Source organism: Jaculus jaculus, chromosome 1, assembly GCF_020740685.1.
Source record: "Jaculus jaculus isolate mJacJac1 chromosome 1, mJacJac1.mat.Y.cur, whole genome shotgun sequence".
Classification (NCBI taxonomy): domain Eukaryota; kingdom Metazoa; phylum Chordata; class Mammalia; order Rodentia; family Dipodidae; genus Jaculus; species Jaculus jaculus.
In genome coordinates this window covers 174,849,934-174,922,022 of record NC_059102.1, presented here as the reverse complement: position 1 = coordinate 174,922,022, position 72,089 = coordinate 174,849,934, and the positions used below count along the sequence as shown (strand labels likewise).

Genomic DNA, 72,089 nt, shown 5'->3' with positions numbered 1-72,089 from the left:
ATATGTCACTTAAGCTCAGAGCTTACCAGCTGGATTAATTCAGCAAGTCAGCTTCCCCAGACATCCACTCTCTGCCTACAAACTGCTGAGATTTCAGGCAGACTGTCCTCCTGGCACTTGCGTAGACACTGGAAATCTGAAGTCTGGTCCTCATACTTATGGGGCAAACATGTCATCCACTATGACAACTCCCTAGGCCAACAGTCTGCATTTCTATCAGACCCTGGAATCCTGAGCTCCCCCCAGAACCATCCATCCAGCCCTACATTATAGGACTTCTCTGGCCTAGAGCCCCAGACTCTTCCAGATTCCTGCCACAAACCACATCGAAAGGCATAAGAAACGACTGTCCAGGTTTAATCATAGCCACAACCTACTTCTGTGATGCCAATTATCTATACTAGTTCCTTTTGCAGAGGATGGAGAGGAAAGATTACAAGAGCCACATGATGGGAGGGAATATCTAGTGCCATTGCCTCCATAGCATGACTGACTGCTCCTCTCTCAACTCAGAAAACACAACCCCGTGCTCAAAACCAGCATTCCACAGAGGGAAATGTACCGACACATGACACTGTGTTCACAAAATAGAACACTGAAAAAGAGAAATAGTACATTACCAACTCTGCAGTCATGGAATACGTCCTAAGTCACTGTGCTACGGCTTCAAGAATAGCAAACATTCTAGCTTCTGATAACATTTGCATTTGACCCTTGGTATTGGAATCCCACAGAATATGCTTTTTGGCTAAGTTTCCATCATTGTGTCTGGACATTTCAAAATTTTAAAATGTGACAATTTCTCATAGTACTTATTAGGAATAAATATCTCAGATTATTTATAGAATACACTGTCATTTTTTTTCCAATTTGGGAAAAAGACCATATTTCTGCTCTCACCATGCTTTTGTCTACATAGCAACTTCTACTGAGTGTATAATTAACACTGGAATTTTGTGTATATCCTTCTTTAGGACATGTGTATGTCCATCAATAGGACAAATTATTGAAAGTAGAAAAAACAGTTCTTTTTCCCTGCTTGGAATGCCTGCCCACCCCACCTCTGCTTCCTCATACAGATGTCTTTCCCAGAGGATCCCTTCAGGTCAGAAAAAGATCTGGGCATCTTCTTCAAGCAAGCCCAGGGCAGCTTCAATAACCAGTGTACAGGTGACAAGGTGCCAACAGGACTGACACACACATCAGACACTTGGGCTACACAAGAAGCAGCTCCCCTCTGCTGGCATGACTGACCATGACCCAGGACTCAATGACAGTAACACACAAGGACCAGCAGCATGGTAATCTATTTATTGATAATGAAATGTTAGCATGGAAGGAACATCAGACAGATGTCCCCAAATATGCTTTCCTACAGGGGTCATCCCTACTGCAGAATGTAGAATGGACCATATGTGTGTATTCTGTTAGAATGGAGGCCAGAAACACAGTAGCCTTGGTCTTCACCCCAAATGCCTCTATATGATGGAAAGCTAGGACAGCCTCACTCCACTCTGCCTTGCCTAGTGTGCAGTTGACGTCCTGTGCCTAGAGGCCCATGAGTATGGTGATCATCCCCTGCTCAAAAGCACCGCTCAGATGGCCAGAGGTGGACGGTGTGTGCTGGGCCTTTGATCCCACTGCAAGGAACACCACATACAAAGAGGTCCCTCGTGGTGGGGATGAGCCTCAGTTCGTAGAGAAATGCCTGCAGTACACGAAGGCACGTTTAGTCCCCAGCAGAGGCTAAAGTGAGCATGGAGGCAAATGCATGTGATCCCAATATTGGGGAGGTGGAGGCAGGGGAATCAGAAGTTCGGGGTTTTGAAGGTTCTACCATGGCTGGTGACACTTCTGGCTGTGCAGAAGAAGGAAGAATAACAGGAATAGGAGTAAGAAACATCAAAGAGGAAGGGAAAGAAAAATTGCATAAAGAAAAGTAAGAATGGAGAAGAGGGAAAAAAAGAAAGAAAGGAGTCTGGAGAGATGGCTCAATGGTAAAAGCCACTTGCTTGTAAAGGCTGATGGTCCAGATTCAATGCCACAGAACCCACGAGAGGACAGACACACAAAGAGGCCCACATGTCTGGAGTTTGTTTGCATTGTGGGGAGGCCCTGATGCTCCTGTATTTTCTGTTCTCTCTTCCCCCCTCTCTCTATCTCCATCTCGGTCCATAGAAATAAAAATGTTTTTAAATGAAAATAGTATTTCAAAATATTTTTAAATATTTCAGGAGGAGAGAGAGGATGTGGAACACCAGGGTCTCCACCACCAGAAACAAATTCCAGATGCATGCATCACCTTGTGCATCTGTCTTCACGTGGGCACTGGAGAATTGAAACTGGACTGTCAGGCTTTGCAAGCAAGACCCTTTAAGCAGTGAGCTATCTTGCCTGCCCAAAATGGTATTAAATATAGAAAAGAAGATGTTAAAAAAAAAAGAGAGAGAGAGAGAGAGAGAGATAGTGTCTCAACAGAAAGGAAACAAAAAAGAATGTAAAAAGCATAAAAATACAGGGAAAAAGAAGGAAATGGATAAGAGGAAGAAAATCTAAGTTTAAAGGAAACTGGTGGCCAGAAGAGAAAAGAAAGTGGCATTTAATAAAAGATTATGTAGATTACGTATTGATTAGGTAGACAACGGTGACCTTGAACTTCTGATCTACCTGCCTCAACTTCTCAAGGACAGGGACACATTGGGGCTGGGTTCCAAGCTATGACTCCTTACACTTTAGTGTAGCACTCTACAAACTGATTGGTAAGGAGTGGCAGGGACTGGGTTGGGGGAGAGTTTGGGGCTGACCTGCAGGAGGCTTTTAAATACTAATGATGTAATATCCTTGTAGAAAAAAGAGATACAGGGCTTGTCACAGGAGCTGTGGCAGGCCTGGCCAGTATGGACTTGGCCTGGCAGATTCTCCTGGCCCATGCCTTCCAGGTGTTCCTGTGGGGCAGGAAAGAGTGAACAGGCTCAGGATGGGCAGCTCCTCCCATCTAGGCCTAGCCTCACCCCTGCTCCCCTGGGCCTCTCCTACCTGTACCTGCTTGGGGGCCACCTCTCCTGCACTCTGGGTCTGGGCCTCATGCTGAGGCCTTTCCACATGCGGGCTGTGCAGCTGCTGGCTGAGGGCCTCCTGCTCCGAGGCCAGCTGAACACAGGCAGGGCGGCCTTGCAGGGATGGGGTGGCGCGCTGCTGCAGGTGGACCAGGCACTGCTCCCTCTGCTTCTGGAGACCCTGAGCCTCTGGGCTCTTAAGTGCGGCCTGCAGGGAGATGTGGATCTTTGAACAGGTCCCACAGGGAGGCAGGAAAGAGAGAAGGGGTACCCAGGGTCCAGCTCACCATGGCTTCTTGGCTGCCTCAGTCCTTAAAGGTGTTCGGATCCAACTGAGTAGCCACTGCTCCCCCTTCAGCTCTTTTCCTCCTGGGGAAAGACAGCAGGTTGTGCCCACAACAACATCACCACACAGAGTGACTGCAGGGCTCAGTGCTCAGGTCTGTCCTGTTGACCTGGACCTCACTGTCACCTAGGCTGACCTTGACTCACTGTGCTCGCCCCCAAATGAGCCTGTTGAGTACTAGTAACACCACTGTGCACTGAGTGACAGGCATGAGACACCACGCCTAGTCAAAGCCTCCTTAAGGGGATCAATTCTACTCAGCCCTGAGTCCCTCAGCCTCTCTACTTCATGAGTGCTCCCTCACCTTCCAGGTGGTTCAGCTTGGCCAGCACAACATGTAGCTGATGCTTCCCTTGTCTCATTTTCTGGACCTGTTCCTACAAGGTGGGCAAAGAGAAGAAGACACAGTGGAGCTGGTGGCATGGCTCTGCAGTTAAAGGCACTTGCTGGCAAAGCACGCACATCTAATATTATTCTCACTTTTGGTTAGAGAAGCTTCTATTCTCAGAGGGTGCTTACCACTGGGAGACCCAAATTAACCACAGTGCTGAGAAGAAATGACACTGGAATGCTCAGCATTGAGATGCTCAGCACTATCCCTCCCTCCAAGGCCCAGGGACTGTGCTGAAAGAGGCAGAGGAAAGAATGTCAGAGGCAAAGGGGAGGAGTACCTTAACTACTGTCTTCAAGACACCAAGCAACCTTGGCATTCCTGCCTCACAGTGGATGAAGCTACGTACAGAAGTGTAGAATAGGAAGGGGAGACGGATGACATCAACATAGAAGAGAGACTAGTTGGAATGAAGAAGAGACCCCGTGCAGGGGAACTAAGAAAAAAGGGAGTGGGAAGAGAAAGGATATTAGGATAATGACATACTGTCTATTGTAAGGAGATTATCAATAAAAGGTTTATTTTTTAAAAAGGAAGATAGGAGTTACACTTATGTCCAGAAACCCTGAGTAGTTCCTTCCCTTCTGACCCTAGATGCAGTGAGAGAAAGCTTCCTGCCTGGGCCGGGCACAGGAGCAGATGGTGCTCTGATTTGTGACTATCACCTATCCAGTGCCTTCTCTTACCCCTAACAACAGTAACTGGAGTCACATCAAAAATACCCATTCTCTCTCTCTCTTATTTCTCTTTCTCTCTCTCTCCTGTCTCAAATAAAATAAATAAATAAATAAATAAAATACATTTAAAAAGTGGACTGGAGAGACTCCTTAGCCATTAAAGGGTTTGTGTGCACAGCCTGAGGACCCATGTTTGACTCTCCAGGTCCCCATGTAAGCCACACGCACAAGGAGGTGCAAGCATGCTAGATCGCAAATGTGCACAAGGTGGCGTACCCATCTGGAGTTTGATTCCAGTGGCTGGAGGTCCTGGCACAATAATTCTCTCTATATCTCGCTCAAATTTTTTTTTAAATTTAAGATAAAATACATCATTGATATTTTGTGGTCAGGTTTCCATTAAAAACAAAAAAAATTTCTGGAGAATTCTATGCCAAGACCAGAATGAGGATCCAATTCACCCACCTCTTGGCATGAGGCTACCCTCAACGATGCTGCAGACAGTGAGGACAAGCTGGGGCTCATAAGCAAGGACCCCCTCCTCACTTGCTGCCACAGCTCCTCCACCTGAAATACCACAGCAGCTTTCTCAGCTGTCAGAACTTCACATTTCTTCTCCAGATCACATTTGGCCTGCTTCAGCTCATTGTTAATTTTTCTGTGTCCAGAGACAAAGAAGAAAGGAAGGAATGGAGAACACTCAGAACCACTCTTGAGACTGAAGCATGAGCCTTGCCACATACCCCACAGGATAGTGGCATCAGGAGATTCAAAGGTGACTGGGCGTTGTGGCACACACCTTTAATCCCAGTGCCCAGGGGGCAGAGGTAACTCAAGGAGACGCTGAGACTACATAGTAATTTCCAGATCAGCCTGCATTAAATGAAACTGTACCTTGAAAACCAAAAAAAAAAAAAAAAAAAAAAAAAAAAGAAAGAAAGAAAGATCCAAAGGAACACCAGAGCTGATTCACAAATGACAGGTCCCAGAGAGGACACTTCTGACCGTAGACCACCCATGAGTCCGGAGCATGGCTGGGACGACAACTCGGCTCTACACATGGCCAAGCCTGTCCACTGGGCTTCCTGCCATCCCCACAGAGAATTCCCCCAGACTTTCCCCTCCATCCCTCCTTACTTCATCTTGTCCAGCTCCAGCTTGAGGGCCTCACTCTCTCTACTGACCTCAGGACACTGCAAATACAGAAAGTTCACTCAGGACCAGGCAAGCACAGGAGCGAGCTGATGCACCACTGGCTGTCCAGTAACTGTCCCCGTGATGCTCCTGCACAATCCATCATACTGGACATTTTCCACAGAATCTCGATCCCATGGCCTCATTTTTTGTGTGTTTTGATTTCAGATGGGGGTTTTCCTATCTTGCCCAGGCTGATCTCAAACTCCTGGCCTCAAATAATCCCATTGTCTCAGCCTCCCCAGTAACTGCCAGTAATGATCTGAACCGCCTTGCCCAGCCTGCAGGGTGATTTTCTATAGACTTGGGATCAACCTGAAGTCCTTGCACACCCCAGTCCAATGGTGAACAGTACTGGTCCTCTGCTGTTGATTGGTTTGATTTTGTAGAGACGGTGTCTCACTCATTATTCCAGACATAGAATTTATTATGTACCCAGTCTGGCCTTGAACTTACAACCTTCCTGCCTCAACCTTCCCAATACTGGTCTTTCAGGCACATCTGTTGTGTGACTCTTAGCACAAAGCCAGTAGGAGAGAGAATGGAGAGAGGACACCACCAGGCATGATGCTGTATGTCTTTAATCCCAGCACCCAAAGCTACAGATAAGTCCCTGGTCAGCGTGGGTTACAGTGAGACCTGGCCTTGAAAATTATCCAAGAGAGAGAAAGAGAAGGTTAGGGGTCAAAGATTCAGTCCTTAGAGTACGAGGAAGGGGTGAGCAGACAGGGCTGGGGGGAAGAGGAAAAGGCTCAAACCTGAGCTGAGGCCACACTATTGAGATCGCCCTCGGGACAAGGAACACCACCAGGACACGCAGGATCATCAGTGGCTGGTGCAGGAGCAGTGTGGTCTCTGGGAGGCTGTCAGAGAACAGAGAACAGGGTTAGAGGACTATGTGACAGACTTTGCCAGGGACGTTGTGGTGGTTTGATTCAGGTGTCCCCCATAAACCTAGGTGTTGTGAATGCTAGCTCCCCAGCTGATGGATATTTGGGAATTAATGCCTCCTGGAGGGAGTGTATTGTTGGGGGCGGGCTTAAGGGCTTTATAGCCAGTTTCCCCATACCAGTGTTTGGCACACCCTCCTGTTGCTGTAGTCCACCTTATGTTGGCCAGGGAGTAATGTCCACCCTCTGCTCATGCCATCGTTTTCCCCTGGCATCGTGAAGATTCCCCTCAAGCCTATAAGTCAAAATAAACTTCTTTTTCCCAGAAGCTACTCTTGGTTGGGTGATTTCTACCAGCAATGTGAACCGGACTGCAACAGACGTTCTCAGGACCTTGGTGTCTTGGGATGTCCTGGGTTCCTACTGTTCTCTAGAACTGAACACAGTTCGCTGAGAGTAAAGAGTATTTTTTGAGCACCATATTGTTTTTTGTTTAGTTTGAGGTAGGTTCTCTCTCTCTCTTTCTATCTCTATCTTATTTCAAGTTCTGTTTTAGTATGTAGCTCAGTCAGGCCTCCAACTCGATTCTTTCCTCCATTTCATAGTTGATGGACTCTGGGAAGAGGACACCAAGCACATTCACAGTAGTTTATAGTTTACAGAATAGTTTTGTGAGTGACCAGTTACTCCATAATGGTATCTGACAATGACACACAAAGTTTTGAAATAGTGCTCACTCCCCTCCTAATGTCCCATCCTATCAGTCAGAAATTGTTTGCAGCTCTCCATCACTCTACATTTCTCTTCATATTAGCTCCACTCAGGAGATGGCAATCATAGTCTTATGTTCCTGGAGAGGCAAGCATGCATGGGGAACAGTCACTGATGGACAGAAAATTTCAAACACAAATTCTCACTTCCATAATAGAGGGGCCGGCTGTACACAGATCTTAAGGCATTACACAGTACACTGGTGTTTTTCCAATGAGGAAACTGAAGCCCATGACCCCCTGCATGGCTGACCCATAAGCACAGCAAAGCTAAATATATGTAAGATTCCTCCAGTCCTACCTGCCCCGCCCCTTGTGCCACGTATGGCCCGACAAGTCACAGCACCTGAGAAGTCCAGTACTTCTGGCCACGTTCAGCCTTCTTGTCAGTGAAAGAATGGGATTTCAGCTGGAAATCCATGGTCTGCTTCTTTCTCTGTTGGTTTATCCACAACCAACTCCAAAGGGATTCAGGCCACATGGGGGCCTGTTCCTCTACATTGGCAAATGTCTCCTCAGGAATATTAATTATAAAATGAGCGCCAACGTCACCTCCAGAGGAGGCCATCTCAAAGCTCTGTTGCCACAGGTCCTGTCCTACTGGGAATCCCTGTAACTATGAAAGGTGCCTGCCTGTGAGCTCAGCTGTGAGCTCATAATGCTGATGGTGACCTCACTGCTCCTATGGTCCCCAGCTCTTCCTGTGGGGACCTGTGACTGCTGTTGGATTCTGTTGCCTCCTCTTATCTTGTAGCTTTTTTGGCTTAAAAGTCTTTACTATGGAGCTCAGAAGCCTTGAACTTGCCATCCTCCTGCCTCAGGTTTCTGAGTGCTAGAATTACAGCATGCACCACCTCACCTGACTTTTCCTTTACTTTGATATGTTTTGCTAAGTTCCTTGGCTATTAGGAGCCCAGTGAACATGAAGCACTGACCTCTGTTTGATTAAGAGATTATGCACAGAGTTCTTTTCACCCTTCTGTATAACTCCACACTGTTTAGTTATTCCTCAGTGGAAAAAATAATAGCTTCAATTCCTAAGTACAGAGTCACTTTATATTATCAATTCAAACCAAAGTAAATGGACGATATCTTTAAATCATAAACTTCTATGGTCTAGTGATGTTTGTACGATAGATATTTCAAAGTAAAAGCCTTGAAGAATTTTTTATTGTTTTCATGTCTCCCAGTGTCATTATACTACACAAGGCATCCAAACACTCAAGTACAACCTCCCTGCTCTGATAGTCGTTCTCAAATTACCTTTTACCTTTGAAGTGTGTTTCAACATCTCCAATGTGATAAACAATGTGGAGAGCAAATAGCCCATTCAAGGTGCTGGGGAGATGGCCCAGAGTTTAAAGGTACTCTCTTGCAAAAACCCACCAGCCTAGGTTAATCTAGAACTGCTATAAAGCCACATGCACAAAGTTGCCTATTTGTCTGATGTTCATTTGCAACAGCAAAAAGGCCAGGCATGCCCACATGCCCATTCTCTCTTATAAATTAACAAATAAACAAACTTTTTAAAAGCAGAAGCAGACGTATATGGGCTGAGGGTTCATGGCAGCAGCATGAATAAGGCAGAAGCAGAGGATCTCACAAAGCACCTGGAGGGTGTGACTGCATTGCGTTAGTGCTCAGTACACCTCTGTCATTTCTTCTCAGAACATTACTGACATTTGAGTCTCCCCAACGTTCACCTCATCGAAAAAGAAAAGCTATTCTAACCAAAAATGAGAGGAACATTAATATATATACATAAGCAGAAGTAATTATAGGGCAATTTGTAGACAAAATATATCTATTGATCCAACAACAGTATAAGTTTCCCCTTAGGACTTATGACCTCTCCAGCCATAGGCTTTGGCTACATTTTCAGTATCAAGTATGAGTTCTCCCTTGTGGAATGGGCCTCCAGTACAATCAGAGAGCACTTGGGTTCCCACATAATAGACACACCCTCTTTGCAGCAATAGGTATATTTGGCCTGACTGTCCAGCTTGATTGTTTGATGGGTACACTGCTGGTTAAGACTGTTGATTACTTTTCTCCTACAATGAGCTGTATAGCTCTTTCCAGCATCCTGCCTGCTAGTCAACAGAGAGGAAGCTTTGAGCTCAGCTCCAGATTGGTTTCTCAGTGACCTGTAGTCCAAGCATGTGGAGTCTGCAGCAATACGTTCTTACCTTCTAGTTCTGGTGGGCAACCAACAGCTTTGGCAAAAACCTGTATTGTGTTGGTTATATCAGGTCCTTTCTTAGTCAAAAACTCACAGGACATTATCCCACACCTGACAGTGAATTTTTTTGTAATAATCTATGGCTTATGTCCCAGCATAAAGATAGATAGTACAATGAGCAGCAGGAATCACAAGGGAATGAGACAAGGGAAGGATGTCTAGTTGGCACAATAACATTTCCATACAGTCCAGGACAGTACACCAGGGCTGCACAGCTAGTGATGAACCCCTCCTTGTAAGCAAACCTACCTTGGCAACCTAGTAGTTGAAGACTGGTAGTTTATGGTTTCTGAGTGAAGGAAGACACACTCTTCAAGGTTAAAGCCACTAGGAAGTCACCCTTGCTCTGGCAAATAACTCAAAACCCATGCTCACGTGAGAAACCCTCATTTAAACTAGATGGGACATGTGTCTTAGATGTGAGTCCAGAGTGTGAGAATGACCACACAATGTGGAGCTATGGGCCAGGTAACGTTCACTTCTGCAGAAGAGTGCACAGCTGTCAAGAATCCAGACAGGCAAGCTCACCTAGCAGGCTTCCCTCTGGGTTTTCAGCTCCTAAGGTGTTTCTCTTTGATTGGTTGGAGCTTGTCTTCCCACTCTTATGTGATTGGCTGAGACATAAGTGAAGAAGTTTCTAGGAGAAATAAAGAATGGACAACTTAGGGATTCTTACCAAATAAAGAAACAGAAGCTTTGGCATCAAGGATGGTTGACTCTTGACCTCAAGGAGTCTTCTGTTCTTTAGGACAGCTGACTCAGGAGGGAAATTTCTCACAGAACAGGGTCCTCCCAGACGAGTTTCTCTTTAAAAAAAAAAAAAAAATCATTATGTGTGAGAATGACATACAATCTGGGCATGGCAGGGTCTCCTGCCACTGCAAAAGAACTCCAGAAGCATGTGTGCATTCTGGGGACTTAATCTGAGACACCAGGCCTTGCATGCAAGTGCCTTTACCCACTGAGCCATCTCTCCAGTGCAGAGGCTCTGGATTTTTGGAACCCTTTAACAGAAAAGACAGCACACCCTTCTCTGATCTTTCTAACAGCCCCACAGAAACAATCAAGAGGTCAAAGGAAAGTGGAACTAGTTGGGATGAAGAAGGCAGTGAAAGAAGGAGACAAGAGAAAGTAATGAGGGTGAATACTGTCAAAATCCTTATTACATGTAAGAAATTGTCTAAACCCAAAAGGAAAATTTAAAACTATAATATGTATATTAAACTTGAAGCCAAGGCCCTTACTTGTCTGAGGTGTGAGTGACGAGGCCACTGTTGTGGAATGCATGGGCGGGGTGTGAGAGGCCTGCATGCACACGGTTGACAGGGTCCCCCTGACTCTGTGCAGTCTACTTACTGTCTGTGGCCCAGCTTCCAACATGGAAGCTCCCTCCCACCTTGCCTTTCACATTCATCACCTGCATAGCTTCTTTTTTCTGCTACTCTTGGCCAGGCACACACCTGCTTAATGTCATCTTCTGACTCTGCTGGGGTGGTTGCTCTGGCCTCAGCAACTCGCTGGCCTTTGTCTCTGCCATTCCCTCTTGCCTTTCTCTCCCACCGCCAGTACAGGTCTGTCCAGTCCTGAGAGCCCCGGGCCCCACTTTGATTTCCAAACCGATCCTCCCTCTGCTCAGAGATCACTCTTACCAAGCCTGCCTGCACAGGAGTGCTGTGACTCCACACTGGCTGTCCTGGCCTGACATCATCTACTCCATTTCTCTCTTGGTCCAGCCTAATAATGAGCTGACACTTTCAGTGATGTCCGTGGAATCCTGTGGCCCTCTGTGGTATTGAGCTGCCTCATTCTACCCGTGATGAATATCCACATCTATGCACACAAACATGGCTGACATCGCCTCAGCTGTAGTTTTGGAACCGAGCACTATGCTGTCCTCATGGAATCTTGTGGTACAACTCAACAAGACGACTGTCACCCTGACATGATTCTGCTCAGTGGGCCGCCTCTGTGACCCTCCCTGTCCTGTGGGCCTGGAGAGAGGCACAGGGCGCTGCACTAGGGGCTCTGCTGTTTCCTGACTGCCACCAGCCTGGCTGTGTCATGACTGGGAAGAGAAGACAGCACATATTTGCATGACGACACACTGTGAGTCCTCTACAGGCCGAGTTTCCAAAGTATCAAAATTTTTTAAGGTTCTCATTCTTAGGTTCCATCTCTCAGAGAAGTCTCATATTCTCAGCTCTCATTTTCATCCTCCCCTTCCCAAATACCCAAATCCCACCCCACAAAATAGATGTTTATTTTTATCTAGACCTTTTATCTCTTGGAACCCATGGGGGAGGTCAAACCCAGGACCGTGACCTTGAGCGTGCTAGTCAAGACCTCTAACATGAAGCTACATTCCCTCACCTTCCCTGATTCTTTCTAAAATCTGCTCCCATAAGTAATAAACCCCCAGGTGCCAAATTAATTGTCCATTAGAAAATCCAAGGCACCATAAACACTATTCCAGTGTTCCAATAGAAGTTTCTCAGAGTCCAGGTATCCTGAGTTGTCTTCAGTGTCCTGAGTAGCCACTTATTGCTCACCTCTGTGTCTGACTAAAGCCTCTGTGACTTGATACCAGGTGGCCAGGTGAAACTTTTTCATAATAGCACAGAGAATGACTGGCTTTCACTAAAAAAGAGGCTGAGAATGTCATCAGAGAGCAGGTGAAAGCTAGAGCAGGTATTCTTCCTTTCTGGAATGACAAGTGACAGGTCACATAGAGGCTGTGCATCACCTCAGGCCACTCCCAGCGTCAGGATCATGGCTGGGACTAGCGCTCAGCTCTACACATGGCAAAACCTCGCTCCCGGCAGGCTTCCCACTGTCCCCTACATTAAGCCTCCAGAAATGCCTGCTCTTGGAGACCTTTAACTTTTAGCATCTTAGACTGTGAGAAGGAGAGGAAGGCGCACACAGTTGCTAGGGACAAATGACAGCCACAGAGCTCAGGGCGCAAGGCTAACTTTGGAAGTGACAGGAGCAAAGTGGAAAAGATATGCCTGGGAGAATGAACGTAATTGGCCCCGGGGCTGGAGACCAGGATAGGCAGAGGTGCCCGGAAAGAGCCGCCATGTGTCCCCGCAGTGCCCGCGGCCCAGGCGCCCCCAGGCGGTCCCCCAGCAGCTGCCCCGCCCGCGCGCCCCGCAGCCTTCCCCGGCAGCCCTGGGCGGGCGCGCGCCGCTCCGCTAGGGGGCGCCGAGTCCCTCCGCACGCGGGCTGGAGGTGAGTCCGGGGCGGGGCGGCGTGGGCGGCCAACGGGCCAGGCGAGCGCAGGTGGGGCGGGGGGACGGGCGCGGGGCTCGCGGGCTGCGGCCAGGTGCGCGGCGGCGCAGCGCTGCGTCCTCTCGGGCCGGGCTCGCGGGCGGGACCGCGGCGCCTCCGGACCCGGGCCTCGAACCTGCTCTGGCCTGGCTGCCTGACGAGTCGGACTTCGCGGAAGTTGGGGTTCCCCAGAGTTGAGGTTCAAACTTCCGGCCGGAAGCCACCTGAGATGGCGTGAGTAAGAGAGGGACGGGGGGGGGGGGGAGGCGGGAAGGAGGAGGAGGATGCTGACCTTGACCCCCTGTGCATCCTCCACTGGGAGTTTCTTAAAGCCACAGACTCTCTTGGTGGTCTCAGGGCTCTGCAGAGGGGCCCACGCAGGCCTCTAGAAGCGCAGGGCACCAGTAGCGGTTGCTGTAAGTTGTCTGCTAGGGCTAGAGTTTCTGCCTGGACTCGGGGAACAGAACTCAGAGCTTCTTCTATCTTTTCTGTTCCCATTCTGCATGTACTCTCCTTAATATCCAAGGGGACCATTCCCTAGTCATTTTAGGGATCAAGGAAGGGAAACGTCTTTATTAGTAAAATCCCAGACCCAAAGGATTCTGATAAGTGACCAATGAAACCAACCCCAAACCCAGGAATCTGGTTCATGTCCTGCAGCGCCCATAATTAGTGTCACAAATGAAACGTGGACCCTAGTGCCCGTCTCCTCCTATAGTACTTTTGTGTGGTTGAATGGTTGGCATTCTATAAATAGCTGTGCTTTGCTGACTTGGATTGTTTGGCCCAGGCTTCTTAGGCCTGTTCATAACTAAATTACAGTGTCTGAGCCTGGTTTTCTGTATTTCAAATGGAAGCATTCAACTTACTCTGTAAGGTGTTTGTGCATAATCACTGTAATCTTTTGGTCCATAACAGCAGTCAGGCATCATTAACTTGCTTCCTATCAGGAAACAACTCATATTTACATAGTTGGATTTCCATACTTTTTGTGGTTAAGCACACACAGATCTTTAAATCCTCCACATGGGCCAACATGGTGGATATTTCATTGGCATGATCACCTGACATGAATTGAGTATCAGTTACTTGCAAAGCACTCTGCTGACTGTGGAGCCCACATTCCTGTTCCATGGGCTCTTTGTTGTCACACAGTCTCCTCCTTTGCTGAGACAGCAAGGAAGCACATGGCAATGCCTTTGGATTTTAGTCTGTGTAGATTGGAAGTGAAATGTAATCTGCCAAGTGGCATCTCTTCCTCCTTACCTTGGCTAGCTAGTTCAGGTCAGTTGTTGTTATTCATTTATTTTGAGAGCAAGACAAAGAGAGAATGAGCCAGAGAGAGTGAGATGGGAGCATGGGACCTTCAGCCAGGGCAAAGGAGGTCCAGATGCATGCACCCTTTGTGTGACATTGCATGCTTGCATCACTGTGTCTGGCTACGTGGGACCTGGAGATTCAAACATGAGTTCTTGTGCTTCAAAGGCAAGTGCCTCACCACTAAGCCATCTCTCCAGCCCTTAGGTCAGTTTTTGATGTCCCAGGTGTTAGGACTAGTAATTCCTCATACGTGTTGCCACTTCACTCTGGTGTCTTGGATTCTTTTTGCACCTCAAACTGTCCACATGCTGGCTGGAGACCTTGTGGGAATGTTACCCTGAGGGTCTGTGGTCTTAAACAGAGATGATCAAGATCATCGTTCGCATCCTAACAGAATGTGTAGTCTTCTGGGCTCACATCACCCTCTCAGACTTAGAAAATAAAAGTTATTTGAGGGCTGGAGAGATGGCTTAGAGGTTAAGGCACTTGCCTGCATAGCCTAAGTACCCATGTTTGACTCCTCAGATCCCACATAACCCACATGCCCAAGGAGACACAGTGCGTAAAGTCAAACATATGCACATGGTGGCGTACACTTCTGGAGTTTGACTGGAGTGGTTGGAGTCCCGGGCACTCCATTTCTCCCTCTCTTTTCCTCCCGCTCCCACCCCCTGGCTTTCTCACATAAAAACAAAGTCATTTGAATTCTCTGTAACCCAAAATTACATCCACCACACATTTTTAGAGATTAGACATAGGAGAAAAAGATGGAAGATCAAAATGATCAAATCTATATTTAATTTTGTTTGGTAAAAGATGTGTAAAATTTTGGCTTTGGAACACTTAAAGGCTGAAGTTCCCACGATATTCTTATTTTTCTGTTTCTCTTGATGCTGAGGATTTAAAAAAAAATGTGGGCCACAGAGATAGCTGAGTGGTTAATGCTCTTATCTGCAAAGCCTAAGGATCCAGTTTTGATTCCGCAGTACCCAAGTAAAGCCACAGTGATGCATGTCAGGAGTTCTTTTGCAGTGGCTGGAGGCCCTGGCATGCCTATTCTCTTTCTCTCTCCCTCTCTCTTTCTCTCTCTCCTTACAAATAATTAAATCAAATTATTCTTAAAAGCATTTTTGTACTTTTATATATTTTATCGCTATTTTACAGATTGTTGTGGGTAGAGGATAGTATATCTGTATACTTAAGGAGTATAATTTCCGACTTCAGAAAAAGTCTTTGGAAAAAAGTTAAGAAAACCACACAATTTGTATTTCCATAATATTTATTCTGTCTTTATTCCTAGTCTCAAATTGATATATTTAGTCAAATTTGGCAATTAAAAAACAGTACAGATTTGGGGCTGGTTAGATGGCTTCGTGGTTAAGGCACTTGCCTGCAAAGCCCAAGGACCCATGTTCGATTCTACAAATCCCACATCAGCTAAATGCACAATGTGACACATGAATCTGTAGTTGTTTGCAATGGCTAGAAGTCCTGGTGTACCCATTCTCTCTCTCTCTCTCTCTCTCTCTCTCTCTCTCTCTATCTCCCTCTCTCTGACTCAAATAAATAGTAACAATAATATAGAAATAAAATATTTTCATTAAAAAATCACTTACATGATGAAAACACAATATGTGTGAGCCTTAGATTTCATTGTGTGTGGCTGTGTGCATATGTGTGTGAGACGTAGCACGTGCATGTGTGTGTGCGGGTGTATGTGCTCCTTTCAGGTGCTTACAAGGGAAAGAGGAGAACATCGTGTGTCCTTGATTGCTCACCTGTGTTTCCTTAAGGCCGTCTCTCATTAGGCCTGTGCCTCACAGTACTGGAGTTATCAATGTGTGTCCACACCCAACATTTTTACGTGGAGGCTGCGGAATTGAACTTGGGCAGTCTTGGGTTTCTGGCTCTCTGTCTCTGTGGTTGAACTGAAGGCTGTTAGTCTAGGCTTCCTGCACAGTAGTGGTAGAGGTGCTTGCGCTGTGCGGCCAGAAGAGAGGCCTGACTTGCCATTAATGGTGGAGGGGCTGGGAGCTGGGAGTCTGAGTGAGTATGGGAGTATGAGTGTGCACTAAGGGGCTCTGAGGGACCCTAAGACTTTGACCTTTATCCTAGGAGTACCATGCTCATCCCTCACCCTTAGCTGTGCTGCAGAGACACGGCATCCAGCGTCCAGCATCCAGCCTGGGAGGAGTGGGAACTGAGTCCATCAAAGAGCAGATATGACAGTCACACATCACTTGAGTTGAGACATTGATTGGTCACACCTTAGACACACTGACATTCCATGACACACACAGGTGAGGGGAGGGTACAAAGCACCTTCTCCACCTCCTTGCTTTTGCACATCTGTGACTAAATTGTTTGGCCTCAGTCCCAGATGCAGCAGCATAGCGAGCATGTGAGGTCTTTAGCCTGGGCGGGGTGGGATGCCATGTATTTCCACCTCTCCCTCTGTCTCTCCCATTCTGTCTTGGCTTTCTCTCCCACTGCCAGATGAAGTCTGCCCTATCATGAGAGCCCCAGTCCAGTCTTTGATCTCCAGCCAGATCCATCTAACACCTTGGAGGTCCCCCTTACCTCTGACTACACAGAAGTCCTGTGATGCCACACCGGGGACTCTGGGCCCCAATTATCCCATTCACCCGAGTCTTACAGAATTCATGTAGTGAGCTGACACTGCCAGTGATGATGTCAGTGAAATCTTCTGCCCCTCTGTGGTGTTGCTCCTGCCACATTTTGTAAATGAATATTCATAAGTATGTGCACAAATATGGCTGACACAGCCTCATCTGTGGTGTTGGGAATCTAATACCATACCTTCTGCTTAAGGTCTTGTGACCCAGCTACAAGGATGCACTGTAACTTTGAATTTCACCTCCCCAGTGGCACTGGCAGCTGTGCCATTCTCTGACTGCCACCAGTCTGGCTGTCACATGACTGAAGACCACCCATTATGGATTACAGGGAGCTGTGTGTCCTCTGCTGGCTTATTCCTCTGTGGACCTCCATGGGTGGAGAAGGAGTGAACCCTGGGTGGAGACTGAGCAGGGCTTTATCCAGAGTCCCATGACATGAAGGGACTTAGGATGCACCTGTAGGTTAGCAGGTCATCATCCGACAAACCAAGATCCCACCAGTAGGGAGCAGGACCATGAATTTGAATACTGGGGAGAAGGTGTCAGGTGGGGCCTGCAGGCTGGAGAAAGACAGGAGGAAGAGGGCCCAGGGGTGGAGAGTCCAGGACAGCAGAGGGATGGAATCAATAAGGACTGGCCCAGAAATAGGCACCTTTATGTGCTGTATCCTGTGTTCCTTCACAACGTGATCAGGCTTGGGTCATATGAGCATCAAAAATCCCTGTGCCCCGAGCCTCATAGTCTTAGCCCCAGAATCACCAGATGTGCTTGTTTGAATGTGTGGCCCATAGATTCAGGCTTGAAACTTGAGTCTCCAGTGGACAGAGCCCTCCTGAGAAGAGGTGTGTCCCAGAGAGCAAGTCTTGAGTCCAGCCCATAGCTGTGTGGAGAGCAGTTTTGTAGCTCTGCTGTGCTTGCTGGTGTTGGCGGGCTGACTGGTGGTGACTCCCCACTATTCATGTGTGAAAGTCAGCCCTAGTCTTCCACCACTGATGCTACTTCTCTGGATATATAAGCCTATAATACACCCTCTCCCCCCATGAGCTGCTTCTGTTTGTATATGTCCAGCAGGGTGAAGCTGCCTGCAACACAAATTGGTGCTGATAGGTGGGGACATTGCTGTGATGAATTTGACCATGTGGTTTTTCAAAATTAATGAAATAAAACATAATGAATTTATTAGAATGATTAAGGTATCCACTTAGTCCCTTACTGTTTATGACCCTTGCCTAAGATCAGTGTCTATAGAGAAACACGTCATCTGACATTTCCAAAGAATGTTTTTGATTTTGAGGAAGACAATACTAACCCAACTCAATGGGGAAGAAGAATATCAACAGAAAATGAAAGGATACACATAGGATGTTCTGGGTCGATTTTGTCTGTCTCATCCCAGGCTTTGACACAGATTTAACACAATGCACTGGAGGGTGGATGGCAATAGGAGGAGCGCGACAGGTTCCACGTTCTTCCAGATGGTCCAGTAAAATTCCACTTCGCTCTTATATATTTACTTCTCTACGTACGTGCTTTAATGACCTCGTGACAAGAGTGGTCTAGAACAGACACATTCTGTTCCTAAAAAGTAAGCCCAGAGTAATATATTGTGCACAAAACTAATGTCATTGCAGGAAGTGAGATTTAGTAATTGCTAGTAATTTTAGTAATTCAGGACACAAACATATAAAGAATGCCACTTTTTGACTACTTTCTTTTTCTCTAAAACCACACTCCCCTTCTTTATTTCTGCTCTGTTGCAATAACATGGGGTTTTCCAATAGATGGGAAATAAAACTGCTGTGGTTTAAAACTCACCTTGATTCCTGCCCTGCTCCAGCCCCTCACTGTCTTCTCTGGGCTGGGAGAGGCTCCCCTGCCTTTGACCTTCACCTCTGAAAATGCATGCCTTCAGCACGTTCATCTCTACCCATGCCTTGCTCAGGAGCACCTCTCAGCTACTCAGTTGACCACTCTGCAGTGGTGCTGAAACCACTAGGGACAGGGACAAATTGAGAGTCTCAGCAGCCTGGAGTCCTCCATCTCCTGACCTCACTGGTTGCTAGCCACAGTTTCCAGACCCGCACCATGTCAAGGGATATCCACACAGCAGTCAAAGTCGTTGGAGCTGGGGCTGCCACATTTGCAGTGACTGGCTCTGGGGCTTGGATTTTGTTTGGGAGCCTCATCTCTCCAGAAACCCTTTTCTGAAGTAGCAGCTTGTGGTGCTTTGATTCAGGTGTCCCCCATAAACTTAGGTGTTGTGAATGCCTGGTCCTCAGCTGATGGATATTTGGGAATTAATGCCTCCTGGAGGGAGTGTATTGTTGGGGGCGGGCTTACGGGCTTTATAGCCAGTCTCCCTATGCCAGAATTTGGCACACCCTCCTGTTGCTGTGGTCCACCTTATGTTGGGCAGGCAGTAATGCCCACCCTCTGGTCATGCCATCATTTTCCCCTGCCATTGTGGAGCTTCCCCTCGAGCCTGTGAGCCAAAATAAATCTCTTTTTCCCAGAAGCTGCTCTTTGTTGGGTGATTTCTACCAGCAATGCAAACCGGACTGCAACACAGCTCTTCTGCTGCTCAGTTCTGGGATGACCCTCTCTGAGGCTAAGGGGCTGTTTTGCCTGATGCTGGCTTTTCTCATCCTCTTTGCCACGTGAAGAAGGCATCAACACCTCTCCCTCCCACAGTTCCTTCTCCCATGTCTTGTCTACTCTGTATGTTCCTTTTCCTGTTCCTCTCCTGGAAGTGTGGGGAAAGTGATTGGCTCAGGGTTTGACAGAGTGAAGACAAAGAAATACGGCATTAATAAGAAAAAAAAAGTGTTTCTAATCCAATATCAGCTGTCTGGTAATAATATTTAAGCAATACTAGTTCTAAGCAATCTGCAGGAAACCTTCATGTTGAAATTATAAACAATTTTGCAGTGATAGCCCCTCTTTAGTTCACTCTAATATTGTGGTGGACTTGGCTCAATAGTGTGCTTTTAATAAAACAATGGAAGAGAATTATAAGTACATATATTTTTGATGTTATCAGTTAATAAAGATTAATTTCTGCTCATTTGTACATGTCAATTACTAAATATGTTCAGGGCACTTCAACATTATTTGGACATTTTGAATTTGTATTTATCCTGTGTTCATATTACAATGTCCTGGAGAAGGTCTGCAGAGTGTGGAAAATATTATGTACTTGTTAATCATTTGCATATATACCAATAAGAATACATAAATTATATAATATATGGAAATTTTTATGGGTTATTGCAGTATGCAACATATTTATGTCATGAAGCTCTAAGGCAATAAATATATATGCCAAATATTGACAGCAATTCCAGCCTAAATGGAATTTAATATTAATTGATAAAAATGAAGTTAATTTTAAAATAGATCACACGTGTTAACTTTATAGTCCTTGAAGGGGTGAAATAGATTAATACTAAGATGTTGTGTTTGAGGAATGTTATAGAAAACTACTACATTCATTACCACATTAAAATCATATAAAAGAGAAAGTACTGAAATGACCTAACAGGAAATCACAGAACATTTCTGATGAGGAATATTTAATTTTGCTTAAAATACTCCATAGTATTACATGGGATACCATCAACAAATTCTTTTTTATTTTTTTATTTTTTGGATGATATAATACATGTTCAATCTTCATTCATGAAACCATGTAACTGATTAATAATGTTACGGAATTTATTCTACTTGGGTTGACACAGGATCCATTTAGGAAGAAAACAGTATTTGTTGTGTTTTTACTGTTTTATATGGGGACGTTAATGGGTAACTTGCTGATTATTGGTACGATCAAGACCAGCTCAGATCTTGGGAGTCTGATGTACTTTTTTTCTTTTCTATTTATGCTTGTCAGATACCCGTTTCTCTACTACTATTGCCCTGAGAATGATTGTGGATACCTTTTTGAAGAAAACCACTATTTCTTTCAATGAGTGCATTGTTCAAGTCTTTTCATTTCATTTCTTTGGCTGCTTGGAAATCTTCATTCTCATCCTCATGGCCATTGACCTCTATGTGGCCATCTGCAAACCCCTGCACTACATGACCATCGTGAGCCACAGGGTCTATAGTTTGCTGGTGGCCATGGCCTGGGTGGGATCCTGTGTGCATTCTTTGGCTCAGATATTTCTGGCCTTTTTTTTTCCTCTCTGTGGTCCCAAAGTGATAGATCACTATTTCTGTGACTTTCAGCCCTTGTTGAAACTTGCCTGTACAGACACCTATGTGATCAACCTGCTCCTGGTGGCCAACAGTAGATCTCTTTGCACTGTCAGTCTTTTCAGGGTGATGATGTCTGATGTCCTCATCCTGTGTTCACTGAGAAACCACAGTGCTGAAGGGAGTTGAAAAGCCCTCTCCACCTGTGCCTCCCACAGCATTGTGGTCATCTTGTTTCTAGGACCTTGCATATTTATATACATACACCCTGCAAATACCTTGCCAATAGATAAGATGACATCAGTATTTTATTCAATTGGCACACCTTTTCTCAATCCTCTGATTTACACTGGGGAATGCACAAGTGAAAAATGCCATGGGGAAGCTGTGGAGGAAGAAGGTGATCTCAGATGATAAAAGATGAATGGATGTTTCAAATCACTTTTTCCCAACTTGATTTACCCTTGATGAATACAATAAAGAATATTTACTATTAGTGTCATTACTAATACTCACTATTAGTCTTTTAGTGTTAGTTTATTGTGGTACTATCTTAGGAATGAGATTATTAGTTTCTTCAGGAAAAGAGACAATGTGAGCAAGTATAGTCGTTGTTATTATTGAGTCACTTTATGCAGAGGAAGAGATAGCATGAGATATAGAGAGACATCAAGGTCTTTGCTATTGTTTATTCAGTCTCTGCTTCTCTAGGCCAGCTAGTTTTTCTGGTGATTTTTCCCTGATTTTTATTCCTTTCTTCAAGTTGATTTCTAGATTCTGTGCTAATAATTACCGATCCATATGACCACTACCTATATTCAAAGCCTAGCAACCTTTCCTTCTTCAAAAGTTTCTTTTAAGGTATGATGGGGTGGCTCTCTCCTTAGGATCTACATCTATCTGAAAAAAGAGAAGCAGATTATCCAACAGAAAGTAAGTTAGCCCCAGGACAAATGATATAACCCTTACTTTTTTTATAGAAAGTTTAATAGGTGTAGGCCCTCTTGTAACCCATGATTGATATTGGAGAGTGGGCTTATATTTGGATATGGTTATGACTTGTTTACCAGCTCCAGTTATGCGTCTTGCTGAAACTAAGGAAAATTGGCAAAACAAGCAAGGGTGCTGTTTTCCTGATGAACCGGATACGAGGACAAGGGGGAAGGAGACCAACACAGAGAAAAATCAACTTCCTACCAAATCAGAGAGCCAGAGCCTCAGAGGCCTCCAACACCTCATCACTGAAGAAGACCAAAAATGAACCCAACATGGCTCAGAGAAATTTTGTGGAAGAGGGGGCGGAAAGAATGTCAGAGCCACATGTTGGGTCATGATATGCAGAGACATTTATTGTACCAATAACTGTTGGCTAACTCCACAATGCATGACCCATATACCTCAACAAAGAAGGGCCAATGGGGAAGGGTTAGGTCACAGATGAGCCTAATAATGGTACCAAACTGCCTGTATTTGTTGAATACAAAACTAATAAAATAAAAAAATTAAAAATAAATAATAAGAAATGAAAAAATAAAGGCAGAAACCATATGTAATGCCAAATAAAGAATAACTTATTTGAAAATTTTAATAAAATCTTATTTGATGAATCTTGCAGGATATACAAAAGTTATATGAAATATTAGATATGATAAGTGTTGTACATTTAATTTGATTTTAAGAAGTCATTTATCATATTAAGAAGCCTAAGAGTAAGTATGCATCTGACACAGAAATATATACCAGCAGGTTTATGTTCAAATGTGTGTTAATAAAACACTAAGTTTTATGAAAAAAAAATAGTTTCTTTTATAACGACACTTTGGTATCATCAGCTTTGTTATTTTTCCCAAGTCTTCAGATAGTTTCAAATACCGAAGAAGCTGGGTATTGTAAAAATATAGACACTTGAGGGAATCTCTCTAAATTGTGCATTATATTTTGAAAACAGACCACATGTTTGCTTAGATCCTTCTGGAACTGTGGTGGATACAGAATGAAAAATCACCTCTAAGAATACTTACCTTAGAAACACTCTGTTCTCAATGCTGAGACTGTAGTGACATAACGATTCTTTTGTGACATTCATTTTTTCTTCTGTGTTTATCCCTTCTAATTTGGGATGTCATTAAGGTTTCTCCTAAATGATAATCAATGTCGTTGTTTCTGTATTACAAAGAGCTATTATGATTATAGAACTATATAATTCAAATTAGCAAGGGCAAGAAATCAAGGGTATAGTCACTTGATGGAGAATATTTGAACATAGTCATAGATTAAACAAAAATATGATGAACTAGAGGAATTTTTAAGGGTTTAAACAGAAAAAAAAATATTATATGGTATACGTGAATTGTTGTATGTAATTTTCAATGTAACCCAGGATACAGTAATTTGGTCAAAGAAACAGTAACAGAAATTTGGATTTTTTACATTGTATAGACATGTCACTTTTTATCATTGATATTCCAGTCTCTAATAACACAAACATTAAAAATCCTGCCTTCAGTCTATTTTTGTTTCCATTTCATCCACATAGAAAACTAAATGCATATTTTCAGATTTCCATATTCATTTAAAAGTAACTTAGATTACTGCATTTATAGCAATTAGTTACATCAGAATTTAAATTATTTTTTATTTTTTCTTTTTATCTTGAAGTGCTCAGGACTGCACCCAGGCCCTCATGAATGCTAGTAGCTTGCTTCAACACTGAACCACACTCCCATTCCTAAGATTTCTTAGCTCCAAAAATTAATTATAATCTCTTTGTGCAGTAGTAGAAAATCAATAGGTTATATACTGAACTACAGTGACATATACATATGACTTCTTTTTCAGTCCCATGAATTTCAAGGTGAAGTTTATCTCAAGGAGCTTATTATTACACAATAGCTCAGTTCAGTTCTATTACTGTAAGATTTGCCAAGCTATAGATTTCCATGGAAAGAGTTTTACTTGATACCATATTCTATCTAAAGACAACAGAAATGTTGAATATGATATATATTTAATTTAGTTACTTTCCTAGTTACTGTGTGTCCAATGAATTCTGTACATCCCTTCAACACAGGGCTCCCATGTTCACTGCCGTATGTTTCATGGAAGGTATGGCTATCAGGAAGTGAGCAAAGATCTTTAGGAGTGTGATCATGAGAAGTGTAGGTGTCATTTGGTTTTGTGATGATAGCCATTGTTGTTGGGGTGAGATGGCATTAAAAATGGCTTTAATTTTCATTTTCTTGTTGCCTAAGGATGTTGAATACTTTCAAAATTACTAATTGACCATTTGTATTATTTTGTTTTGTTGTTTAGTTGTTTGTAAAATACAGACATTAATCCCTGTCATATCTATAACTGTTAAAAGTATTCTCTCATTCTGTAGGCTATCTCTTCACTTTAGCAACTCTTTCCTTTGCTGTTCAAAGCTTTTAGATGTCAGGAGATTCTGTTTATTGATTTTTGACCTTATTTCTTTGACAACTGGATTACTATTCAGAAACATCTTACATATTCATATATCTTTTTGTTTGTTTGTTTGTTTGTTTGTTTGTTTTTTGAGGTAGGGTTTCACTCTGGCCTAGGCTGACCTGGAATTCATTATGTAATCTCAGCCTCAAACTCACAGTGATCCTCCTGTCTCTGCCTCCAGAGTGCTGGGATTAAAGGCGTCTGCCAACATGCCCAGCCCATTCCTATATCTTGAAGCCCTTTATGTATTTTTTCCTTTTGCACATCCCAAGTCTCAGCACTCATCTTAATGTCATTGGTCTATTTAGAGTTGATATCTGTGCTGGGGAGGTATAAGGTCTATTTTCATTATTCTGCCTGTGCATATCCAGTTTTCTCAGCAGCATTTTTAAAAGAGGTTATCTTTTTCCAGTGAGTATTTTTGGAATTTTGTCAAAAGTCAGTAAATTTCAGGTTGTTAGGTTCTGTTCCATTGATCCACCTGCTTTGTGCCAGTGTCATGCTGCTTTTGTTATTATGACTCGGCAATACAGTTTGAAACTACATAAGATGACATCTACCATCCTATTTTTTTCTCATTTCTGTTTTTGCTCAGCATTTCTTTGGTTCATGAAGTCTTTTTTTTTTAAATTTTTTATTTATTTATTTGAGAGCGATAGACACAGAGAGAAAGACAGATAGAGAGAGAGAGAGAGAGAGAGAATGGGCGTGCCAGGGCTTCCAGCCTCTGCAAACGAACTCCAGATGCGTGCGCCCCCTTGTGCATCTGGCTAACTTGGGACCTGGGGAACTGAGTCTCGAACCGGGGTCCTTAGGTTTCACAGGCAAGCGCTTAACCACTAAGCCATCTCTCCAGCCCTACATGAAGTCTTTTATGTCTCCAAATGAATTTCAAGATTGTTTTCTATTTCTATATGAAATGCTTAATTTTAATAGGGATGGCATTGATTCTGTCGATTGCTTTTGACAAAACAGCCATTTTCAGGCTGGAGAGATGGTCTATCAATTAAGCATAAGGACTCATGTTGGAATTTCCAGGTCCTATGTAAGCCAGACACAAAGTAACTCAAGCATGCATTGTTACACATGTGTACAAGAGGGCTTATGTATCCAGAGTTTGATTATACTGGCTGGAGATACTTACAAGCAAGTTAATCTCTTTCTATCTCTCATTATAAAAAGGCCAGTCTGTTGGGCTAACTTCAAAATAGGCCATTTTTATTATATATAATTCTAGTCCATGAGTAGAGAAAAATTTTTTTCATCCACCGATGTATTTTTCAATTTCAGTCTAGTGTTTTGAAGTTTTTAATATAGAAGGTATTTTCTTGCTTGGTTAGAATTATTCCTAGATAGTCTTTGAGGCACTGTCAATGATATTTCTTCCAAAATTACTTGCACAGCTTGTTTTTACTTTATTTTATTTTTTATTTTTTTTGTTTATTTTTATTTGTTTATTTGACAGCAACATACAGAGAGAGGAAGAGGGAGAGAAAGAGAGAGAGAGAGGGAGAGGGAGGGAGAATGGGTGTACCAGGGCCTCTAGCCATTGCAAATGAACTCCAGATGCATGCGCCCCCTTGTGCATTTGGCTAACATGGGTCCTGGGGAATCGAGCCTCGAACTGGGGCCGTTAGGCTTCACAGGCAAGTGCTTAACCGCTAAGCCATCTCTCTCGTCCAGCTTGGTTTTTATTTGTATATAAGAAGAATATAGATTTATGTAGGCTAATTTTGTAACCTGACAGTGTTCTGAAAGTTTATCAGTTTTAAGAGTTGTCTTTTTCCCTTTCTTTTAAAAATTATTTTAAGAACTTTAATATATGAACATGTTACAAATTGGTCATATTTCTATGAGCTTATTCTCTTATAACCTCTCTTCTTTGTCTCCATTCCCCTGTAGATCCTCCTCAGTGGGGCTGCTGGTAGCCCCTGAGGGGTCTTGAATGCAGCAGTCAATTGCTGTGTGGGGGAGAATGCCTCAGAGCACACATATGGCTATTATTATGTTATGTTGTTGATTATGTTGTTGTTGTTGTTGTTGTTGTTGTTATTATTATTATTATTATTATTATTATTACAGCATACATGTGGCTATTGCATTATTACACTATTTTCTGCCTGCTTTTTTGAAAAATTACCTGAGCCTTGGTCAGTAGCTGTCTCCTTTAGTGCTGAGCTCTCAGCACCTACTTTTCTTTTTTCTGTTGATGAGTTCTGAGTGTCCTCAGTGTCTAGCATCATCTCCCTGGAGACAGTTGTCAGTCTAGCCATGGGTGTAAAACTCATGTTTAATAAAAATCCTTCCTTTGTAATGTTCCTTGGTCCCTGGTGGCTGTGATAGAGATAGGACTCATATTGGCTCTTTTCATTGTTGTGCTGATAGATCTTGGGTCTACCTAGCATGTGCTCCTATCTGTAAAGAGCAGGTTCTATAATACAGAATGAGAGGTGGGTGTGGTGTCACATGTCTTTGATCCCAGCAGTCAGGAAGCAGAGGTTGGAAGATTGCCTGAGTTCAAGGCCACCCTGAGACTACTTAGTGAATTCCAGGTCAGCTGTACTGCAGTAAGACTCTTCCTCAAAAAAACAAACAAAAACAAACAAAAAAACGCATGAGGCCTATATGGACTAAAGGGGTGAACATAGACATTTAGAAGACATTTTTGATGGATATACCTCTGCTTTTAGCCAAAGAACAGAGGAAGCTCCCCTTTATGGTCTATGACCTGTGAAGCCACAGGCTTCTGACTTGGTTTCTCAGTTCCAGGTATGAATTTCCTCCTACTCAGAGGGCCTCATATTCAACCATAAGGCAGGTGAGTACCCTTATAACCTGTGTGGCACTAGTGCAAATATGGATATATCCTGCCAGGCTGGTTGCCTTTGAGCTTGCAGGATCCACTGCTTGTTCATGATGTTGGCAACCATTATCCCTCAGCAGCTGGCACAGTACTTTCCAGCACTGTGAGGGTGACCTAGCAGGGAGGTGGCTTCAATCTCTGTTTGAGCTTCACCACTCAATGTCCTATGATGGAAGCCTATGGTGTCTTCATCAATGGGGTTTTCCACTTATCTCAGGTAGTGTTGTACTGAGGTTCACATTGCTGGCAGAAAGCAAGCAATCAAGAATAGCTTATGGGGCAAAAAAAAAAAAAAAAAGGTTTATTTTGGCTTACAGACTCGATGGGAAGCTTCATGATGGCAGGGAAAAATGATGGCATGAGCAGAGGGTGAACATCACCTCCTGGCCAATGTCAGGTAGACTACAGCAGCAGGACAGTGTGCCAAACACTGGCAAGAGGAAGCTGGCTGTAATACCCATAATCCTTCCCCCAATAATATACTGCCTCCAGGAGGCTTTAATTCCCAATTAGTAGCTGACTTGCCTCCTGATAGCCTAAAATGTAATAATGGAGTCAGGGTAATGCCTGCCAGGGGCACGTGCCCTTCAGTGTTCGTTCTTATTTCTGCAGATGGTCCCTCCCTGGTTTTCTGATGGGTCGTCTTCCCATATTCAATTTCACAAAAAGCATACCCACACACAATTTTGTTTTTCACTTTGTGTGTAGTTTTGAGTCCAGATATTCAACATTTTACCATGAAATAGGGTTCAAGTTAGGTGACGTTACCCATCTGCAGATTAACAGAAGTGTTCTGGGGGTATTTAAAGTAGGCTAGGCTAAGCCTTGACATTTGGTACATTAGGTATATTAAATGTATTTTCAACTTAACTGTACTTTCTTCTTATTTATTTTTAATCTGTTTGATTTATTTGTTTATTTGTATGCACATTTCTCTCTCTGTGTCTCTCTCTGTGCCCTCGTGCACACACTCCAAGGCTTCTTGGCACTGCTAAGGAATGGCACAGAGATGCACTACTTTTTGGGTCTGGCTTTATGAGTGTAGGGCAATTAAACTCAGCCCAGTATTTTCTATTTATAATGAGTGTATTAGGGTACAATCCTAATGTAATTCAGCAAGCATCTGTATAAGTATTTGTGCCATTAAAAGTTTTTCTGAGGGCTAGAGAAATGGCTTAGTGGTTAAGCGCTTGCCTGTGAAGTCTAAGGACCCCGGTTGGAGGCTTGATTCCCCAGGTCCCACATTAGTCAGATGCACAAGGGGGCGCATGCAACTGGAGTTCTTTCTCAGTGGCTGGAGGCCCTGGTGCACCCATTCTCTTTTTCTCTGTCTGTCACTCTCAAATAAATAAATAAAAATAACCAAAAATTTTTTTAAAAAGTTTTTCTGAGACAGAGTTTCACTGTATGTAGCCCAGTGACCTTGAATTCACTGTCCTCTTGCATCAACCGCCTAAGTGCTGAGATTACAGAAGTATGCCAGCATGCTCAGCTACATTTTTTTGTTGTTGTTGTTGTTTTAGAAAAACACAAATGTGAGGCTGAGGAGATTGCTCAGTGATTAAAAGTACTTGGTTTGCAAGCCTCATGATTGGAGTCTGGATCCCAGAACTCAAACCATGCCAGCTGGATCTGTAATCCAATGTGCTTAGGACAATGAGAGGCAGGGTCAGTAGAATCCTCCCTCCTCCTCACTAACTGGAAGGTCCTCAGTGGATCTTCAAGACAGTAGCATGGATGGAACCATAGTGGACATATCTGAGGCCTGTTATGAGAATTGTTGTGAGCATAGCTTTCTTTAACTCTGGCAAAAGCATATAAGTCAAGTGCTGCACCCCTTGTTGTTGCGAGACCCAGAAGCTTGCCTGACTAAGCGTGAATGGGGCCAGGTGAGAACTGTATTGGGACTCCACCCATGAAGTGTCAGGCATACCTTCGGTGCCCTTGTCCTGTGGGTGTGGTAACCAACATCCCCGTAATGACCTTTGTTGAGACAGCAGCAGGTCTGACACCTGCCTGCTACAGGAACAACCTTCCCAACTTGGGATGTTGATGCCACAGGGCTCACCTCCTATTGCAGGAGATGGAGCCTCTGGTCCTGGAAACTGGGCAATGGTTTTTGAAGAAGCTGTCCAAGTCTGACCAAGACATTGACCATCTCTTCCAAAAAATGGAAGACAAAAGGAACTTCAAGGACTACACTATGGAAGTAGGGGACTGCTTGTGGCCTGTCCTGCCTCTTCTCCCTCTGCCGTTCCAGTGACTCCCACACTGACCCAGCTTTTCTGCGCAGATCCGGTAGATGCTGTGGGATAAGGTGGCTGGGATGTTTCTGCAGCAGAAGCAAGAAGCAAGGGAGCTGGACCAAGCGCTGCTGTCACTGGAGGCCACCGGGGCAGACAATGTACTTTGAAAGGTGACCTGTATCCCCCTGAAAGGTGGTCACCCTCCCAGGCCCAGTGCCTCAGATTATGGCCAAACAAGAAGAATGGAAGGCTGAAGAGATGGCTTAGCAATTAAGGCGCTTGCCTGCAAAGCCTAAGGAACCATGTTTGATCTCCAGTTCTCAAGTGAAGGTGATGCAAGGATGCAAGGGCATACATGTGCACAAGGGGGCACATGCACCTGGAGCTTGATTTCAGTGGCTGGAGGCCCCTATGTATCAATTCTGTCTCTCTCATTATTAGAAAAAGAAGAGTGGAAATTACACAGCCAAACAGATAGATGTTTTCCAACAGTTTTCACTGTGCCAGAGAATGCTCAGGAAGCAATGATTGTGAAGAAAACAAAATACAAAACTTCATAGAGTCAATGAGTCTAAAAGAGCAGGGGACAGCCAGGCATGGTGGCACACACTTTTAATCTTAGCACCAGGTGGCAGAAGTAGGTGGATCACAGTGAGTTCGAGGCCACCCTAAGGCTAGATAGTGAATTCCAGGTCAGCCTACCTCAAAAAATAAATAAATAAATAAAATATAAATATATATAAATATATATATAAAGTGTGGAAGAAAATAGGCCCAAGGATTCACTATGCCTCTCCTGGGAAGGATTAGTGATGACTCTTCATTCTGTTCTTGATACTTTGATCTACTTGTAACTTTTACAAAGTAATAGAGACAAACGGCAGTGTTTTCAGGAAAGCACCAGTAGGTAGAAGGAAGCCCTCCCTGGTCCTGGGAGATGGGCTGGGGGACCTGAAGATCTGTAGCACACTGTCCCTCTTGAGAGTCGAGGCATGAGATCCATGTCTTTGTTTACGTCACATTGCTGAGTCCTCACTAGTACCCACTTAGGAAGGTGCTATCATGAGCCCCATGTTGTAGAGGAGGAAGCAAGGCTTAGCGTGGAGAGGGGATTTGCACATTGCCACAGACTCGGGAGCCGCAAAGGCTCTGAGGCTATTGGTCCTGTGCTCAGGGATGGACCTTTACTGTGGCTGTCAACTCTACCTGCCTGCTCACCTTCCTTCCTCCACCTTTCTCCTGTGCTCAGCATCCTGGAGGAAGGCCCTGGAGGGACACTAAGGGCCTGGGTTGGTGTGGGAGAGGGGTGTGGGGCTGAGTGTTCTTCCCTGGCTCTCCTCCATGCCTCTCCCCAATGTGGTGCTGTGCCAGCCACCCAGTGAGATTGTGGCCAGTGAGAAGATCCAGGAACCCTGGCCATAAAGAAGTTGCTGGAGGCAATGCTGAAGATGCAGGGAGCCCTGCAGCGAGCACGGCTGGAGCACCTCGGCACCATCTGGTACAGGCAGCAGCTCCTTTGGGGGTCCAGTGTCGAGGCCTAGCTCAGTATCCCCAGATCAGGCCATCTCTGGTGCTATAGTATGGGTGGCATTTTGGCCCATATTCTGAGGCTTCCCAGTCCTAATGGCAAGAAAAGGCATGGCTCATTTGCTGTAGAGTCCTAGTTAGTGTGGCCATGACAAAAAGCTCCCCAAGGAAGCAGTGGTGGTGTGAGGAAAGAGGGAGGGGCAAGGCCAGGGCTTTGGGCTCCATCCTAGGCGCTTTGGAGACATGGATGAGAGAGGCTGCACACTGGAGGCAGAGGGATCCCTGAGGCAGGTAGAGACTGCTGTCATGTAGGAGACCTGTTATGCTGCCTTTCGCAGAGTCAGCTTCATTTCCTAAATAGAAAACTCTAGACACTCAACGACCTTCTTGTGAGGTATTTTTGGCAACAAGAAATTCCTCAGCAAAATCCTTAGCTTTTTCAATATTTAGTCAATAATGGTTCTTTTTAATTTTTTGTTTATTTTTATTTATTTATTTGAGAGAGAGAGACAGACAGAGAGAGAGAGAATGAATGGGTGCACCATGGCCTCCAGTCACTGCAAATGACCTCCAGATGTATGCGCCCCCTTGTGCATCTGGCTGACGTGTCTCCTGGGGAATCAAGCCTTGAACCAGGGTCCTTAGGCTTCACAGGCAAGCGCTTAACCATTAAGCCATCTCTCCAGCCCTGATAATGTTTCTTAAAGATGTTGCCCATTTGGCCTGGGGACATGACTCATTCAGTAAACTATTTGGCATGAGGCATGAAGACCTGAGTCCAGTTCCGTATCACCCAGGTAAAATTCAGCTCTGTGGTACACACCTGTAATCATGTCACTGGGGAGGTAGAGACAGCTCCCTGAGGCTTGCTGCCTACCTTGTCCAGCAAAATTGGTTACATACGTGCATGCACACTTCACACATGTACAAAAGTATGACAGACAGGCAGGGAGACAGACAGAGGCTGCCCATGTTGGCAAGTTTCATGTACGCATGGCTTACCTGTCACCCCTTCTTTTCCCAGTAACATCTGCCTCCCAATTTCTCAAAAGCCCAGCTGACTGAGTCATACAGTAGACTCTGTTTCTTGAACAAGCAGCTTGGTGAGAGATGTCTATGGGATACTGAGAGCCAGAACTCTGTTAAAGTAATAGCTTGTCACAGCTCCCCACTGCCCTTGAGTGTTGTTCTAAGAGCAGGTGGTGGTACCTCCATCTTGGGAAGAGGGGGAAGAGAGGAGGAAAAAGTGACCTCTGAGGACCCATAAGCCTCCTTCCTTCCCAAAGCCTCTCATACTTACTGCTCAGTCCACCCCCACGCCAGCCACACATGATGAGCCTGGATTCAAGCATGACAATACAGAGGTAACACCTCAGGATGCCTGTCTTACCTCTCAGATGCAGCAGGGGCCATGAGAGTCATGCAGTCAGAAACTTCTTCCTGATTATGTGACCTGGGGAAGCCAGGGCACGACATGGTGTCAGCAGTAGTGATGGCCCCTATCTTGTGAGGTTGATGTACAGTCATAGTGCTGTCCTGGCTCAGACCATATGTGCTGAGTTATAAAAGGTAACTGTTTAGACTGCTGTGTAACAGGTGTCCTCAGTTGACAGCCCATGGCCCAGCTGCCTGGTTTAGAGGTGTTACTGGAACATGGACATGCTCATTTCTTTACATACTGTCTCTGGCCTCTTTGACACTGCACCAGAGTGAGTGGTTGCAATAGAGACCATGTATCCACAAGATTGATTTTCTCCTTAGAAGTTTATGAGGAAAGTTTGCTACACATAGCCTTAGACAATCTATAACCATTTTTTAATGGTTTTTTGAGGTAGGGTCTTGCTGTAGCCCAGACTGACCTAGAATTCACTATGTAGTGTCAGGGTGGTTTCAAACCCAGGGTGATCCTCCTTCCTCTGCCTCCCTAGTGCTGGGATTAGAGGCTTTCACCACCATGCCTTGCCCATTTCTACATTTCCTTTTTTATTTTTATTTTTGGTTTTTGAAATAGGGTCTTACTCTTGCCCAGGCTCAGGGTAGCCTTGAACTCATGGCAGTTCTCCTATGTCTGCCTCCCCAGTGCTGGGACTAATGGTATACATCACCATGCCCAGCACTTTCATATTTTCTTTGAAGTTCTTCACACCCCATGAGTCAATGGTATTGTGTTAGTTCCTTTTTTTGTTACTACAAGTGACACCTGGAAGAATAAGTGAAAGGAAGGAAGACTTATTTTGGCTCCTGGTGTCAGAGGATTGTATTCCATCATGGAGGAGGCATGGCTGCGTGTGTGGAGTGGGAGCCTGTGGCAGAGACTCCTACATTCCTGAAGTAGAGAGGGCGTGGGAAGCAGGAGCAGAGCCATGACCTTCCACGTTCTCCCCTAGTCACCTACTTCTGCCGCCTTCTCAAATGCTGCACAGCCTCTCACAGTGATGCCCCCAGCTGAGGAGCACGCATTCAGAGGGTGCGCCGGTCAGCCACATTCCTGATTCAAGCCGTAGCAGCTGTCATTGTCCTCAGGTCCTGGAGAAAGACTCGGTGTGAAGCACACGCACAGAGATGCAATCCTCCTGCGAGGTCCTTCTCTTGGAGTGCTAGGGACTCTGAGGAGGGAGATACCAGTCCCTGAACTGAATTGGCACCTCTGGTGGCTCTGCATTAAAATTTCTTCATAGTGGAGTCAATCTGCTGAGAAGGAGCTGTGTCCCTTCACAATAGGATGCCCCTCTTTCTACCTCCCTCTTCCTTCTAGAAGAGTGAATAACCTGTTTTCTGCCCTTGGAGACGCGTACCACATGGAACTCATGGAGTTGATCCTCTTCCTGTATGAAAAGACCTGGCAGGAGTGCCTGCCGCATGTGCGAGAATGCAAGGTGGGCACCTCTCTCTGCAGTCCTGGGAAGCAGGACCACAGGCTGGGACCTGATGTTCTCTACCCAGGTCTTCTCTGCTTCTACTGAACCCTTCAGTCTTGATGAACTTTTCTTCTTACATCCCAGGCTCAGGAGCTCACTGGCTTCTGGGTATCCTAGTTTGTTAAAGTGTCCTCTCCCTCGGTAAAGTTGTTTGAAAATACATTTTGAAATGTGCTAAGCCAGTCATGATGATGATGTATGCCTTTAATCCCAGCACTCAGGTCACTTTGAGACCACATAGTGAATGCCAGTTCAACTTGGGTTAGAGCAAGACATTACCTGGAAAACCACACAACCCCCCCCGTCCCCCCAAAAAAGTGCTGAGCCCTGAAGACCTCACTTGCTGTTTCTGTGAGTTCCTTCTGTGGCTAGCTATGCTCTGCACCCTGACCTCCCTGGAGCAGAATCCAGGGGAGGCCATGCACCCTTGAAGCTTTGTGTGACCCAAAGCATACTTGAGTGGCCCACAGCCCTGAGCCAGGCTTCATACTCTGCTCCCCCTGCGTGCAGGACCAGCTGCTGACCTGGAAGGCCTTCACTGAGGCAGAGGCTGAGAGCCTGCTGAACCCAATCTTCTACCAGAAAGCGGGAGAGTTCCAGAGCAAGGTGGAGAAGAAGCTGGAGCTGCTGGATGTGCGTGCATGTCTGGTGGGAGCCTTGAGATGAGCACAGCACCCGAGGGTACCGGGCTGTAAAGAGCCTGGAAATCTGGGGTGTCATTTCACAGCCCCTCTCAGCACAGGCCTTCTGTACCCATCACTCTAGACTCTTTTCCAAGACCCTTGAAACTATCCTAGTGCTTGCACTGCTCAGACTCAGGGAAGCAACTGAGGCCACACGTGTTCCTAACGTTTGCTGACCCTGTTGCTGAGGGCTGTGGAAGAGCAGGAGGCCGTCAGCTCTAGGAGGCTGACCGTCTTGAGCCAGAGACAGGACATGTTTTCTGTGAAGATCCAGGGAGTGACTCTCTCAAGCTATGTGGGCCACTAGGTCCCTGTCACATCTTGTCAGCTCTATTACCCTATGCAAACCTGTGGGTTTCCATGACTTTATTCACAGACAGTGGAATTTGAAGTTCATACAAATTTACTTTCAATTTTTTCCCATTTCTTTTGATTTTTCAAACATTTAAGATGGGAGAATTCAGTTTCAAACAAACACAGTTGGGCAGCCAGCTTTACCCTGCAGCCGATAGCTTGGCAGCCCTGAGCTGAGCTGAGCTCCAAAGACACGTGCACTTTTGTGCGTGCGTGCATGCGTGCATGTGTTTGTGTGTGTTGCTCACACGAGAACCCAGGGCCTCAGCGATGCTAGGAATGCCTTTCTAGCATGTGCAAGAATTCAAGGTGGGCATCTCTCTCTGCAGTCCTGGGAAGTGGGACCACGGGCTGGGACCTGATGTTCTCCACCCAGGTCTCCGCTTCCACTAAATCCTTTTACGGGAACCATGCCCCCAGCCCCGCTGTGTGTGGTGGTGCCCAAGGCATTAACTGTAGGGGTGAGGTTGGCCGCTGGACTATGAAATGGCATTCAAGAGAAGGAAGGAGGCCCAGACTGAGATAACTGTGGTGGTGCGACCCCGTGATGGGATCACCTAGGAGCACGGGGGTACCCAGAGCCAACCTTGAAAAATGGTAGCCATGTGGTTACTTCTGTCCTTGGAGACATGGAGCTCTTATGGGTGGGCCCTCCTCATGGCCGGGCCAGTCATCCTTCAAGCACCCTTCTCTTGGTTCTTCCACAGTAGTACTCCTTTGAAGCTTTTGCTAAACAGAGGGAGTGGCAGAGCTTGGACCTCTTCAGATATTTCCAGGAGTCTGTGGAGCTGTTGGAAGAGCACCAGGGCGCACTGTCGATGCAAGAGGGGGAGCTGGAGAAGAGAATGGAACGCCACCAGCAGAAGACCAACCTGGAGAGCCCAGTAAGCCAAACTCTGAAGAACCCAACAGGGAATGAGGAATGGGCCAAACTCCGACTGCAGGCTACCTCAGGGTGCTCAGGCAGGGTTCACATGAAAACAAACAAACAGACAGAACCAAACAGCTAAAGGAGCAAGACAACATAAGCAAAACTGAACTCAAAACAGATCCTAGGCCCAAATGTAACATACTATGTTTAAAACATAAACAGATGAGGAAACTGAAACTTCCTTGGTCATGGAGTTAGATGGGAGTAGCAAAGCTTTGGAACCAGATTGCTGCTTGTTTGAGTCTTGGAATCAAACCTGTCAATAAGAGAGGGCACAAGAAACAGAAGGACAGAATAGGGAATATTGCGGATGGTAAAAATTAGAAGATAAAGGCTGGAGAGCTGGCTTAGCAGTTAAGGCATTTGCCTGTGATACCTAAGGACCCAGGTTTGATTCCCCCATACCCATGTAAACCAGATGCACAAGACAGTACATGTGTCTGGAGTTGGCTTGCATAGCTGGAGGCCCTGGTGTATCCATTGTCTTTATATATCTGTCTCTTCCCCCACACTCCCTCTTTTAAATAAATAAAATGTAGAAAAAATTAAAAATCAAGAAATCATCAAAGAAGGTTTTCATGAGTTGTGGTATGCTGCCATACATACAATGAAAGTGCCTTTTGTGCATAATGTTCCAAGAGGTGACTGTGACAATGTCTTGGGAATTATACCTGATGGGCAAGGTGCATTAATGCCCAAAGGGAGTTCCAGAATTACAGATGTCCACTTGGGAGGTAAAGTTCACTAAAAAGTGAGGTATGCCTTTTAGGAGTAGTTTCTCAAGAGGTACAGCTGGTTAGACCCCCAATACAGTAGGTAAGCTCCCTTCTGGCAAGGCAGGAGTGGTGATAGCAGACCATCTTTCCCCCATTAAAGGGTTTAATAGGCTCTGACTTTGAGTGGACTTAATGAAAAAGTTAATTTCTTTGACACTTTGAGTTTCATTCACTATACATACCACTATTACACAGTTGTCTTAAAATTATTCTTTCACCTCTCACTCTCCACTCAGATGTCTCTCAACTACCCAGCCCCCACCAAATATAATTTGTAAGAATATGTGAATTATTGTCTGTTCCATCCACCACCCAGTACAGTGGTTTCCTCCCCCCGTATTAACATTCTATGACTTATATTTTCATTCCCTTTTCTCTAGTTCATTACTAAAATTGTGTCAGAATGAGCTTTGATTCCATGACCACCCAGTGTTTGCTATGAAGTCTTGCTAGCCTGCTTGGAATAACAAAAATTGGGTTGCCTGGACTGGGCAAACTCTGATTCCCCCAGTGAATGAAACATATCCAATATTAAAGGGGAGAGGAGGCCCTTTTACCTAAAGAGACTGTCATGGCATTCAGGAGAAAGTCATTGTTGGTCCTTCAGGGACTTGTGTTTTTCCTCGTAGAATTTGGCTGGGGATGTGATTTTCAGATTCAGGCAACCAGGTAACATTTTTACAATTTAAGTCCAAGTCTCCTTGGTGTCTCTTTGTACATTGGTGGGTTGGGGACCCAATCTAAGCAACCTGGTCATTGCATCTCCTTTTGCTTTCATATTGGTCATCAACAGAAGCCAATGAAGAGCACATCCTAAAGAGATTGCAGATACAGAAGAAAAAGAAAGAGGCTCTAATGGAAATGACAAGAGCTGAAGGAAGCTTAAGTCAAGAGTCAGGTTCTGATAGGCCAGCAGAAGAGATAGAAGAAAAAGGTCAAGAAACAGACTCTTCCGTAGCTGAAGAGGTGCTGAGCCAGCAGGACAAGTTCCCACAGAGTGATGAGGTGAAGGAGTCCAGAGTAGATGGTGTGCAAGAACCAGAAGAAACGCAGGGAGAAAGAGAGATTGCCTTAGAAACATCCCCTGTCCTGGAAATTGTGAGGGTTATAGAAGAGCAGGAAGAGAAAGAGGAGGAGAAAGATGAGAAGAGAAGGAAGAAAAACAGGAGGAGGAAGAAGAAGGACAAGAGGAGGAGGAGGAAATGAAAGAGGAAGAAGAAATGAGGATGAGGAGGAAGATCAAGAGAATTTATACAAGGGTCAAGTAAGGCCACAAGTGGCACATTGTTTTGTTTATTGTGGATCTGTCCCTCATATAAGTTTGGTCCTACAATGGCTCACTCTCCATAGAGATGTTTAGAAAGACAGGAATATCCTGTTTTATTTAGTTAGGAAGGATGTACTTCCCTCCTTATAGCAATGAGGCTTTTAAAAAAAAATTGTATATCAGAGACAGAGAGGAAGAAAATGGGTGCACTAGAGCTTCCAGCCTCTATAATCAAACTCCAGATGCATGCGTCCCCTTGTGCATCTGGCTCACATAGGTCCTGGGGAATTGATCCTAGGTCCTTAGCCTTCACAGGCTAGTACCTTAATCGCTAAGCCATCTCTCCAGCCCAGCAATAAGGTTGAATTTTGCCTTCCTCTTCGTATATCCTTGTAGCCTACTCCGGAGTTAACCATCAACTACATGACTTTCATTGCCTCCCCTTTTACCACACAGATCACCTCAGCCTCTTCTGCTTCACCTCAGCCTGCTCACCCCTTGTCTCCTCCTGTTCTCTGTGTGTAACATGAAATTGATTAGTAACGCTCCCCTTCAAGGGTTGCCAAGTGACTCATCAATAAATTTTGTCGACAAAACCATTACTTAAATTCTATGTTGACCGCATGGCAAAGGGCCTTTTTCTTATATGAGACTTCTCTTTGAGCAAGGATCCCAAACTCATTGCCCTGCACATGTATAAGAGGAAGTGTTCTGAAGACGTGTAAAATAATGACAAGTGTGTAGTCACTACTCAGTACTGGCCAAGGATGCTGTGTAGGACCCCAGGCTCAGAAGTCATATACCTTCTGATGTTTTATGAGAAGCTAGGGGCTGGGGATTTAGCTCATTTGGTAGAGTGCTTCTTAGCATGCACAAAGTTCTGGGTTGCCTCAGTACCCCAAAAGCCAGGCATGGTGAATATGCCAGCAATACCTGCTCTCAATAGGTAGAAGCAAGAGGCTCAGAAGTTCAAAGTCATCCTCAGCTACATAGTGAGTGCGAGACCCAACTGAGCCATACATAAAACACTGGGTCTCGAAATTAAAAATGAATAAAATAAAACAATAATTTAAAAAATATCAGAAGCCACTATGGCAATTTAGCACAGTGATTAAGTCCTTGCCTAAGGTGTAAGTGGCTCTGGATTCATTCCCTAGCACTGCAAACAGATGGATAAATAAAAAGAAGTAAAGAAGAAGCAAAGAACTGCTGAGGGATAGACTGATCAAGAGGTGGAGCTGGACAAGAGGATGGAACGCCAATGGCAGAAGATGAACCTGGAGAACCAGGTGACCCAAACTCTGAGGAACTCAACAGGAAATGAGGAATGGGCCAAACTCCCAACTGCAGGCTACCAGCTCAGGCATGGTTCAGATGAAAACAAACAAACAAACAAATAGGCAGATCTAAAGAGCTAAAGGAACAAAACAACATAAGCAAAACTGAACTCAAAACAGATCCTAGGCCCAAATGTAACATATTGTGTTCAAAACATATGAGGAAACTGAAACTTCCTTGGTAATGAAATAAGATGGGAGTTATGGTCCTTTGGTGCTTTGCTTTGGGCAGACACAGAATTTTCCAGAGACAATTTTGCAAAGTTTATATGGAGGTGTTTCAAAGCAATACAATGCCAATAACTTCCCTTTCAAAAATTTGAACACTTGGGGCACACCTTTAATCCCAGCACTTGGGAGGCAGCAGTAGGAGGATTCCTGTGTGTTCAAGGCCATCCTGAGTCTACATAGTGAATTCAGGTCAGGGTGTGTGTGTGTGTGTGTGTGTGTGTGTGTGTGTGTGTGATTCAGAGGACAACTTTCAGGTGTTGGTAGTCCCCTTCTAGCCTCCTACTTTGTCGGAGGCGGGGTTGCTTAGTTGCTTATTGCTACGTCCACGGCGACCTCACCTGTGTAGCAAGCAGAGATGCTTCTGCACTGGAAGAGAGCTGAGGACAGAGGGCCAGCACTCTTCGGAGGGATGCCCCCGGTGACCCCTTGGCAGTCAGTTACTGTAATGGTTCCTGCTGCCCATGAAGTCACGAAGACCCGATTGCTGGTGCCAATGAGCTGTTTTCTGCGCTCTGTTTCTTTCCTGCTTCCTTCTAGTTGTTTGTCTAAGAACAGCTAATTCAACGCTTACTATTAATCATACACGCAATCAGAGTACAAAAAACAATTTGAGTATTGAATGTGCCCCTCCTATGATTAGGGCAATGGAGGAAATGTATAACTCTACTAGGAATAAAAAATTAACTCTAGAACAGTTTTTAGATGGTGTAGAGTAGAAACAGCTTATGATGTTTTGGAACAATACTGAGCCTGAGAAAATAAAAGCAGAAATGTTGATCGGTAATGTTCATTAGAAGCATGACAGTTCTGCAGAAAAGGAGTTATAAAACTTAGGCATTCCCACCAGGAAACTTCCTGGGAGATATGTTCAGTACTTGATCAAGGGCTGATAGTGGACTCCTAGAGCTGGGAACTACTTAGATCCACTCCCCTATGAGGGAGGATATGATGAATTCGGTAATAGATAAATGAATTATAAAGGAAAAAGGAGACTATGGCATTCTCTTCCATTCATGGAATGCTTAGCAAGGACACATAAGCCTTGGTGCTTTTACTCTAGACAAGAAAGAAAAGAATTCCTGAAAAGCATTAAACCAGCCTTAAAATATTGGTGGTCTTTTGGATAGAAACACTTTTATAATGAATATGAGGATTATATAAATAATCTAATAAGTGGAAAGAGATGGCTCTCTGCTCGGTTTATAAAAAATAAATAACCTATTGTTCACCTTACATCTCTTACCCCAAGCTTCTATTCATGTAAAGCTGTGGTCAATAGTGCAAGACGTCCTTCTTAAAAAATGGGTACATTTCCTGCCTGATAAATATTACATGTATGCTTACAATAGAACAGTACTTAAGATTGTTTAATTAATGATTTCTGAGATCACTTGTTGGCTTGCTAAGTTTCCCTGTTCAATCTGTATAAAACCTTCATGAAACCTTCAGTAAATTGCAGCAGCATATTCAACCTAGAGTGTGTCTGTCTGTCATTTCCTCGCCGAATCCTGAGTTCTCCTTGAGCCTTCGCCCTTGTTCTCCCTTGGTCCTGATCTCCCTGAGAGTCAGTCCGCGGCAGCTTACGACTATGTAGGCCAGTCAAGCTGGCCTGTGAGCCTTGCAGGTTCTGTGTTCATCGCTCATCCTGCAAGTCTCTCCATGCCATCTCTGCATAGGAGAGTGGGATGGCAGATACTCACTAATGTACCCAGCCATAACTTGGCATCTGGGGATCTGAACCCTGGCCAGAATGCTCATGTCAGCAGACATTTTCAAGTTGAGATCTGGGCTACCTTCTCAGACCTGGAGATTTCTTTTAATAACCTTATATCTTCCAGGAGCTGCTTTATCCAGCCAGTCATGCTTCTGTCTTCTTCTTCTTTTTTTTTTTTTTTTCCTTTGGTTTTTCAATGTAGGGTTTCTCAGGCTGACTGACCTGGAATTCACTATGTAGTCTAAGGGTGGCCTACAAGTCATTGCAATCCTCCTACCTCTGCCTCCCAAGTTCTGGGACTAAAGGTGTGCACCACCACACCCGTCTTTCCTCTTTTTCTCTTATAATTTTCTTTTTATTTGTTTGTGTGTGATGATGATAGTGGGTGTGGGTGTGAATGTTTGTGTGCCATAGCACATGCGTGGAGCTCAGAGGACAACTCAGGTGCTGGTCTTCCAGTTTGTTAGAGACAGGGTCTCTTTTTTTGTTTTGCCTCTGGGATGGCCAGATTAGCTGGCCCCATGAGCACTGGGATTCTCCTGCCTCTGCCCTCATGGTTATGGTCACGTTGGAATTAAAGCCATGAGTGCCGCTCTGTGTCCAGCTTTATGTGGTGCTGGGGGTCTGAACTCCAGTTGGCAGACTTGCAGAGAAGGTACCTTCCCCACTGGGCATGTGTACAGGGTTTTTCATCTCAGCCTTGCACTTGACTACAAACGGTTGAAAACCACCCCACATCCTGAGCCAGAGTCTGCATAAATGATGTTGGTCCATCCTCACACAGAGACACAATGTACTTGGAAATAAAGTGAAAAATGAGGTGTGAAAGGTGAAAGCTCTTTGAGTCTCATATGAAAACATCTCTTCCTGGTCATGGTTGTCAGCAGGGCTGACCCATGCTCGTCTTCCTCCAGACTTTGAGCTGGCTTCTTTGAACACCTGAGAAGTGGTTTGACCAATGTGTCCTCAGTGCTCTGGTCATCGTGGCTGCTAAGACTAGTGAGCTGGATTCAGAACTGGAGCTGTGTCTGCGTCTGCACCAGCCAAGAGCCCAGTATGTGGAGAAGGACATTCACAACATCAGGGCAGGTGCGAGCCTGCCTAGAAAGGCCCAGCCTCTGCCCAGACCCACCCGCCCTGGCCTTCCTCTCTCTATCCCTCCTTTCCTCCTTCCCTCCTTCCTCCCTCCCTCCCTCCATCCCTTCTTTCCTTCCTCTCTCCTTTCTTCTTTTTTTTTTTTTTAGGTAGGTCTTCACTGTAGCCCCTGCTGACCTGGAATTCTCTTTGCAGTCTCTGGCTGTTGTTGAACTCACAGAGGTCCTCCTACCTCTGCCTCTGTGTGCTGGGATTCAAGGCGCCACCACACCTGGCCCCATCTTCCTTCTCCGAGGGAGTGTTACAAGTTTGAGCTCTTGGGGTTCAGGTCTTCTCACAGCTGTGAGATACACCTCTGCATGGTAGATGCTGTCTAGCAACAAGCTCATTCTCTCTCTGGTTTGACTCTGAGCAGGTTGACCTCTGTGACCCCTTTGCCATCTGCAGGAGAGAGTGTTGGAGATGGCATAATGAGCAATCACAAGCACAAGTACAAGACACAGTCCCCCAGAGTGAAAGCCATTATCTCTTCCTCATCCTGTGCATCCATTAAAAGTGGCCATTTCTCTCCTAGGGGTAAGCTCCATGAGCGGGGAAGAGCACAATCTTGGTAGAGACCCCATAGGTTTTCCACTCACATTGTCCCCACGCCCCACCAGAGCCCTTAGAGATAGTGGATAGTCCCCGCAAGATCCCCACTCCTGTCGTCTGAAGTGGTGAGCACACCGGCCTCCCATCCCCAAGCTTGACTCTTTGGAATCTTGTGGGCATTGGAAGCTCTTTGTCCTGGAGAACATGCACACTAAACGCACTGAGGAAGGACAAGACTGCACTGCAGGCTGGCTCCTTCCCTGCTACAGCTCCCTGTGCCATGTGTAACATGGGAGACCAGCCCCGAGAAACACAGTCCCACAACCACCATTCATTTTCCAGAGTCTTAATTCACATTCAGAATAATGGGTTTCACAATGCCATTTTCCTTTATACATATCTTTTAGATTCACTTCCATTACCTTCTAGTGTCCCTGCTCTGCACTCATGTTGGATTCTTCCTACCCACAAATAGTTCCCCTTCTACTTTCATCTCTCTCACATATAATATTTACGTTCAGATATGACAGAAAAATACAATATTTGTTTTTCTGAGTGTGGTTTATTTTGCTGCATGTGGTGATCTCTCCTTTCCATTTCTAGGCATTGCACTAAGGACTGTACTGTCTTCCTCAATGCGTTTTCCTTACAACAGCAGAAAGTCCCGTTGCATATAGGTATCCCATTTTCTCTCTCCTTTCATCCGTTGATGGACATGTAGCTGATTGCAAACCTTGGCTATTATGAGCAGTGCTGCAGTAAACATGAACGTGTGGTCTTCCTTATGTTTTACTGACACCACTCATTGTTGGAAGCACTGGGACCATCACCCTTCTACCTCTCTAGACAGAATCCCAGGGGAGATTTGGGGCTCTCTCTTGCTCTAAAGTCTGTGGAAGGGCTCTGGATTCCTAACCCTTAACCGTTCTACTCTGCCTTGGAGCCTGCTTGAACCTGGACTCTTTGACCTGAGTATTCATTCACTGATGTAAAGGAACAGTTCCAGACTGCCTAGCTTTGTGCTTGTTGACCTTGGACACTATCTCTCAGATCTGTGTCCTCCCAGACATCTCCACCCACCCATGTTGCTAGACTGCTCTGGGGACTCTATTGCCCTGGATTTTCTTCCTCTGCAGCTGGAGAACCTGCACAAGTAGGGTGCTGTGGCCTCACACCCCAGGGGAGCCTGCTCTGCAGTGAAAAACCTTGAGGCACCTCTCATTGAGCTCTGTGAGCTCCAGCCCAGTTCTAGCCCTATCCCTGGAGAAGGCAGCAGGGGCAGGGCAAGGAACCATGACCGGAGTGGTCATTCTGCACAGCTGGCCTGGGAATGGCAGTGGGTGGTACAGTTGCAAGGAAAGAAGGGGTCCCAGGGGCTGCAGCTCTCCTCGCCCTCTTGCAGCCCAGCTCTTACTTCACCAAGAGCGGTTGGACAGCCACTGTGCCAGGGTGATAGAGACGCTGAAGAAGGAGAGGCTGATGTTCTGTCAGTTCCAAGAAGAGCAAGTGGTCAGGAGCACAAACTTCCGCCACAAGATCTATGACATGGAGCACATCTTCTTGAATGCCACCAAGAGCCAAAAGTAAGGGGTCAGGGCATCTCCCTCCCACCAGCAGGGCTGTAGAAGTGCAGCCATGCCATTTCAGACAAGAGAGCAGAAGGTTCTGAGGAGCCTACTTTTGAGCTAACCACTGTACAGGTGTTTGGGGGGTGGGGAAGGGCAGCTGGGGGAGGTGAGAGCATACACATGTTGCCTCTGTGCAAGGGTGGACATGAAATGTCTGACATGTCCATGGTAAGGAAGACCATTTCCCCTCAGGGAGAGTCCAGAAGGGCTCCCTGCCTGAGGGCATTTTCAGTGAACCCTGAGCTGTCCTGGTAAAGCTTGGGTAGGGATGTGCTCTAGGTGCCAGAGCAAGGGCCCCAGTGAGGCCACTAAGGCCTGTGAGGTGGAGGCCTGAGGTGACTGGAAAACCCTGGCAGGGGTCTAGGCAGCAGTCAGGCACACAGGGGATGAGGGAACAGTTTAGGTGGATTGTATTGCAAAGAGGAAAGTTTAAGCAGAGCACAGTCAAGTAACACCATGCTAGAGTTGAACATGAGTCCTTAGACTTCACAGATTCAGTAGAAGGGTTACAGGAGACAAATGTTTTCTCATCCAGCACACCAGAGTGACACTGTGTCCTATACACATTTAGAATTTTTTCATTTTCTTCTTTTTTCTCCTGTGTGGTACTGGGAATTAAACCCCAGGTCTCATCCATGTTAGGGAAGTGCTCTTTTACTGAGCTCTATCCCTAGCTTTTCACTTTTTTTTTTTTAATATGTGAGAGACTGAGAGAGAATTGGAGTGCCAGGGCATCCAGGCACTGCAATGGAACTCCATATGCATGAGCCCCCTTGTGCTCTTACGTCACTGTGTGTCTGGCCTATGTGGGACCTAGAGAATTAAACATAAGTCCTTAGGCTTCACAGGCAAGCACCTTAACCACTAATATATCTTTCCAGTCCTATTTTCACTTTTCATTTGAGGCAGAGCCTCACTAAGTAGTCTGGACTGGCCATAACTTCACTGTGTAGCCCAGGTAGGCATTGGACTTGTCATTCTCTGGCTCAGCCTTGTGTGTTGGGACATGAGTGCTGGCGCCTTTGTTGCCTAGAGAGGCTGCCTGGTGGCTGGGGGCCCACAGCTGGGCACTGCATGTCGAGCTCAGGCAGCATCCCTGGATCCCACACAGGCTCTGGTCACCACCCAGACCTCTCCTGTCCCTCAGGCTGGTCACCCATTGGCCCCTGCCCCTCCCCTGTCCCCATAGGCTGGTGATTCTCACCAACACACTGCACCAGGAGCTACTCAGCCAAGTGGATGTCATCCAGGTACCTCTGAAAAGCTTCCACCAGTACTTGGAGGAGAGTCTGGGCAAACTCCGCTACACCAACATCAATTACATCAAGCACTGCAGGTAGGAGCTGGTGTCCAGCCTCTATTGGCCAGCAGAGTTTCCCTATTGGATAGTGGTATTGTTTTTCCCTCAACTGCTTATGTATCAAAATATACATGGCATAAACGTTACCATTTTGGACTGAAGAGATGGCCTAGCAGTTCAAGAGCTTGTCTACAAAGCCAAAGGATACAGATTCAATTCCCCAGGACCCATGGAAAGCAAGATGCACAAGGTGGTACATGAATCTGGATAGATTTGCAATGGCTAGAAGCCCTACTGTGCTCATTCTTATTCTTTCTCTTTCTCTCTCTGCCTCTCTCTAGCGGCCTCTCCTTCAAATAAATTAAATAAATAACAAACTTAAACAAAGTTACTATTTTAACAATTTGTAGGTGTACACTTCAGTGGCATTAAGGGCAATATTGTTGTGTAGAACTTCCCATTGTCAAAGACAGAAACTATGTAATTCCTCCTCTCTCTTACTGAGCCCCCAGAGGCCACCATTTTACTTTCTCTCTCTGTGGAAATGACTGCTCTAGTTAACTCATGTAAAAGAACTTAATAACATTTATCCTTTTGGATCTACTGTATGTCATTTAGCACACATCATGTCCTCAAGGTTCCTTGATGTGGCATTGTACTGTTCTTAAGGCTAAGTGCCTTAAAAAGAAAGAAAAAGAAAAAGAAAAGGAAGGAAAGAGAAGCCTCCCTTTGATTCTTGAAACTCTGTGCCTTCTATGATGTGCAGAGAAACAAAGACCAATGAAACAAGAGGAGCAAAGGCTCCTGTCTTAGAGCTGGTGGTAGCAGCCACCATCAAGTACACTTGGCAAATCTAAGGGCAAGTGGGGAAGTGTGGAACTTCTGATGGAAGGAACACAGAAGCCTCTGGGCCTTGGTCAGAAGCTATTGCAAGCTGGCCCACTGAGAGAAAGACACTGTGTGTGATTGGTTAAATTCCCTGGCTGTGTTTGGTTGGGCTTACATTGGAAATAGTGACAGAAATTAGGGTAGCTGTGATGGTTTGCAGGTATCCCCCATAAACTTAGGTGTTCTGAATGCTAGGTTCCCAGATGATGGAGATTTGGGAATTAATGCCTCCTGGAGAGAGTGTATTGTTGGGGGCAGGCTTATGGGTGTTACAGCCAGCTCCCTGTTGCCAGTGTTTGGCACACTCTCCTGTTGCTATTGTCCATCTTATGTTGGCCAGGGGGTGATGTCCACCCTCTGCTCATGCCATTGATTTCCGCTGCCATCATGAAGCTTCCCCATTGAGCCCATAAGCCAAAATAAACCCCCTTTTTTTCCCCACAAGCTGCTATTCGTTGGGTGTTTTCTGCCAGCAATGTGAACCTAACTACAACAGTAGCTATCACTTGTTACTCAGTGCTGACCCTTTGGAGCCTGTGGTTGCAGTAGGTACTGTTTACCTTTCGGGACTACTGTGTGAGACAGCAGTGTGAGAGCCTGCAAGGGCAGCCTGTGGCAGGCTGGCTTCTGGCCATTGATCTTGGGCAAACCTACTGTTGTGGACACAGCACTGCAGGTTGTGGGGCAGAGATCTACTTTTTAATGTGATCCAACCGTCTATTTGATATTTAGTTTCCAAGAGGTTATACAATGGAAGCCTACGTCCCTAGTGCTGCCAGATAAAAGACAGGGTGTGCAGCTCAATCTAAACTTCATATCAGCAGCACTGGAATATGTATATAATAATGTTACTCATTGTGTATAGAGCATTTGCATGTAATGGAGTAGTGTGTGTGTGTGTGTGTGTGTTACACATGCATGAGTTTTCAAGTACACGTGTGTGTGTGTGTGTGTGTGTGTGTGTGTGTGTGTGTGTGTGTGTATGTGTGTGTGCGTGTTTATGGGGCTTGAGTACCTCCATGAGACTGAGAGAGATCCTAGCTCTGGCTCTTATGGCGAGGTGTCAGTGTTTTTCTCACTGAGCCATCTTTCTTCCCCTGAGAATCATGTTTGTATTTACTAACTCTGGTACCCTCACCCAGGGCTCATCCTGTTCCTACACAGAAGAAAGAATGAAAACATCTAGGCTGGGATTTGGTGATAAACCTCAAGATAGGGCTGGAGAGATTGCTCAGCAATTAAGGTCTCTGGTTTGTAAGGCCTAATGGCCTGGATATGGCTCCCCAGTACCCATGTAAGGCCAAATGCTCAGACTGACCATGCATCTGGAGTTCACTTCAGTGGCATGAGGCCCTGGCATGCCTTTTCTCTCTCTCCTTGCAAATAAATAAAAATATTTTTTAAAAGTCAAGATAATGTCTTTTGAAGACATGGGAAGTACCTCAAAGGGCTCATCCCCAGAACAGGGATAGGGATCCGCAGGCTACTCTGCACCTCTGATAGCCCAAGCAAGTCTTCTGGGCTGTAGACACCATGCTCCAGATTACCAAAGTGTCTTTTCCCCACAGCATCACACGGCATTTCAAGTACAGCTGAATGGAGAGAAAGTACCTGATGCTGGGGACCTGCCTCCTCCTAAGGCTGAGTAAGTGATCACACTTTCCTCTTACCCTCCATGGAACCCATTTCAGTCAAGGCAGCTACACCCCACTCAGCTGAGAGAATAGGGAATAAAGAGGTGAGGAGGGAATAGTACTGCTTAGGGGCAGTTTGTCTCAGCCCATTCCATGTTTGTTGAGACATTTTTGCCAAAATTTCATATTCCAAGTTAAGCAAGTTATGGTTGAAAGTCAGACAATTTGTGGTTTGGGATTATTTTTAACCCCCAACACTATTTCTTTTTTTTTTTTAATTGTCACTTTAGTGATTAAAATATAATCTCTTCTATTCAGTAGAGCTTCGTGTCAGGCAAACCAGCAAAATGTCAAGTTCAGAAAATTAAAAGTCCTTAGGGAGAGTCAAGCTCTACAATGTAGCCTCAGTTCCCCTAATGAGGAAGCCTTCCACACAGCACTTGTTCTTGGAAGCCTGGGAGCCAGGAACCCTGGGGATATCTTATTTCTGGCACTAGGTAACCTTGAAGGAAAAGTTGGCTGATCCACACAGCGACCTAGGAAAGGTCACAACATAACATGCCCTTTTTCCGGGCATTGGTGACATTCCCACATCATGGGAATCTTGACTCTTTTCTCTCTACTTCTGTCATTTTACCCCATGGGGAAGTTACCAATGCCATGAACAGGTTAATTGGGTATTTCTCATTGGTTAAACTTAAGCTTTGTTTTTGCAGACTAGGGCCTTTGATTCTGAGCAGAGCTCTGCTTTGTTTCTATAGGACACCCAGGTGCTGAAGTTTCATCTATTACTCACCAGTCAGTACTTTAAACATTGGGAGACTGGCTAGAGAGCCGCAAGGAGGCTAACCAGCCAGGCAAAGTAATCAATTCACAACTCCACCAGATTAGGGCTGAGGGCCACTCAGGGAAGGAGAAGCAGACAATCGGGAAATTGGCATGGAGCTGGAATCGGAAATGACAAGAACCAATGTGAACAAGATGATTTTGCAGGCAGGAGAGGAATCAGGATCTGTAAGTACCCTGGAGAGATAGGAGTAATGACTAGAAGTGACAGAGCCAAAGGAAGAGGCTCACGATATTCTGTCACTTGGCTCCATCTATGCTGCTTGTCTAGATGAGGCCCCTCACACGTCTATGCTGTGTGTGTTGCAGCGATTTTAAGAGAATCATTCAGACCCTCCTGTGGGAGAGCAGAGACCAACTGATAACTGTCGTGGAGGTGAGGGCCACTGCCCATAGGGCTGTGCCACACTGGATGCCCAGCCCCACCTTCTCTGGATTGGCATCATGCTGACATTGGGCACTCTGCAGCAATGATAAGAGGTATCCCACACCCTAGAGCCTTCACACAGTCTGTTGCCCATTTGGGTTTCACTGTAGAAACCAAACCCATTCATTGTCTTCATCTCTTTATTCTATTCATTTAGTTAACCAGTCAACAGAAATTTCTTTTATAGCATTGCATGTCAGGTAGTAGTCATGCCAAGTTGAGTAAGCGCAACCTCTGCCCCAAACATACCCAGAAGCCATTAGGAAGCCAACAGGGAGTTTGCAGCACACTGGTATCTGGGAGAGGTTTCCGGGGCAACCTGTGTAGTGCCCTACTTATGGGCCCTCCTCCAGCCAGGCCAGAATGCACCCAGGACTTCTGGCTTGCCCCACAGGCTGGATCCTGCAGGGCAGGCCTGTGGCTCATCCAGCTTTGTGTACACAGTCTACACCCAGCCTCATGCTTTCTAGTACCCTGACAGCCCTATCCCATGTTGAGTTACCAAGGACTTTGTCTTATAGTTTGGCATTAACTCCCTCCCTCAAATAAAAGGTCCAGCAGTGGCCATGTGAGGTGGGCATAGGATGCAGTGGAGCAAACAAGGGCAGAGAGTATGCTCAGATAAAGACCAGAGAGTGTATAGATGAAGATGGGTGGTGGAGTCTAGAACCAGGACCAGAGTCAACCAGGAGGTTACTCACCCAGTTATGACCACCTCTCTCTGACAGGAATTTTACTGGAAAGAGAAACACCCCATCACCAGGCCTGAATGTATGAATGAAACCTTTGACCAGTGTGCTGAACACATCATCAGGAAGATCCTGGAGTATCAGCCAGGCAGATGAGTACCACAACTCCTGCCTTGTGAGTATGTGCAACGGGAGTGGACAGGACTGGCTCTGATGGAACGTGACCTCAGCCCATCACATTGGGGTTCACCAGAAAGACAAAGGCACCTTGTCAAAAGTCAGCCTCTTAGAATTAAGAAAAAACAGGATGGTGCTGGAGAGATGGCTTAGTGGTTAAGGTACTTATATATGAAGCCTTAGATCTCATGTTTGAATCTCCAGGTCCCATATAGCCAAATACAGTGATGCAAGCACACAGTGTTGCACATGGGCCACAGGGTGCACACACATTCTCTTTCTCTCTGTCTTTTTCTCAAAAATAATGAAGAAAAAAAAAAAAAACAGGACAGAGAGATGGCTAAATGACTAAGTCTTTTGTCTGCAAAGCCTGAGGACTCAGCAAGGTGGCATATGTGTCAGGAGTTTGTTTGCAGTGGCTAAGTCCCTGGCATGCACATTCTCTCTATCCCCACCTCTCTCTCTCCAAACAACAAACAAATAAATAAAATATTTTTTAAAAGAATTAAGTAAAAATGATCAGTGGTAATAGGGAGTAACTTTTAAAAATGTCACTTTTCTTAAGAAATGTGATATGTGTTCCGGTCAAGATGGCGACCTCCGAGCAGCACTACAGATAACAAGGAAAAAAAAAAAGGCAAGTATTAGAGGGAAATTAGGAACTTTTTCCAAGAGGGAGGGCACAGATTGGGGTAAAACAGGGACACACACGCCCCTGTGACCCACGCCCACATACCTCGCCCGCCGCGACACGCCGCATCGGGCACGGCCCGGCACTGGGGTAGCCCCCGAGGCCCACGCGCCCCGACGGCCCCACGGCATATCGACCCACGCCTGCGCACTCCCTGCACCCCCCCCCCCACACGCCCCATGCCTCCTATCCACACGCGTCCCGCGGCGTCCTGCGCCCAGGGGCGCCAAGGTGTGCCCCATGCCCCAGTGCCCACCACGCCCAACCACCACGCGACTCGAGCCCCCCCCCCGCGTGCCCCGCCCCACCCCCACTACCCACGAAACCAGAGCGCCCAGTGGTGTCCCGCGACATCGCGCGCCCCAGCGTACCTCAACGTGCTCCGCGCCTCCCATGCGACCTACGACAACCCCGCACACCCCGACCGCCCCCGTGCCCCGCCCCCACTGCCAGTGTGCCCCACGCCCCTACCCCCCGCGAGCACCACGGAACCCGCGCTCCCCCGTGCTCCCCTGCGTGCCCCGATCCCCGTGCGCCCTGCGGCGCCCCGTGGCCCCCCTGCGCCCCCCAGGTAACCTGCTCCCCACCCCCCCAGGTGCCTGCAGCCCCCCCCACCTCCCCCCGTGCGCCCCACTGCACCCCCGCATGTCCAGCGCATGCCACGGCATCCCGCACCCCAGTGTGCCTCAGCATGCCCTGACCCCCTACGTCCCATGCCCCCCGCGTGACCCCCAACCCCGCGCCCCCCCCACGCGCCCCGTGCCATTAGCCACCAGTGCACTGTGGCGTCCAATGCGTCCGTGCCTCCCACACGCTCCCCCGCACACGCCGTGCTCCCCGCGGGCCACACACCTGGTGCCCCACCCCCGTGCGCCCCAAGCCCTGTGTGCCCCGCAGCGCCCCACGCCCCCTGGGTGCCCCGCCCTCCCGTGCCTCGCACACCCCCCCTGCGCGCACACCCCCATGCACCCAATGCGCGCCCCTCACCCCCCCCACTCCCCAACCAACTGGAGTGCCCCACGCCCCCTGCCCCTCCCGGGCGCCTGCGCCCCCTGCACCCTGCCGCCTCCCGCACGCCCCGCCCTGATCTCCTGGTGCCCCGGCGCACCCCGCGCCTCCCCCGCCGCATGCCCCACTCGCTCCATATACCCTGTTGCAGCCTGCGCCCCCCACCCGCGCCCCCGCCCGCGCACCCTCTGCACACCCTATGCTCCGCAAGGCTGTGCTCTGATCGGGCACCCACCAGCCACGCCTGCCAGCCTGCCGCACTGAAGCTGAGACCTCCTACCTTGCCCTTGTTCTCTGATCCTGCGAGTAGAACAGCCACCTGGTGCTTGGTTCATGGGCCTGTGGGGGCCACCCCTGCCATGAATAGGTGGCTGCCAGATCACCTGCTGCTGTGCTTACATCACTTGCCACCGGTCAGCCTCTGCTGTGTCCTGATCCCATACCCATATCATCTCCTCTGCACTACAATTGCACGTGCAGCGGCCCACTCCCACAGCAAGAGCCACACAAGTCCACACTGAGTCACTAGCGCCAGCGCAGGTGCCATCCCCTACTTGTACATCGCCACCCATCCCACACTCCCCTGAGGTGGGAGAGCACAGACTGTTTACAGATGCCAGTGTACCCAGCCAGAGTTTGGGCAGCTTCAGGGCTTGCTACCTCAGTCCCCTTTCAAGCTCAAAGGCAGGCAGCTTAGGTGCATTACTGGGTGAGAATTCAGGCAACTTTGGCGCCCCAGTCAGGCTATAGATAGGTGGCTTTGGCAAGAGTGAGCAAAAACCCAGGCTGATTGCAACTGACCCAGGCTGCCTTGGATTCACATTAAGCTAGATCTCAGGCTGCTCCACCCACCTACCTGCCGTTCACTGACATGGGTAGACCACAGTGCAAAAGAAATAACGTGAAAAATAAAATGCAAGAAAATCCAGACAGATCACCCAATCCAGCAATGATCACAACTAACCAAAACATAGAAGAGTGTTTAGGATCAGAACATCAAGTGGAAGCAATGAACAATGTAACCCTGACAAAACTACTGCTAGAACTGGCAGGAAAGCTACAAAGGATAGATAATCATGAGGATGCTACAATCACTAAGCTAGAGCAATATGATAAGACACTGGAAGGAATTCTAAGAGAGCTAAGAGAGTTGAGGGAGAGTGAAAAAAAAAAGAGGACCTTAAAAATCAGCTGGCCACACTAAAGGAAAACATAAATAAATGCAAGGATGACTTCCAAGAATCATCAAGAAAATCAGAAAATGAGACAAAAAGGGAGCTGGACAAAGCGATGGAAGTGATACATAGGAAAGTAGTAGAAAATGCAAACTTAATTGAAGAAGTCCAAAACTCTCTAGAGGCTCACAATAATAGAGTCAACAAAGTGGAACATAGAAATTCTGATCTGGAAGACAGGATGGAAGAAACAGTTTGAGAGTCCAAAAATTTCAGTAAGTTCAAAAGTTCCTGTGAACAGAACATGAGAGAATTTTGGGATACACTTAAACGTCCTAATATCAGAATTATTGGAATACCAGAAGGAGAAGAATTTCAGACCAAAGGCATGGAGAACTTATTTAACACAATAATTGAAGAAAACTTACCCATCTCTTAAAAGAAAGGCCCATCAAGATTCAAGAAGCAAACAGAACTCCTAACTGACTAGACCAAAGGAGAAACTCCCCAAGACATATTATCATTAAGACTCTAAACATTGACACCAAGGAAAAATCCTAAAAGCAGCTAGGGAAAAACAGCACACCACTTTCAAAGGAAACCCCATCAGAATTACTTCAGACATCTCAATGGAAATCCTGAAAGCTAGAAGGGCCTTGAATAAAACTCTGCAAACTCTAGGAAACTATGGCTTCCAGCCCAAACTACTCTACCTGGCAAAAGTCTCTCTTATACTAGATGGTGAAAGGAAAACTTTCCATAACAAAACTCAGCTTTACAGTTATATGAACACAAAACCAAATCTACAGAAAGTACTCCAGGAAATTCTCCACAGAGAAGAAACAAATAACCAAACACAAATGCCTACAAGAAGCAGATCACAGCAACCAAACCCAGAGTAGATAGAGAAAAAAAAATTAAATTCCATGGATATGCCAACACACTTCTACCACCACAACATGACAGGGATTAAATCAAATCTCACAGTCATCACCCTAAACATTAATGGCCTTAATTTACCCATCAAGAGATATAAGCTAACAGGGTGGATCAAAAAACTACACCCCTCAATCTGCTGCCTTCAAAAAACCCACCTTACCACTAAAGACAGAAACCTCCTCAGGGTGGAAGGGTGGAAAACAATATTCCAAGCAAATGGGAATAAGAAACAAGCAGGTGTAGCCATATTAATATCAGATAAAGATGACTTCAAACCAAAAACAATCAAAAAAGACAAAGAAGGCTACTTCCTACTTATCAAGGGAACAATCCATCAAGAGGATATTACAATCAAAAATCTGTATGCACCAAACACAGGGGCACCACAGTTCATAAAACAAAACCTACTTGACAATAAAAGAGAAATAACCACCAACACCATCATAGCAGGTGACTTTAACACACCATTATCAGTAATAGACAGATCATCCAAACAGAACCTCAACAGGGAAGTAAGAGAGCTCAATAAAACCATAGAACACTTAGACCTAACAGACATCTACAGAACTTTCCATCCCAAATCCACAGACTACACATTCTTCTCAGCAGCCCATGGAACATTCTCTAAAATAGACCATATACTGGGTCACAAAGACAGCCTCCACATATTTAGGAAAATCGACATAATTCCCTGCATGATATTAGATCATAATGCCATATTCCTAGAAATCAACAACAACAAAAAAAAACCAACAGGAACCTCAATGGCAACTGGAAACTGAATAGCAAACTCTTAAACAATAAATGGATAGTGGATGAAATAAAAAATGAAATTGCAAAATTCCTGGAATTGAATGACAATGAGAACACATCATACCAAAACTTCTGGGACACAATGAATGCAGTCCACAGGGGAAAATTCATAGCGTTCAATGCCTTCATAAAAAAGACAGAAAGATCCCAAATCAATAGCCTAACCATCCACCTAAAGGCATTGGAAAAACAAGAAAAATCCAACCCAAAGAGCTCCAGAAGGAAAGAAATAATTAAAATCAGAGCAGAAATTAATGAATTGGAAACCAAGAAAACAATTAAGGCAATTGACAAAACAAAGAGCTGGTTCTTTGAAAAAATAAACAGGATTGACAAACCTCTGGCCAATTTGATCAGGCAAAAAAAGGAGAGACTCCAAATTAACAAAATTCAAAATGAAAAAGGAGAGATCACAACAGACATGACTGAAATCAGCAGAATCATCAGGACTTATTTCAAAATCCTCTACTCCACAAAACTGGAAAATGTGGAGGAGATGGATAAATTCCTGGATGCATACCTTCTACCAAAGCTAAACTCAGAGCAGATCAACCACCTCAATGAACCCATCACACTCATGGAGATTGAAATAGTAATGAAAAACCTCCCAAAAAAGATGAGTCCAGGACCAAATGGATTCCCAGTCAAATTTTATCAAACCTTCATGGAAGAACTCAAACCAATCTTCCTAAAACTGTGCCACACAATTTAAGAACAGGGAACACTACCCAACTCCTTCTATGAAGCTAGTATCACCCTAATCCCCAAACCAGGCAGAGATGCCACAAGAAAAGAAAACTATCGGCCAATTTCCCTAATGAACATAGATGCAAAGATCCTCAACAAAATACTCGCAAACCGAATCCAACAACACATCAAAAGCATTATCCACCTTGACCAAGTGGGATTTATCCCAGGAAAACAAGGGTGGTTCAACATACGAAAACCTGTCAATGTAATACACCACATAAACAAGCTTAAACATAAAAACCACATGATCATTTCGATAGATGCAGAAAAGGCCTTTGACAAGATACAACATCACTTCATGATCAAAACATTGGAGAAAATCGGCATGGTCGGTTCAATTCTTACCATATTAAAGGCAATATACAAAGTTCCAAAGGCCCAAATAATACTTAATGGAGAGAGACTGGAGGAATTCCCATTGAGATCAGGAACAAGACAGGGATGTCCTCTCTCACCTCTGCTTTTCAATATAGTTCTGGAAGTCCTAGCCAAAGCAATAAGGCAGGAGAAGGAAATAAATGGAATACAATTTGGAAAGGAAGAAGTTAAGTTAGCTCTACTCGCTGATGACATGATTGTATATGTAAGAGACCCGAGAGACTCCATTCCAAAACTCCTGAAGGTGATTAACTCCTATAGCAAAGTAGCAGGATACAAAATCAACGCACAAAAATCGGTAGCATTTCTGTATGAAAATGACAAAGACACAGAAAAAGAAATAAAGGACATAGTCCCATTTTCAATAGCAACAAAAAAATAAAATAAAATACCTTGGAATAACGTTAACCAAGGAAGTAAAAGATCTATACAACGAAAATATAAAACCTCTCAAAAAAGAAATTGAGGAGTACTTGAAAAGATGGAAAGACCTCCCATGCCCATGGATAGGCAGAATTAACATTGGGAAGATGACAATCCTACCAAAGGCAATATACAGATTTAACTCAATTCCAATTAAAATCCCTACAATGTTCTTCACAGAGATAGAAAAAATGATCTCAATTTTCATATGGAAAGGCAGAAGGCCTCGCATATCCAAACATATCCTCAGCAAAAGAAATACCTGTGGTGGCATCACGATACCTGATAGAAAGCTATATTACAATGCCATAGTAATAAAAACTGCATGGTACTTGCATAAAAACAGGAGTATAGAGCAATGGAATAGACTTTAGGACCCGGATTTTGGATCGAGCAGCTATAGCTACTTGATATTCAACAAAGGCCCAAACAATATAGACTGGAAAAAGATAGCGTCTTCAACAAATGGTGCTGGACAAACTGGATAACCACATGCAGGAAACTGAAACTTGATCCACACATTTCACCATGCACTACACTCAAATCCAAATGGATCAAAGACCTCAACATAAGACCAGAAACTTGAATTATACTGGAGGAAAATTTAGGAAGTACTTTCTATTATATAGGAATGGAAAAAGATTTCCTGAACAAAACCCCAGTGGCTCAAGTTCTTAAACAGTCACTCAAACATTGGGATAATATGAAGCTGAAGAGTTTCTTTACAGACAAGCATATAATAAGCAAAGCCAATAGAAAACCCACAGAATTGGAGAAAATATTTGCAGTTTATCCAACTGATAGAGGCCTTATCTCTATAATTTACAAAGGACTCAAAAGTCTAAACAATAAGAAGACAAATACCCCACTCACAAAATAGGGCACAGACTTAAACAGGCAATTCACAGAGGAAGAGATACAAATGGCAAACACACACTTAAGAAAATGTTCATCATCCCTAATCATCAGAGAAATGCAAATTCAAACAACTATGAGATTCCACCTTACCCCAATAAGGAGAGCCAACATCATAAAGGTCAAATGAAAATAAATGCTGGTGAGGATGTGGAGAAGCAGGGACACTCATTCACTGTTTGTGGGAATGCAGGATGGTACAACCACTTTGGAAAGCAATATGGAGACTCCTGGAAAAGCTGACTATAGAAATACCAACAGACCCAGTTATACCATTACTGGGCATCTACCCAAAAACCTTCAAACCAAAAGCCAGAGAGATTTGCTCAGCCATGTTTGTAGCGGCTCAGTTCATAAGAGCTAAAAGCTGGAATCAACCCAGATGTCCATCATTAGAAGAATGGATAACAAAGATGTGGTATATCTACACAATGGAATTCTATACAGCAGTAAGAAAAAACAACATAAAGAAAATTGAGGAAAAATGGTTGAACCTGGAACAGATCATTCTCAGCAAACTTACCCAATCACAGAAAAAAAATCGACACATAGTCTCACTCATCTGCAACACCTAACCTGAATCTGCCCAAGATGCCTGACATATACAGCAAGCACCTCATGGACTAGACAATAAGATGGACAGGAGGGCGGGGAGGGAATCGAAGGGTGGAAAACAGTAATCTGGACCCAAACAGCAATGGTACCATAAAATTCTACTTCTAAATGACAGACCAAATGGCTGAACCTTCACTAGACCCTTACAGGAAACACCTGAACCACAAGACACTGGAGAGGGTAGGATCAAGACTGACCTAAATCTCCTACATCTTCCCTCCCTCCCTCTCCCCCCTCCCCTCTATCTCTCTCCTCTCTAACTCTTGTATGTTAGTTATGTTTTTCCTCAATTTCTTAGTGGACACTGACCTGTAGCCCCCACTTCCAGCTTAGGCCTACCATCCACAATGAGCTTTTGATCAGAGAAACCTACAAGGTTTCCCAAAACAATGACAGACTTCTGTCAGAGTACTTGATGACCCACCAAAGGCCAGTGGTAAGACCCTATTGCTGAAGACTCCATACGCAGCTGACGCATAAAATGGAATGACATGGCTGGAAGCCAGGAGAGAGTCAGTCCCCAGACAGCGTGTCTAGTGCCAGAAGATGCTACATAGGCGACTGGGGAAATGACCAAGATCTGTCCAAGCAACACATTGTTTAACCTAATTAGCAACAAATTACCTGAGGTGATGCCCACACAAGTGCAACAGTGGTACACAGCCATGATGAGGAATCAATTGCTCTTGATTTGGCTAACTGATCCACTCAGTGGTACTAGACCCATAGCTGGAGCTGGGAAACAAGTCAGAACCATACCCAAACACAAGCCCACTCTACAATAGCAAGCTACCATCAATCACGGGGTATAAGAGGTCCTATACCTATCATACAGTCTATCAAAAAAGTAAGTGGTATCTCAATTTTCCGGGTGCTAACTTACTCTCCGTTGGAGAATCTGCTTCTCTTTTCCACATAGATGCAGATCCTAAGAAGAGAGCTGCCCCAACATACCTCAAAAGGGGCCCAACTGAAACTAAGGACAACTGGCGAAATAAGCAAGGGTGATGTTTTCCTGTGAACCGGATACCAGCACAAAGGGGAAGGAGAACAACGCAGAGAAAAATCAACTCCTACCAAATCAGAGAGCCAGAGCCTCAGAGGCCCCCAACACCTCAGCACTAAAGCAGACCAAAAATGAACCCAACATGGCTCAGGGAAATTTTGCGGAAGAGGGGGCAGAAAGAATGTCAGAGTCACACGTTGGGTCATGATTTTCAGAGACATTTATCATACTAGTAACTGGGGGCTAACTCCACAATGCACGACCCATTTTCATTAACAAGGAGGGTCTAGTGGGTGGGGGTAGATTACAGATGAGCCTAAATAATGGTACCAAACTGCCTGTATTTACTGAAAAGAAAACTAATAAATTAAATTAAAAAAAAGAAATGTGATATGTTTTACCAGTGAAAACATTTTTGTACAAAGTTATTTTAGACAGATTTATTTTTGTTTATTTTGCTTACCATACAGTTTACCCATGTAGTATACAATTCAGTGGATTTCATTTTCTTTACATAGTTGTGCAATTGTCACCACTATGAAAACTAGCCCTTGTCACTCCATCCTCTCCCAGCTCTAAGCTGACAGCATCTCACAGTCTGTCTCAGGCATTTTCCTTTCTGAAATTCCATGGGGATGGATTCATATGTCTCTTCCTGACCATTGTCCTTCATTTTACATGATTCTTTGAGGGGTCATGTGCATTGTAGATTAGATATCACATCTTCCTTTTTATCAAAGAGCAATATTCCATGGTACCAGTCTGCCAGACATTGTGCTTGGCTTTGTTTTTTCAGAGGCAGTGATGTAGGTGGAGGGGAAGATGATGGGATAGCCAGACATGGGCCTAGGATTGGGCCCTGTTATCTCCCAACTGCATGGCTTTGGTGAAGTGACCTCTTCTCTGACCCTTGGCTTTTGTTCATTTGTAACTGGACATACAAACAATGCCTATCATGGAAGGCTTCTTTGAGGATTAATTATAAACATAGAGTAACTGTGTACAGGCAATGACTAGCTGTAGGTGTCATCACTGTTATTACAGAATGAATAACACAGAAGCTACAAATAGGATTTCATTTCTCGTGTGCAGGCTTTCCACACAAGGCCCAGAGCTATCCCATTATCTGTGACTGTTCCCAATAAAGGCCCTGTGGTCAGATGGGTTGGGAAGTCCCATCAATTGTTTTCCTTTCTGACATTCACATAAACCTTCTTTCACTGGAGAAGTTTATTTCCTTCAATTTGACAGCCCTCATCCCCACCAGTTTCATACTCCAAACACTGAAAATGTTCAGTACAATATGTTGAGGATAAAATCTTTTCTTTTCAGTATATGTCTGTGTGGGCACCTGTGGAGTGCATGTGCTATGGTACATTCGTGGAGGGCAGAGGAGAAGCACAGGTGTCAGTCTTCACTTCCACTCTGCTGAAGGCAGGCTCCCTTCTCGTCAGTGGCTGCATGCATCAGGATAGCTGGCCCATGGGCTCCTTGGGGTTCTCCTGTCTTGTCTCTCATCTTGACACAGGAGCACTGGGGTTTATGGTGCTCATGCTGCCAAGTCCGGCTTGACATGAGCTCTGGGAATCCACACTCGGGTCCTCATGCTAGCACACAAACACTTTATGCACGTAGCCATCTCCCCAGCCCAGGATAAGATTTTTTAAATACATTGGTAAGCTCTCTGTAATGTAAGAGGCACACAAAGACCAAAAGTGAAAGTAAAAACTGACAAAATTAGCAGTGACCCTGGTTTCTGCCCTAAGTCAATTTGCTGACCCCAATGTGAAACTGACGCTCTGTGTTCACTCACAGTCATCAGGGCACTGGGAGTAGAAGGCACTTGCCAAGGAAACCCAAGGCCAGAAGTTCTACATAAACCTAGGCTCACAAAGGACTCTTTAAAATAATTTCTATTATTTTATTTATTTGAAAAGGACAGAGAGAGAGGGAGGGGTGGAAATTGGCAGATAGAGAGAATGGGTGTGCCAGGGCCTTCAGCTGCTGCAAATGTACTCCAAGTGCATGTGCACCTTGAACATCTGGCTTATGTGGGTCCTGAGGAATTGAATCTGGGTCCTTTGGGTTCATAGGGAAACACCTTAAACAGTAAGCCATTTCTTCAGCCCTCCCAAAGGACTCTTAACTGCAGAGTGAGGCCAATGGGAAATAGAGCCTTTCTGTACATGGAAACTGTCTGATCGGAAGCCTTGGTACTAACTGAAGAGAATGAAGCCATCCAAAAAGATCCAGTGAAAATCCAGAAGTCTGTTCTCTTCATGTGGTTTCTAAACCAGAAGTCATACTTACCTACACATGAATTCACAGTTGTTTCTGTGGAAAATTCAAAAGAACACAAATAGTGGGTTAGGGACTGCACTGGTGACTCAGAGATTAAGGTACTTGCCGGCAAAGCCAAAGGACCCAGGTTTGATTCCGCATGACTCACATAAGCTAGATGCATAAGGTAGCTCATACATCTGAAGTTCATTTGCAGTGGCTGAATGTCCTGACATACCCATTATCTCTTTTTCTCTTTACCTGCCTCTTTCCCTTTCTCTCCCTAATAAATAAATAATTTTTTCAAATAGAGGGTTAGAGAATGTAGCTCAGTTGGAAAGTATTAGCATAGCATGCAAAAAAAAAATAATCTTGGATTCTATGCTCATCCCCAAATAAACTGTGCTCAGCGTAACACACCTGTAATGGTAGCACTTGGAACTTGCAAGCAGAAAGATCAGAAATTCAAGGTCATCCTTGACTGTATAATGAAATTAAAGCCAGCATGACCTACATTAGAACCTGTCTCAAAAAAAAAAAAAAAAAGATGTGAAATATATACTCCAGCTTAAAACTATCTTGAGTTTATGGTGTCCAGAATATGATTAATACAAAGACTCTAAATCCTCTCTGGAAAATTTGTCTTCAACTCAGGTTTCAAACATTCTCACAAATAAAATTCCCAGAGTAAGCCATCACATTGATGAAGAGTTAACAGAACCTGTGCTTCTCCGCTGCCCTCCACGAATGTACCATAGCACATGCACTTCACAGGTGCCCACACAGACATATACTGAAAAGAAAAGATTTTATCCTCAATATATTGTACTGAACATTTTCAGTGTTTGGAGTGTGAAACTGGTGGGGATGAGGGCTGTCAAATTGAAGGAAATAAGGAAGAAATACACTTAGGGTAAGAGATGCAGAAGGAAAACAACAAAGACTCTGGATGTAGAGGAATTTCTGACTCAAGGTTTGTACATCCTGGCACGCACCTGTAAGTCCAGCACTCAAAAGGATGAGCCAGATTCTGAATTCAAGTCCACCCTGGGCCACAGAGTAAGAACTATCAGGCATAGCATAATATACTTATCATTAAATCAAAGAGGAAATTTGAAACACAAGGAGCAAGAGACTATGAAAATAATCCATTAGATACAATAAAGTATCAAATAGATTTGGTAAAATGGGAAAATTAAGAATTGAAATTTCAAAATGATGAATGACTTTGTAGCCAGGTTATACAAAGCCAATGGTATATTCAGTGAAAATGAAAATAGCATCCAAGAAAATATCTAGAAATTTAAAGAGATGTAAATACGAGAGACAAGTGGAGAGAGGGGAGTGAAAGACTAGGTTGAGCCCATGGTTGATTGGAGGTACTGAAAGGAAGGGAGGAGGCTAAAATCAAAGGTAATGGTTGAAGGGGTATTGGATAAGAACTTTTCCAGTTCTTTATGAGCTGGAAAGTCAGCAAGTATACAGGAGGCCCCCTCTGAATTTGCTTAATCAGTATTGTCCATGAGTTTGACTGCAGGACTCCCTTTAATGAAATACCTATTACCACATTGGATACCAAGATGTTTTCTTTTAGACACAGCTCTGGCCCTTATGGAGATACCATCTCAGCAGCTTGGCTACTTTATGTCTGTTTCCTGATCCTATACAGAATTATGAGCCCAGTTGAGGAGATTTGAGGAACTGCTGCCCCAGGTGTGTTAGCTGGTGATGGAGAATTTCAAGGAGCAGCACTGGAAGAAGTTCTGTGCCTCCATGAAAGAGACCCAGCTACCCTTTGAGCAGCAACAGAAGCAGATACAGGAGAACAAGGTGCATTGAAGGAGGAGGAAGGTGATGGGTTGGGCTAAGTTCAAGGGAAGGAGAGAAGACAGGTTGGGTATAATTGCATGGGGGCTGAGTGACATGAGGCATTGGTGAATTGATGACGAAGTCAAGACTTATTCAGCAAACCCCTTGTTGTATCATGTAAAGGCCTGCTGGGTCTGGTGGGATCATAGTAACTGCAGCCAGTAATGGTTGTACACAGTGGTCTTGGGAGCCATGGTATAGATGTTTCTTTGAGATAGGATGTCAGACTAGCTCAGGGTGACCTGGTTTCCACTCTGTAGATGAACCCTCAAACTCAGGTCCATCATCCTGTCAGCTTTTGAAGTTGGGAGTGCTTAGATTACAGGAATGTGCCCCCACACCCAGCTCAGGAACCGATTATGGTAGAAAGAAGTACTCAGCTCACCCTGTCTGTCAACACAAGTAGACTCCATCCCCAGCTCTCATTTTCCTGTCTGCCTCTCAGTCCTCTGCCCACCATGTCCCCTCACACTGCAATCACAGGACACATCTGTTTGGCTATGTCCTTAGTTGACAGAGGGCACTGGTCCTAGTCTCATGTCTGGGTCTAAATCCCTCCTGAATTCTGATTTTATTGAAGGCCAAGAATTTCCAGAAGCTCCATCCAAATCTTGGACACCCCAGATATTCTCAACGAATGAAGTCACTGTGCATAGTGGAGGAGAAAAGGCAGGAGGAGCTGGAGGGCACACTCAGGTTATACCAGGAGTAGCTGGAGGTCAGTGATGCCTTTGCCTCCACACTCCACATGCAGAAGTGAGACTAAAAGCCATGTAAAAGTTAGTGTGTTATTCTGGACCTGTAACTCCATAGTTTGGGTGTCAGAGATTGGTAGCCTCCTTGAATTTTCTGGTCATCCCATCTTGACTGTTTGGTAAACCCCAAGACAATAAGAAAGTGCCTGACTTAGGGTCACAGTCTTGGGATTATAGAAACTAACCCTTGGAGTCGTTTCCCTGAGTTCACTAGCTGCTTTTATCTGCTGAGCCTTAGAGAAGGAAAGATGGCCTTTGGAGTCTCTTAAGCCCAAGTGTGAACTTGCTGCCTCTGCTGTTGCCACTGCTCTGATACACTGTGGCTGTAGCTTACACTGCCAGACACTCATTGTTTTTTTTAAATTTTATTTGAGTTTTGTTGGAATTTCTTTGGTCTTTGGAAGGTAGAGTCTCACTCTAGCCCAGGCTGATATGGCATGCATTGTAATTTTTCTTTTCTTCTTTTATTTTTAATTGTGATTGTTTTTTCAAGGTAGAATGTAGCAAGGTAGTCTAGTCTACTGTAGCCTAGGCTGACCTGACACACACTTTATAGTCCCTGGCTGGCCTCAAACTCACAACAATCCTCCTACCTCTTCTTCCGGAATGCTGGGATTAAAGGTTTGGGCCATGACACCTTGCACCCTCACTGGTATTTTTATCAAACAGCCAAAAGTCAGTAATGCATGAACAAGTTGATCATTTCCTGGGAACAGTGCAAGGAACTTTTGACTGAATAATTTTGAAGCATGTATTGGAGAAAGGCATTTAGAGGTCTGGCCTGTTGGATTGTGTTGATCCAGATTCTTCACACTCTGTTCACAAATGTGATCACACTAAACCCACCTGCTGTTCTCAACAGATCTGTGGAATTGCTGTGGGTAACTTTTTAGTTACTGTGTCATCTTCAATGCCACGGCCATCAATTCTCATTCATGCACACTTGTTCTGGGTCAAGAGTCTAACCAAGTCACTGTGAAAGTGGAGAAAGAGCACAGCTTCAGATCAGTCAGCACCTCTAAACATGCCTTGTCAATATTGGTCATCTGGGTGGCTCAGGCCAAATGTACACCAAGGCAGAGGAGACCTACTTATGTTGCTTTAAGCTGGTCAATCACGAGGTCTTAAGATAAACTTTCAGGGTAAGTTAACAAGTCAAGAATTTAACAGGAAATAAATCCTACAGCAGTATTCTCAGCAAAGTTGACTGTGAGGTCCCCAATAACTATTCCCACAGTTCCTCACCCAGGTTGGTCTTGAGCTCAAGATCCTTCTCCACAGCCTGCTGGGAGTGGGGGGTTGTCCATAGACATGCACCTGGCATCCTGCCATGGCAGGTGAAGAGATGAGGAAGCAGAAGCGTCGCAGTGTCCCTTAGTGGGAGTGGGAGTGGGAGTGGGAGGTACTAACTGCTGTCTTGGAAAATGTTTTGTGAGTGCCTCTTAAAATTCTATACTTGCACATTTATGACTTAGCAGTTCTGATTCTAGAAAATTCTCCAACAGAAAACCTTACATGTACATCCCAAGATATATGCCCAAAGTTTTCACTACAGCACTGTTTGAAATGGCAAAGAACTGGCGTCAACACTAATGGCCAGCCCTAGCAGATGGACATATACACAGTGGGACAGCTATGCAAGAGAATTCTGCATGGCTGTTAAAGTAGGGGTGCTGCATCTGCATGCGGTGATGTGGTAGAATAAAAGGACTTGGGGAAAAGCAGATGGGTAACTAGGACATGGCTATGATTCTATATTTCAAAGCACATGTAATCTCAACAAGCATAGTCACAGATTCGTAATCTGTGGAAGACACAGAGACCATAAGAGACAAAAAGGAACAGGAAACCTGAGAGACTGCTGATGATCCCCTCTGCTGAAGGGGAGCATCCAGATCTTCCTCCCTACTGTCAGGTGACATTGAAAGTTTTAAAATGTGCATATTATGTTTTGTGGCCATAAGAAATGAAAATCATTTCAATCTTACTCATTTATTGCTAACCTACACAGTGAAATCTATTGCTTCTATTTCTAAAAGTTTCTGTTACAAAGTCAAAAAAGGTTTACTACAGTGAAATAACAAATTCAATTCAAATACGTTCCTTCTTGCAGAAGTCAGTGTTCATCATTCTGACCCTCTGCTTGTGGACAAAGGTCTGCAGAGTATCAGGGCTGGGTGGGAGGGCTCCAGGGCCTGGCAGGTGTGTCCCCTCATTTCCCTCTGGGGATCGCAGGCAATCCCATTGAAGCTTTTCTCCTTGAACAGTTTCAGCTAATGCACACCAATTTAGGCATTCGCCCCTGCTGTCTGCCCCATGGGGAGGCCCATGTTCAGGCTGCTGCTGGTACCTTGAGCCACTCTAGCATCTGTGTGTGTGACAGTGCTATCAGTCTGTCTGGTCTTGGGGTCTGTGAGTAGTGATTTGCTGCAAAGTAGTGATTTGCATTAAAAAATGTAAAGAAGCATACAGGAAGTGCTCGCTCAGCGGGGCCTTTTCTTTAATGAAACTGTTTAAACCCATAGTAATCTCCATGTTTTCCAGTGGGGTGCTGGGTGGACTGTGGATGACAAAGTCAAGCTCATTTGTCTATAGGAAGTGGCCAGGAATCAAACCCAAAGAAATCACCATCCGAACCAAGATTCAGACACATAACACACCCTCAATATGCACCTCTAAGACCACCCTGGGTCACATGGCAGCTGTGGAAGCCCAAGATACTGTGTACCTGGTGAGTCACAGTAGCTTGGGTCATCCCAACCCTGGAGCAGGGGCAGAGCGGGTGGTACAGCAGCAGCAGGAGGAGGAGCTCTGTCCCAGGGAGAACTAGTCAATTCAGAGTAGCATCCCTGAGAAGGAAGGAGCTACACACCATTGGGTAGCCCAACATTTGGCCAAAGCAGCAAGCAAAGCCACAGGTCTCTACATCTTACAGGCGCAAGGACCTGAGCATTTAGTACAGGCACTGTCGATACAGAGGCACAAGGATGTGGTCAAGGGTCATACCAGCCCCAGGGCCACTAGGGATCTGAGGCACTGGGGAGTAGGCAGCCAAGGGATACTTCACCCATGGGCATGCAGGACGGCTTCGCAGAGAGACAGTGGAGTCAGGGGCAGAACAGGCAGCACAGCATCAAGAAGTGTAGCAGCTGCATAGCCATGGGGAATGGGAACAGCACTGCCTGCCTCTGGCCTCTTACTCGGGACCTTCTGTTCTTGGGGATACACCTCCCCCACATCCTCCTTGCAACCCTCAAGGGGTGGAGAATCGTCCTCATCTCAGCCAAAACCTCTTTCCCTTGTACGCCACTAACAAGAGCAGAGTCAGGATTCCATATCAGGGTCTGGCAGACTGTGGACCCTTGCTGGCACTAGGGCCTGAAGGACCTCTCTGCTCTAAAGATCCATGTAATGTTTGTTTGGGTGCCCAGACAGAAACCACTTCTTCCTGGAGGTCCACTGGTCCAGTGGAGATCTCGCAGTGCCCAGAGTGGGTGCATCCCAGCTGCCACTCCATGTCCCAGACAGGGGTAGAAACTCTGCCCATAGAGTTCAGTGACTGCTGGGCACCGGAAGTCAGGACTTCTGACCTCCAGGGAGGTTCCTGTGCAGAACAAGGACCAGAAAGGCACAAGGCTCAGAGTCAGAGACACACGGGCTGTAAAGTGAGGAAACCACCCACCCTGCATGGGAGCTTAATGACTTGGGCAACTGGCGCTTGTGCCTCTGGGGTAGGAGCTCACTGCTGGAGGTCCCAGGGCTCTTCCTGGTAGTGAGGGAGAAGGGCGGAGATCTTTCCCATAGGGCTCTTCTACTTCTCTCCCCCCACCAGAAATACTTGGTCCTGCTTGAGGAGACGCTGAAGAAGAACCCGAATGACTTCACGGTGCTGGAGTTGGAGGCTCAACACTGGAAGGACAACTGGATGCACTCTTACCACGATCAAGGGCCTGTATTTGTCCAGGTTTCTGCCCCTGTCAAGTAAAGTTTTCTTTGTGCAGAGTCCTTCTCTCTCTATCCCTGTGCCCTGTCAAGCCCTGCAGCTTCATCAGAGGTGGGGACACAGCATGGTCCTGCCCATGAGGAACTCAATATCAGGAAGATTGGCAGAGCAAAAGGGGTGTCCACGTGGCAAGCAGGGAGGGTTGGTGGGTAACTGGCAAACAGCATTCTCGTAGGACATACAGATGAAGTCTTGCCTTGTCCTGGGCCACATGCCTTATTGAGCCCATATTTTTGGGACCTTGCTCATTTTCTCTTCTGTGATTTACCAGTGAGTTGGTCAGCATGGAAACCTGAACGGCACAAAAATTCTTCCCTTTTAACCTATCCCATCTGTGACCAGTGTGTATGGCACCCCCAGAGACAAGAGGCCCCCCCAGGTCTGAGTATCTCAGGGAGAATGCAGAAGGCTAAAAGATCTCTCACTCATTCTTTCTGAGTCTCTTGCCCCTGTAGTGGCCCCTTCAAGACGTCCTTCTATGGGATGGGGAAATGTCTTCTTTGATAAAAGTGCATGCTTACAAAGCTTGCCACTTCAGTTCTGTCCCTCAGCTACTCATGTAAAAGCTGGACAGAGGCTGGAGGTATGGCTTAGTCATTAAGGTGCTTGCCTGTGAAGTGAAAGGGCCTAGGTTTGATTTCCCAAGACCCACAGAAGCCAGATGCAGAAGATAGTGCATGCATCTGGAGTTCATTTGCAGTGGCTGGAGGCCCTGGCACACCCATTCTGACTCTGTCTGTCTCCCTATCAAATTAATTTTTTACAAAGCCAGACACATTTATTTGCTTACAGTGCCACCTCCACACCATATATAATAAATAAATGAATAAATAAATATTCCTCCATCTGAGGAATTTCTCATGCCTATGTACAGAGCAGTCCCTGTTCACAACACGACAGCTTTCTGGAGGGTGGAGGCTGGCCTGAATAGCCCCAGGCTCTGCTAACAAGAAAGAATGTAGGTTTGACTGGGTGTGCGGTCACACCTGTAATCCCAATACTATAGACAAGGCAAAAGAATCATAAGCTCAAACCTTGGCCTCAGAGTAAGACCCTATCTCAAAAAAACTAAATTAGAATAGCTTCCTAGGACATAGAAGGCAGGCGTTGCTTGCAGCTGCTCATTTTATTTGCTCTTTTCCCATCCAATAACAACATCCATATTCATGGAAGTGGCACATATATGAGGTTACTTTTTTAGACAGGGTTCTCATCCAATAGAATGAGCTGACCTGGAGCTGAGTGCTGGGGTTACACACATGACCCTACTCAGAGAACTCTTGATATTCAACTCAGGCATGCCCTGCACAGACATGCTGTGCATTTCTAACTGAAATAGACTGCTCTGTCTTGCCCTAGGTAGGCAAGTATAGCACACAACTCAAGGCTGGACTGTAGAATGTGTGACCTGAGAGTTACCTGCAAATGAAAACTCTTGTATCATTCACTGAAGAAGTCAAATATGGAGGTGCAGATGTTGGATGTTCACCTACTGGTGATTGGTCTTGCATCACTCCAGCCTCTCCCTATGCACTTTCTTTAGGCAATGGGAATGTCTTGTCTGTGCCCGTATGTCAGAAGTATTTAACTTGGGTTTTGATTTTATAGGGATCACAACTGACTTTCTTGAATCTCATCTGAGACTTTGGAGTTTGGAATGGTGTTAACCTAAGTAAAAACAACGGGAATGTTTGAAGTTGGACTATGTGCATTTAAAATAGAGAGATGGGCATGAATTGATAGGGGCCAGGTTAGGAATGTGATGATTTGAATGCAAATGTCCCCCAGAGACTCAGGTAGTTTTGATTAAGCTTTCTACTTAGTTTCCTTCAGGTGGAGCCCTGCTGGCTGAGGTGTGTTCCTGGGACAGAGCTTCAGTAACGCTTACTGTATGTTCAGAGCAAGCTTGAGCTCTGGCTGTTTGTTCTTCCTCTGCCATGGCTGAAGGATAAAGTGAGCAAGCTCCTACATGATAATGAAGGCTTTCCATCTAGCCTCTGAGTCAGAGATAAACCCTGTGGTGTCCCTGAGGCTCTGTGAGAGCCTCTGCCTCTGGCTTTTGATACTGCTGTCATGAAGCCTCAGCCTGTATATGTCTCTGTCTTCTCTGCTTGGTTGAGGAGCCTTTTGTCCTTACCCACAGTGTTCACCACTGTGGAAAACCTGAGGCTCCCCTACAAGGTTAAAGCCAGTTTGGGACTAGCTGCCAGAGCAGGTAAGTGGTGCTTGGGTGGTGCTTGAAAGCCCAGTGTAGTACTACCAGACCATGAGGGATGAAAACAATTTCTCAGGGAACAGGGGTGAATAATCTAGAAAGTAGGAAGCCCTTACTTGAAGAGCAGCATAGCTAATTCCTCCCTCCCCCTGTCTGCCTGGGCAGTCTGGGTTTCGGGCATCTTCTGTGTTGAAGTTACTTCTTGTTGCTGGGAGAAAACACCTGAGCAAAAGCTGCTTATGAGAGGAAATGGTTCATTTCACCTCAGACTTCAGTGGAAGCTTCATCATGGTGGAGGAAGCATAGCACAAATGTAGCAAGTTGTCACATATCGACAGGTGGTAGTAGAGGAGTAACTGAATGACCTTCTCCAGCCCAAGCTATAGACAGCTGGCAGCTCTCCATCTCTGTTCCTGGAAGTCCCTGTCATTGTCCTTTAAGGAGGACCCAGATTCAGACTGATAGGTAGAGAGTGTTGAGGGAAGGATGGCCAAGACCCTGACTGTGTTTCTTGGGAGCTCTTGGACTCTATGGGTCATGTCCCCATAGGATATATTCCTTCCTTCACACCCATCCCTGGCTTTGCTGCCAGTCTGTGGGGCCTATGGAGGTGGCAATAAGGGGCCAACCTTAGATACCTTCCTTTCACTCTCTCTACGTATACAGCAACAGAACCAAAGTTTTTCTGATCAACTGGCCCAAACCAAGATGGTCGTTAGAAAAAATGACCATTCTGTGTCTGGGCTAGAGGATGGCTGTGTATTGTTTATGTTCTGAGATGTTTAACATAGTTTAATTTGGAATAAATGAACTTATGAATTTGACAGAAGAAAGTGTTGAGCAAAAGGATATTAGAAAAAGAGGTAAGAACAGTCAAAGTCACATGCACAGAGACAGGCTTAAGGCCACTTTAGCTAGAATTGTTAGAGATCTACCATTAAAGATAGGTCAGCTGATCTGCATAAGACAATAGAAAAGATGACTAGAGAGCAAAACAAACCCTTTGAAAGCTCAAGCTAGTGAGAATGCAAATTCTTTGAGAGGAGGGGGTCTGAAGGAAGACTGCTGAAGGAGTTCTTCCCCCTCATGGTCAAAATTCAACCCACCCCCACCTCCTGGATTTACAATATTGCTGGCAAAGTCCACCTGGTGCTGGTGTCAGTCACATGAGAAGTGCAGGAAAGAGGGTCATGAAGAACAAATGGTTCTGAAAATGATGATAAGAGGCAGAATTTAACTTTATGCATGGAGGGACTGTGAAGCCATAGCATGGAGGAGCCTGGATGTCCTTGGCCTGTGGACATCAACAGGGCTGTGGCCCTCACAGGTCCAGCCAAGGTCATGCAGAAAGCCTGCAGGTTCCCATGCAATGCAAAGGGCGGAGTCTTGATGGCCCTGCTCACTCTGCTGCCCAGAGTCACCCTGAGAAAGTTGGGCCTCTTGGGAGGAGTGACCCTGGCTTCCTTCAGAGCCACTTTCTTCATGTCCACAGTGAATGTTCTAGGGCTGTGTGAACTTCCTTCCCTGGTCAGAGAGGCTGCAGGACACCTGAGAGCCAGGCTGAGCAGTGGAAATGAAAAGTCAGGGAAAGAATGAAATCATAGGTTTTAATATATATATATTTGCAAGCAGAGGGAGAGAGAGAGAGGACGTGCACCTCAGGGCCTCCAGCCAT

At 45.4% G+C, this 72,089-nt stretch overlaps 2 pseudogenes; both read left to right on the top strand.

Annotated features, from left to right (window-relative positions):
* Positions 1-20,481: 20,481 nt before the first annotated feature.
* LOC123456912 lies at positions 20,482-21,413 on the top strand (annotated as a pseudogene).
* Positions 21,414-29,199: 7,786 nt separating this feature from the next.
* LOC123457672 lies at positions 29,200-68,181 on the top strand (annotated as a pseudogene).
* Positions 68,182-72,089: the final 3,908 nt, after the last annotated feature.